We start from the raw sequence: 72089 nt of genomic DNA on the forward strand, positions 1-72089 counted from the left end.
GGAACAGATACTTTTAAAAAAGTTAATAATTCACTGGTTGGCTACTAACAGAACCAGGAGGTTATTTGCAGAGATGGCTGAGCATGTTCGATACTTCTATGGTATTATTACCTAAAAATGTAGTTAACAAAAAGAACATTTACTGGCTTCTCTTGCATATTAAGCCTTGTCTCTATAAAGACTCTGATGAACAGATGAGAGAGCGTGTGTGTTCTTATTGTCCTAGATGTTTAAATGGACCAATCACTGTATATGGTCACCCCTGGAACCCTAATTCCACAGAAATTGTACCCATCTAGTGGACCATGGCTCTTGTAGTTTTCTTTGTGTTACAGTGGATGGCTTCCACCCTGACTGCACTAACTTAGGTATATATAACAATGATTTTTAATCTAGCAGATCTATGGATGAGATTTAAGAGGTCTTTGAACTTAAATATGTATATGTAAGTTCTTATACATGTGCGTGTTTTGATACTTTGATTCTCAAAGGGAGCATTTACTTCAAAAAAGTCAAGGATCATGACAGTCAAGGCTCCCAGTGGCCTCACGCCAGGCACCCTGACACTTCAGCCTTCCGTTTCTCTGATGTCGACCCTCTCTGCTCTGTTGAATGTCACCACTAGACTGAATCTTGGGAAGTCCTTATATTTTGCCCTCAAATTCATTGTCACAAAGCCCTGACCCCACATTCATTCAAAGGCCACCTCCTAAATCTGTCGGCTTCATTCCCATGTGTCTACTCTATGACCTGCATTGTGGTCCAGACCATTGTCACTTCCCTGGTGGAACACTGCCTAGTTCTGCCCATTAACAGTCTAGTAGCACTCTAGCTCAGTACCCACACAGCAAACACAATCCTTCAAAATGCAAATTTGAAAGCGTCACTTCCCTCCTCAAAGCTCTTCCTGCCTAGGCACAAAACTTAGAACAAGGCAAACTCCACATAGTGGTGCCAGGGCCAGCGCCTGCTCCCCACTCCTCTCTGCCCACCTTTCACAGCCCTGCCCTCTGCATCCTGTGGCTGTCCCTGCAGCTCGCAGAGGAGCCCGTGGTCTTTCATCTGTGGGCTTTGGAACATTCTGGTGCTTCTACTGGACCCCTCCTCCCCTCTCCTCCCAGTCCCTTTACCTCTTCATTCCTACTGATTTGAGCTACAACAGTCCTTCCTCCAGGAAGTCTTCCTATCCTTCCAGGACTGGTTTAGAAGCCCCTTTCTTCATGCTTCCACAGCATCTCTGCCCTCGTTCATAGAACTTATCACACTGCTACGATTTGCAAAATTTGTGATAGTTCCATCCAGCCTACGACTCAAACACTTAACAGCATTGACAAGTCTTGTCTGAAGAGACACATGGTGGAGAGAAATTTTACTTTTAAAAATGGAATGTTTTAAAAATATCTAGAAAACATTTCTCCCCGTCTTCTCTTCCCCCTGCATGCTTTCCATTCTGCTCCCTTTTTTTTCTGCCTCCCAACGCACTGAATATATCAAGGTATATTATTTTGCTTTGTTCAAATTACAAGTCAGTAATAAAATTCAATACTTATAAAAGATTAGTCACTTTGGTTTCACTAAAGATTTTTCATGTTCCAAGTTCAGTGGTATTCTTGTTTTGGTTCACAACGCCACAGGCATGAGACAAGGAGAAGAAAAGAGTATTAAACGAATATCTCAGGACACAATTAAGTTCTGATAACCAGCACTTTGCCACTTTTAAGTAAGCTCACTGTGGCCTTCTCTTCTTCAAGATGCTGCGGGTATCTAAAGGAAAGATTATGCTTACAAATGCTGTTCTAGTCCTGGGTCTTTACAAATACCCAGATGTCTGTAAGGACAGAAATGAAATATTAGTGTCAAAAGATAGCCAGATCAGTATTGATCTGATCACATCAATACAGACACATATGCTGCTTTTCTCTGCTGTTGAGTAGAACCTATCAGTCAGTGAAGGGGTATGCAATGTGTTGGAGAGAAATTACAAAGTGAGCAGAAGATAACCATCCCTTGTTTCAGAGAATTTGTACTTAGGAGAGTTTATGGTTAAAAGAGTTTGTACCATCATTATCATTCCTATATAAACTCTCAAAAAGTTTATTAGGCCAAATAGTGTGTGGTCAAATTAAATCACCTAAATCATAAAAAGCATAAATGACCCAAATTGAAGCATATAGAGTCATGTAATTATGGATTTGCCCAAATTTATAAGAGGTGTGGTGTTTCAGGAAAGCCTGAGCTCATCAGAGACAGGTGGCGTCAGCAAGCAAGCATAGCAAAGAAGAGGTGAGCCATGTGAGGCATTGGAGCACAAGATGAGAGAACCCTGAGCAGAGCCAGGGCATAAGTGAGATTTGTGAGGTTCAAGGCAGCATGTTAGGATGGAAAGAGCACACATGATCTTAGGCAATTGCCCAACTCGCTGGCCCTAATTTTCCTTATGAAATGAAAATAACACTAATAGTCGTAATAGTTTCCATCTTACAGGATTGTAAGGAGAATTGAGATGAAGTCTGTGAAAACATTTTGTAAATGATAAATCAGTGGTGGTATTGAAGAAGATGATGACACTGCTCTTCTTCTTCCCTGAAAAATGAGTGAAAATGAGAGAAAAAAAAAGTTTCTTCCTGTTCCTGAAGAGACAGAAGATCCAACAATGCTCTTTCACTCACCTTAGAGATCTTGCTTTTTTATAGGCTTTGGCATGTGACTGGTGGAAAACATCATGCTCTCAAGGAGGGGCTGATGGGAGTGGGAACTGGTGCTGGCCAGAGTCTCTGCACTATGCTCTCTGGTTGTTTTGGTTTTTTTTTTTTCCTTTCTTGGAACCTAAAGGGAATCTATTTATTTAAAATAAGGACAGGATACCCACCATATGTCTGCCCTTAAAGAGCTTATAATCTAGCAAGCCATGAGCACACCCACACGCACATGTGTGCACATATAAACAGAATGTAGCAAGAAATTTGAGCATAGCTCTTGTAAAAGGATACCCAGTGTGTTTTATGAGTCCACTTGAATGGAGATCTTCCCAGGGAACATGAATGTGGTCAGCTGCTTGAATAATTCAATGGGTATTAAGCAAAGATGGAGAGAATGTGCCACTCAGAGAGGACAGGTTGAACAGCATGAAATAGTGGATTTGGTTGTCAATTAGTCCAAGATATGTTGAGCTCAGTCTTTGGCAGAGAGTGGCAAAACCAGGTGGAGGGGAGGATGTGGAAAATTGTCGAAGGCCTGAAGGGCCATGCTGGAGTTTAGACTCTGTCCTTAGGTGGTAAAGAACCATTGGTGTTTTATAAGAAAGTGACTTGCTCTGATCCTTGTTTCAGGAAGATAACTTGCATATATAGATGAAAATATGGAAAGCCTTATCACTTTGGGCTTAAGCGTGAGAGGGAAATACAAGTCACAAAAGGCAGAGAGAATAGATAAGATACAAACTACAGATGTGAACAGTCTAAACTCGAGCAGTACTGATGGGAAGAAAGAAAAGGAGATAAATTCAAGAGACGTTTTAGTGGTAACTCCAGTGAAGAGTCCCAGTGTGAAAAAGAAGAATTATATAAAGATAACCTTGATGTTTTGAGATGAGAGTTTTAGACAATATTTGTCCTTAATGAGAAGTGGGTCCCCAAGAAGATCATGCGGAAGATGGTGATGTGTTTTAGCTTGAGACATGTTTAGCTTTACTCCAGGACATTTAGGTGGACTTTTCAGGGGGAAGTCATGAATTTGGATGAAATTAAGCATTAAGCTAAGTGTCATCAGCTATTACAGAAGCCATGTGTTCAGACGGGATCATATATAGTGAGAATTTTGAGTAAGAGAAGAATTTTGGAAATACCTATTGTTAAAATAAGCAGATTGAAACACACATGATCCTAAAAGATAAAAAGTCATCTATGTATGAAAGGAAATTGATTTCAAGCTCAATGGCTTGATTTTCTACTGAAGTGGTCACTGAGGTTTCATTTCCACCCCAAGTCACACCCTTAGGGCCACCCGCTACATTTACTCTAAAGACACACTGAGTGCCTACCATACATTAAGTATTGTTCTAGGGATGTTGGGATACTAAACCAATCTTGCCCCCAAGAAGCCTGAAGCCCAATACTAAGAGAAGTTCAACAGATGTCTCTTTTGCTGTCACCAAGCCTCAGATATATTCACAATGTTCATGGGAAGCAAAAGTGCTTCCACAACAGCCCCAGTTTCAGAAGCTGTTCAGGCTTCTGGAAGTAACACCAAACTAAGCCTAGATCACGACTAGACAAGGTAGCCCTTCTCCGCATGAGCTGGGGCCCTTAACCATGGGGTGGACATATGGGCAGACCAAACAACTGAAGTTGTAGGGAAAGCTCACACCAATTTTTCCACACTACTTCCTCACTGACCAAACTCTCATTCTCCGTGTTGCTTGCTTCAAGCCTCAGCAGCTGTGAATTCTGCCAAGGCTGTCCAGAAAACGCTATCAGCAGTGAAGAGTGTCCATGCTTCTGAACAGCATGGTTACCATCAGAATGCATGCTCCTGTACCCTCTTCTTGTATCTTAAAAGTATGTCATTTTTGAATGGCAATAGGTGCGAATGGTTAATCAGAAAAATCAGTCCCTCAAACACACACCCACCCACCCCCCCACACACACACACCACTGCATACCAGTTAAATTTCACTGCCCCCCACCATAAATGTCTCTGAAAGGCACAATAGTTATTTCAGGTGTGGCAGGTTAGCAATTATTTTGGTCAGAAACTTCTACATCTCTCAAATCATGTCACATTAACTCATTCATACCATATTCACGCATCCCACATTTGTTGAAAATCTAGTACCTGCCAGGTCTAATATTATGCACCACAGGGCCATGTTATAGACTACTCCAGGTTTATTCAGTTCTTATTCAAGTGAAAGTCTTTTGTGATAAAAACATAATCCAATAGGCTGCTACTGTTTCTAAAATCCTGAGTGAGTTCAGGTTGGCCTATTGATTCTCTATTTTTTTTATTCTCTACTTTTGATCTGTCTTACAAAGTTACTTACACCTTACTACAAATTTTCATATATGCAAATCCTTTCCCTAATGAACTTAAATTTTAGTACTTAAAATTACCTTATGAGTCTACGTATCTGTTAAAGTAACTTTCATGTGTAACAAATTAGCAACATTGAACCAGATCAGATTTATATTTAAAAAATATTCTTTTTATTCATTGCTGATTTGTTTGGCCTAGCAAATAAAGGCTGGTGCCCTCACAATTGGTCAGAGAAAACAATCACACGGTACAGCCGTGTTGTATTTATTTATTCTGATAAACAGAGAACAAACTACACAGCTCATGAAATATATACCATAAATAACAAATGGCAGTAGTTCAAAGATACATAATATTTGAAAAACTATGTACATGTTAAGTCTCTACCAAGGGAAAAAAAAAGTCTATATCAAGGAAAGATGGAAAGACATGAACTTGAAATTATTAATGAAATATTTTAGTTGTCCCCCAAACCCAAATCTATATTTTTTGGCATCTAAATTCAACACTGATCTCAAATCGGGTGTGTGAAAGGAAGCTTTCTAATGTCTTTCTAGGTCAGCAGGGAAAGAATATCCCTCACACCTACATCCAGCAGCTGGACTTCCTTCGAAGCTCATCTATGATGAAACTGAGTAACCAGGATAACTATAGAGTTTCTGACAAATCTTTAGGGCTGCTTTGTCATCACCAACTGTTCCCAGACATGATGCTCAGCTCTGGGTCCAAGGGGCTATAGGGGCGGGGGAGGGGAGGGTGGCAAGATGGTAGGAATGAGTTGGGGCAAAAAGAGAAAGAACTTAGAGATGAGTGAGGCACATGGTAGTAGAAAGGTTCAAGCAGGGTCAGGACAACCAACCAGGTGTCCATAAAGGGTCAAGTTTCCAAAGTCATCCGCTGATCAATATGAGAAGAAAGTAAACACAAAGGAAATACCACGTGCTTCCATTACATTCAAATCTATTCTCCTGTGGTGGTTCCTTGACATGGGAAGGACTGCTATAATAGAAACCAACTGGATTTTCAAGGGCAAGAGACTTTGCCACTAAACAAGATGATGTCATTCTTCCTGATGATGAAGAGGAATGGGTGATCAGCTCTGAATACCCTGGACTCGGGGAGCTGCTTTTCTACGATGTTACTTCCTGTAGCAGCAGTGGCCTCTGTACCCTCCTCAGTGACCTCTATGTAGGACTTGTGCACCATTTTGGACACATACAGACGGCCTCCTGCAGCTATACCAGACAGATCAGCTCTGGATTCATCAAAGATGTCTTTCAGCCCCAGGGCTCTTAAATGGTGTTTGATTTCATAATTCTTCTCTATCTTGAATTGAGGAAGAAACACCTCAACATACTGAGAGCTCATTTTTCTTGGATTGGTCCACTCCATTAGATTCTGAAAGGTCAGCCTGTTTTCAATCTGCAGGAATATTGAAAAAGCAATTCAGAACCATACGCTTAAGAGACAGATAAAACACCAACCACAAAGATAGATGGTTTTCCGTAATTATCCTCTCCTGGATATTTGCATGTAAGAATGTCAATGGGTTCAGGGGAATCTGAAAATGGGAAATTATTAACACAGTTAAAGCACTCTTTAACAAATCATGTTTAATTCACTCTGCTATGACAAGGTGTGGCTTACTTGTATTTCGAGGCATTTCTGTTCTAGTCTGCATATGAACAAATATAGCCAAAGTGGAACAGTGGGCAGGTGAAGGAATTAGGGTAGCAAGGATCATCAGAGGGAGAAAGGAGCTCAGTGGTCATTTAAGCCAGTGTTTCTTGACCATTTTCCATCATGAAAGTAATAGGAAATGGTATTGTTTACATAGCTTGCAGGAATAGCCAGTGGAACCCCAGGGGGCCCAAGGCAAGGAGCCCAGAGGTCTAGCCTCCAGGGTTTATTTAGGTGATCTGTACCTTCCAGTACAATTACCTACACCATCTGGGGGGCTTGGGTCCAAGTCAACTCTCCTACTCAACACATGCAACAAGGGAAGCTCAAGACACTGTAAGGAAATGTGATGAATTGCCTGGCTGGGCACCTCAGTTACACAGCTATGAGCCCATGGCTCTCTTTCCAGAACCACTGCTGCCCCAAACAATTCACAAGTGGAGCTCACCAACTCCTGAATACTGACAATTGATCAGAGAGACTAGTCCAGACTTATACAGGGAAGATTTTTCATGCACATTATTTACAAATCTTATAGGTAGATATCTGTTCTCAAATTCAGTCTCACTAGAATCCTAAAGAGCTTTTCAGAGCTATCCTTATCAAGGATCTAAATTTATATAATCAAATTTTGTCTAATTTAAATTTTATGCATGTAAGTGATCCAGTTTATAGTTAATCTATAACAATTTCTCATTCTGAATTTGAATTTTTCCTCATTTAGCTCACCATAAAGCCAAATCCCCATTATTTAGTTACATAGGGTTATATAGGTCTGTAGGATAATGTAGGAATATAGATTTATACTAAACTGACCCAAACATCTTTAAGAAAATCTATTATGGAAAAGAAAAAAGTAGACAATGAGTAAAAGAACAAATCTATCTTTTGAGTTATCTGCTGTTTGTTTTATATGGGCTACTTTTTTCTACTACTGTAGATTATTTGGAATCAAAATCTAATTGTGATAAAGATTATCAAGTGAATTATTTTTTTAAGATTTTATTTATTTATTCATGAGAGACACAAAGAAAGAGGCAGAGACATAGGCAGAGGGAGAAGCAGGCTCCCTGTGGGGAGCCCGATGAGGGACTCAATCCCAGGAACCCCAGATCCTGCCCTGAGCCGAAAGTAGACACTCAACCACTGAGCCACCCAGGCGTCCCTCAAACGAATTATTGACCTAATATGAGTACCAATATTTTATATTGTTACTTTAGATTTATCAATAGCAACGTTATGACATTCCTCTTGCTGTTCATGTCAAAAAACACAATTACAATGAAACTAAATGAAAATCGTAATGCAAGAATTCTTACAACCTGAAATTTTTAAGTGGATGCATACAAACACAATCAATAACATCCTAAAAATCTTCTAATTCCCCAGTGGTGAAAGTGGTAGTAGCAACTTACTTGGGATAGGTCATTCTCAGGCAGCATTATGTACATGCTTATGCCACCATGATACTTGAGCTCAAGAACCTGCATGGGTGGGTCTCTAATGACAGACAAATTGAACTTCCGTTCTTGATGCATCATGGAGACTGCTTTCCCAGGACACTGAAAGTCAAGTTGCAAAAAAACTTTTATAAGCCCTCCTTATTTCATTTATACAATGAAAATGATGCTTCAATTTTTGGTTGTTCCTATAGATTTTTCCTGACCTGCTGCCAAGCAGTGGTTCACAGTTCAGACTTTGAGATTAACTGCCTGAGTTTAAAACTCCCAGCTGTGTAACTTTGGGCAAGTTACTTCACTTCTCTGTGCCTCTATTTCTTCACCAGTATAATGAGGGTAAAACTAATCTCTACTGCATAGAACTGTTGAAAAGATTACATGAGTTAATATACCTAGCACTTGGTACACTGCTTTGCACTTAGTGTTTTACCTGAAAATGTTTATATAATAAGTAATGAATAATCATTAAATCCCATTATAATTTAAAATGACCACCATAGATTTTTTTTTATAAGACTTCATTCTTAAATTTTGTGATTTGGATAGTACTGTCTGTATTTTACTTTTGATGAAAGAAAAATATCGAGAGTATTCATAGTAATATTTATCACTCATTCAGTGATCTTTTATTTCCACCAGCTCTCAGTACTCCTACGTCTCAAATTTCTGATGTGGAAAAATGCAGGAAGAATATTTCAATAAATAAAACTAATTTTAAGTTAACCTGAGTTTCTCTGCCTCAAAAGGCTGAGTGATTGAAAGAAACTTTTGAGATCAATTAGTGGAATCGCCTCATTTGTGAGGATAAGAAGGTCTATAGTGCTTGAGTTAACTTGACTCCAAAGCCTTTGATGTTTCTACTATTAGATTACTGTGTACAAATTGGTAACCACACAAACACACACACACACACACACGCACACACACAAGAATATATGTTTTATAAAAGTTGGTTAAGACTGACACTTGGAAATGTGTAACTTTACTAAATATAACTTCTTCCTTTGTAAAAAGACACACATCCTTGCTTTGCCTCAGGAAAATCATTGATATTAAATGACTAGAACTATCCACCCCACAGTTAGAATTACAAAAAACTAAAAGCACACTTTTGTCATATTTTCAAGTTGATGACATAGGCATCCAAATATTAGAATACTTTTAAATGAATCCATACTTTATTACTTTTCTAAAATTTGAATGTATTTTAAGAAATATTGACTTACGGGACACTTCCAGTCATGTACCATAAACTGCATTATCAGGAAAATAAGTTGTATTATAAGCAATTCACCATAAAGCACTGGTAAGCAGTAGAAGAAATAAGTAAAGAAATGAGGAATCCTTCATTTGTCTATATAAATACCATAATTTCTGCAAAGGAATACTATTGGCAAAAAAAAACTTCTTAAATTAAAAATATTTCCATACCTTGGGAGATTTGAAATGACAATTTAAGGTTTCATTCTTGCTGAAGGCCAACTCCCACTTGCCTTTGAAGTACACGGCATTCACCAGCACCATTACAGCAGAGGAGCTTATGCCATCTTCTTGAAAGACATTCCTGATTTTACCTTTGGACAAATAAATGGAGAAAAAAATGTTAATTTTTAATGTAATTTTTATTTTTTATATTTTTAGACTTATTTATTTGAGAGAGAGGCAGAGCAGGGGGAGGGGTAGAGGCAGAGGGAAAGAATCTCAAACAGACTCCTCACTGAGCATGGATCTCACCACTCCGAGATCACAACCTGAGCCAAAATCAACAAGCAGATGCTCCATTGACTAAGCCACCCAGGCACCCCATTAATGTAATTTAAAAAAAAAGACAAGCTGAACATGATATTTTCCTTATGACATAATTCTAATAATAAATGATATTAGTAATAATCTACGAACAATCACTCCATCCAGTACTCTCTGAACACTTTATGTACAGTATTTGGTTTAATCCTCACAAAATCTCTATGAGGCAGGCACTATTATTGTTTTCACTTCCTGTTGAAGAAGATGGAACACAGAGAGATGGAATAATTTATACAACATCATACAACAAGAAAGTTACGGCAAAAGGATTCCAACCCAGAAAGACAATTCCCCAAGGGCCCTCCTTGCTTGTAAGCACCAAACTACTTTACTGCCCCAATGAGATCACAGCCCTCCAAATATAATTCAACTCCATTCTGTTGGGCTAATTACTTCTTTCATTCTACATTAAGATTTTTGCTGGATGTCAAACCTACTCTTGATACTTGAATCATAACCATGAAAGGCACCGTCCTTGTCCTCATTGGGTTCACGGTCCAGCACAGGGGAGGCAACAACCAAACAGAGCCATACACATTGGTACTGCAGCCATGTGCTCAGGGTGCTGTAGGAGCACAGATTAGGGGCTCTCATCTCTGGCTTGACCTTCTGCTGGAGCTGAGGGCCAAGGGGAGGCAGAGAGAAGCTGCATATAGTAGAGGCTGTCTATTTAAACACACGGAAGCCTGGAAGAGCACAGCATATTTGGGAAAATCCTAACTCATTCTGATGTATTAGGGAAAGTAGTGGTTGGAAAGGTTACAGTCAGTGACCAAATAATGAAGAGCCTACATGTCTGGTGGTAACTTTGGATTATCCTGAAAGCAATGGAAAATGATTATTCAGTATTCATTGTAAGATAAGAAAGAACACCGTCATGATGGGTCAGATTTCTCTTTCAAAAGGACTGCCCTGGTATGTGTGGAGGATGGGGAAGGGGTGATAAGACCTGGGTGGGTTTGTTGGTATGTTGGCAGCATTTTGAAGTGTTCCCCCCAAATGAGTATTGAGAACAAATGCTTATCAAACTAAGAATAATTTTAACATATATTTGCATGAAAAAAGAAGGAAAAGAAATAAATAACTGGTCCAGACGGAAAAAGGTGTTATCAATCTGATACCCTTAAAAAATACACACTAAATAGAATTCCATTCAGTTATTGGGAAAAGCAATGGCACAGTGTTAGTTTGTGAATAGTGTATTTGAAACTTGTGGTGGCTAATGGTCAAAGTAATCCTCTACTGAGGTAATGATGAATGAACAAAAGGAAATTGAGACACTGTATTCTTGTTCCCAGTTGTAGTATGTTGAATGTTTACCTTTTAAGAATGCAAGTCACATGTTTCATATATTTGAGACAGAACCAGACTCAGCAAATACAGGTATATTGTTCTGAGTATAAATCCGGGTCAAGCCTTAAGTAAAGAAATGACCAGGCTTATAATCAGTTGATTATAAAATACCATATTTGTTTTGACTCAACCAGAACATCAGCTGGAAATCGGTTTTTAGATGTATGAAAGACACTTACCAATAAAGCAATGTATTTTTTCTGAAAGGTACTACCATTGCCACAAATATTATTTTGATAAATGAAGAGGCTTTTAAAATGAAAGATAAAGTATGCATCTTTTAGAAGAAGCAATGATATAAAAATATATTTCACATATAGTAGGATGTCATAAGTTCAATAAGCTTCTTTAAGAAAAAACAGCAAGATACTGGATTGATCATTATAATGAAATATTATGTTGTGGTCACTGAAAATAATGTTCTATAGTCTTCTAGTCTTTGTTCACTACACAGGTATAAGATATTGAGGATAACTGAGTAAATTAGTTCAGCTTGTCACTAATGGATGAAATGGTCATAATGAAGTCAATATTTGTTTCATAGGTTTGTTTCCCAATCCAATGAGATAATGTAATAGATAAGATTTCTGAAAAGTATAAAGCATGCAGATTATTAAGATACTCAGAACCACATTGTGGACAAATATGAAAGCAATTCTTTTTTATTTAATAATATATTTTATTTAACCAATACATCCCAAATCATTCCACCATATAATATATATAAAAAGCTACTGAGGATATGTTTACATTCTTTATTTCATACTTGTTCTTTGCAATTAGATAGTCATGAAAATTGCAAAGTAGTCTGTAAAAATGTGGGAGATAGAGTATGAAGAAAAAAATCTAGACATAGATGTGAACATAGGCTACAAACATAACTAGGTCAACTTATGTGCATGAGGCCAAGGACTAAAATAGATAATGGGAAAAGGGGGAATCCCTGGGTGGCTCAGCGGTTTCACGCCTGCCTTTGGCCCAGGTGTGATCCTGGAGACCCGCGATCGAGTCCCACGTCGGGCTCCTGGCATGGAGCGTGCTTCTCCCTCTCCTCTGCCTGTGTCTCTGCCTCTCTCTCTCTCTCTCTCTCTCTCTCTCTCTCCTCTCTCTCTATGTCTATCATAAATAAATAAATTTAAAAAAAAGAAAATGGGAAAAGGAAACTGTGATTTACTGAGGTGCTAAAATTGTGAGGAATTTTTGCTTCCCATTTTTCAATGTGATTAAAAAACATACAGCATCATATTTACCATCTTAACAGGTCAGTTGTATTAACTATATATGCCTTGCTGTGCATCACACCTTCAGAACTTACTTCATCTCGAAAAACTGAAACTCTAAATGCATCGGACAACTCTCCTTCATGCACCAGCCCCAGACCCTGATAACTGCCACTCTATTTTTTTTAGTTGAAGTACAGTTAGCATACACTATTATATTAGTTTTAGGTGTACAACATAATGATCCAACAGTTCCATACATTACTCAGTGGTTATCGAAGTAAGTGTACTGTTAATCCCCTTCACCTATTTCATCTCCCCCCCACCTCCCCTTTGATAACAACCACCTGTTTTCTCTGCATTTAAGTCAGTTTTTTGTTTGTATCTTTTTTCTTTGTTTTGTTTCTTAAATTCCATGTATGAATGAAATCATAATATCTGTGTTTCTCTGTCTTATTTCACTTAGCATTATACCTTCTAGGTCTGTCCATGTTGCTGCAAATGGTAAGATTTCATTCTTTTTATGGCTTAGTAATATTCCTTTCTATCTATCTATCTATCTATATCTTGATATATATATATATCAACATATATATATATATCTTCTTTATCCACTAATCTACTAATAAACATATGGTTGCTTCTACATCTTGGCTACTGGAAATAATGGGGCAATAGCCACAGGCATATATATATATTTTTTCAAATAAATGTTTTCATTTTCTTTGGATAAATATCCAGTAGTGGAATTCCTGGAGCATATTGATAATTCTGTTTTTAATTTTCTGAAGAACCTCCATACTGTTTTCCATAGTGGCTGCACCAATGTGTCTTCCCACCAACAGTGCTTGAGCAATATTCAATAACAGCAACTATTACTTTGGATTAGGAGGAACTGTTCCTTGCATATCTTACAAAAGACTTCCACCTGTATTTTTTAAAGATTTTTTATCTATTTATTTGAGAGAAAGACAGCAAGTGGAAGGGAACAGGAGCAGGTGGGGAGGGGCAGAGAGAGAGGGGGAAGCAGGCGCCCCCCTGAGCAGGGAGTAGGACTTGCGGCTCTATGCCAGGACCCTGGGATCATGACCTGAGCCAAAGACAGACACTTGACAGACTGAGCCACCTAGGTGCCCCAAAACTTCCAGCTTTAAACTTGACTATTGTTAGTATTCACATATCACTGACAAATCTTATAGAAAAATAGGGTTGCACTCACCATGTGTCTCATTTTCAACCCATTTATTAATTTTATATCTGGTATCTTCTACATCATTTGTAAAGTCAACTCGTTCCACTTTGGCATTGTATAATTTTTCAGCACACTCAATATAGTCCTATAAATATAAATAATTACAGTTCTATAAGTAATACACAGTTCTTATAGTCATAAATCACCATCAACTAAGCATATAAGAAATCTGTTTTTGAACTCATCTCTTCATTTCCACCATCTAACTCAAAGACTCATTCCTCACTCAAAAATGAGGAAATATGGCTAGAAATATGAGAACATGGCTAAGACAGGAGCTGGAGAACCTGAAACTGAATTTGCACAGCAAGCATGCTATTTGAACTTATGTTTATTAGGGAGAGGCTGATTAGGATTACATCTAAAGACCACTCCCTTGGCTTTACCACTGCTTTCTCACTATAAATACTTCAACAGTGTCTTAGCTTATCTTTCTTGCTTTTGTCACCCCCTTCCTACTGAAAACATTAAGAAGGCTTTCAGGCTACTTCTTGTACTTAAAAAAGGAAGCTCAAGCCCCTGGACTTTGCCTGCACTTGAAAGAAAGAAAAAAAAAAAGAAGAAAAGAAGTCAAGTTGATGAGAACAAGCAGAAAAGGTGAGCACTCCAAGCAATAGTACCCTCAGAGGAGTAGGAGGATCTTTGGACACTCAGAAGACCAACAGGAATTTGTGCTGATGGAAGCATGTGTAGAAGATGGAAATGGAGCCAGGGCAGAGGAAGAGCGTGAGTGTCTTGTTGCCCTTGACAAGGAGCTTTCATTTTATTTTAGAGTAAGTTATTTAAAGCATTTAAACAGAGGAATAATATTTAAATGTACATTTCATAAAGGGGACTCTGAAATCAGCACAGAAAATAAAACTGATTGGAAATAGAAGGACTTGTTAAAGTGTCCTAATAGTTTATCCTGAAGGATGTAAAGAGGTCCTGAACCGAGGCACTAGCAATTTCCAGGGTCATGGGGAAGACAAGACAAATGTTAGAAATGCACTAGAAGGTGGAACTAGCTCTTTTCTTATCCCCTACCCTTCCATTTCCTTCTTGAACCATTCAGACTCAAAGCCATAAGGAGGGGCGAATCTAGGTAGGTATACATCTCAGGATGGGGAGGACCACTGTGGCAGGGCTGGATGGCATAGCCCCATCACAGTGAGGAGCCATTCAGCACAAAGTTTGAGTGGCCAAAGCAGATGAAGAACACATTGCCTTGTCAGGGAAGCCCAGCTCTGGAATTCAAGTTCAGGCAAAGTCCTGAGGCATCCCTGAGGAGGGGAGTCCTTATGCAGATACTAGATCTTAAATAGTGTGAGATGGGCATCCATGTGGGGTGTCAAAGCACAAAAAAGTGGGAGTGACATCTCTGTGGTAGGCAGCTCACCATGGGGTGTGGGGGACTAAGTGGAGGGAGGAAGTATTCTCGTGGAGAAACAGCCTAACATGGAGGGGCAGATCTCTCATGGGATGAAGAAGGTGTTTTCACACTGGGAGGGGCAACAGCATCAGTGATAGGAGATTGGTTACATAGAAGGAGGTGGATCAAACAAGTAAATATATAAGAATAATGTCAGCCAGACTTCTCACTATTAGAGAAGAGAGATAAACAAACATAGGAAGACAGAAAACAAAAAAATGAACCCTGTGGTGTATTAATGGAAATTGGAGATACCAATAGGAACTCATGAGTTTCATTAGATACAAGTAAAGAGATGAACACGCATTTAATATATGCATGTATCTTCCTTAAAAAGAACTAGGGCTCCTGGAGAAATGGCTGATTCTAGGACTAAAACAGGAAAAGAAGATGAGATTGGAACATCTCATGGTGCCAGAGAGTGCTCAAATGAAGGGGGCCTATCAAAAAAAACACAGATGCCAATAGAAGAAATAATTTGAGCATGAAAATAATATGATGGATTATAACCTTTTGGCTAAAACAAAAGACACCATGGGTCCATATTGCTATAAATAAACAAACAAATAAATAAATACGTTTTCTCAAGAATGAGATATTTACACAGCCTGAAAGCAGTTCCCTACAAAATACTTAACAACAGGGGAAAAGGAGGAACTTCACAACAGTGAAACCCAGCATATCTGTGTAATCACATAATCAAAGATGGCAGGACAAGCAATGGGATAAATCAGAATCCTGCTGGTGTGCAATAGGGATAACACAATAAAACAAAACACTGGATGTTTCCATCAAATCTGGTGCAAGTGTTAGCTAATGTTATGGCAATAATCCTCGCACAATATATAAGTGTATCAAATCAACATGCCATACGCTTTAAACTTATACAATATTACATATCAATATCAATCATATTTCAGTCAAACTGGGGAAAAATGGAACTCTAATTATGAAGAAACATCAAACAAACCCACACTGAAGGGCATTCTAAAATATACCTGGCCTAAAACTGGACACTGTGAATATCATCAAAATTGTCAAGATCATGAAAGTCAAAACAGGCTATGAAATGTTCCAAATTGAAGGAGACTAAGACTAAAAGTGAGTCAACAACAGAATATAGTGCATGACTCTGACTAAATCCTTTGCTATGAGGGGATGATGTTGGGCTGACTGGTAAAACTCAAAAGGTTTGAAAGATAAGCTGATAAGCTGATACTAATGTAAATTGTTAACTTCCTGATCTTGATGGTTGTATCATGATTATTTAGAAGAATATCATTTTTTGTAGGAATTACATGAAACTATTCAAATATGATAAAGCATCTCAAATGGTCCAGGGGGGGAATGTTCTTTCTACAATACTTGCAACTTCTATGTGAGTTTGAAATTATTTCAAGGGACGCCTGGGTGGCTAAGTGATTGAGCATCTCACTCTGAGCCTTTTGCTCAGAGTGTGATCCGGGGATCTGGGATCGAGTCCCACTTCAGGGTCCCTGCATGGACCCTCTCCCTCTCCCTGTGTCTCTGCCTCTCCTCTCTGTGTGTCTCTCATGAATAAATAAAATCTTTTTTAAAAAAGAAATTATTTCAAAATAACTTTTCTTTTGAAAGTAGAAGGAAAACCTCTTAGGTCTTCTTTTCTGATGCACTATGAAGCTCCAGGAAAGGGATAAGTCAGAGTTGATCAAAATACTTGGTAAGTCATTCACTGAAAGAGAACCCAGGGGTTGGAGAATATGTGGGGACAGGAGAGATGGTGTGCTGAAGAATCCATAGACCCTGAGGATTTGTAGTAGGCAGGTAGAGAGATGAGCATAGCACTCTGGGTGAGGAATGATTCATCATACAGCCACAGAGAACTGTGGAGTTATGGAGGACAGAGTCAAGGAACTACACACTTTCAAGTTGATCACCTCTTCCCGGGTAAAAGAGTAGACTCAAAGTGTTAGAGGTCTGATAGCAGAACCCTAACGAACACCAGTATTTCAGAGATAAGTGAAGGAATAAAGATAAACAAAGGAAAATGAGATGAAGAAGAAGGTAGAAAACCAGGAGAAATCAATGCCATAGAAACTATGAGAGGGGAAAGTTTCAGGGAGCTCCAATAGTGTTGAATACTAAAGAGGCAGGTAAGACCAAAACTGCGAGGTGCCCATAGCTTGGTGTCCATAGCTTGGTGTCCATTGGAAGCCATCAGTCACCTTGGTAAGAGCAGCTTCAGGAGAATGTAGAAGGTAGAAGCTAGTGTGCAATAGCTAGAGTAGTGAGAGAGGGTGAAAAAAATGGATCCTGCCTAGATTTACCACTCTGAAGAAATTTGATTTTTCAAGTTTAGATTGTCAGACTGAGAAACACAAAAATGAGAAGAGAATCATGGGGTAACTTTAAAAAAAAAAAGAAGAGAAAAATTTAGAAGATTTGTCTCTGGAGCACATTTATATGCGAAGACAGTAGAGTGACGGAAGTTCAGGAAAAATACTGACGGAAACATATCACCAAGAAACTTGGGTGGGGAGTGAGGTGGCAAGAAGAAATGGAAAAATTATCCATTAAACAGTGTTCCCTCTGAAAATGAAGGGAAAGAGGAAAGGGAGCCGGGTGTGAGTCGGTGATATGGATCACCCATGATGGTCTCTGTTTTCTTTGTCAAGTAGAAGACAAGTGGAGATGGGAATTTATTGCTTAAATAAGAAAATACATTATTCTGTGGTGAATGTGCTTCTACCTGTAGAAGAGAAGCTGGAATACAAAACAACACAAGTCTAGGTTTTTTCTCTATATACAGTCTGTTCCGCAAACTTCTATCATATGTTCATCGTTAAGAAAGAGCCACACTGTGTCTCTTGAAAATTCTTCCATTAATTTTAAGATCAAATTGCCTATCCAGAACTAAAATATTTATCCTATGTATATTACAACATGTATTTTCACTTAAGTACTAAAGTAAATTCCTATTTTAAAAAGGGGGGGGAGCAGCCCAGGCGGCTCAGGGGTTTAGCGCCGCCTACAGCCTGGGGCCTGATCCTGGAGACCAGGGATCGAATCCCATGTCAAGCTCCCTGCATGGAGCCTGCTTCTCCCTCTGCCTGTGTCTTTGCTGCTCTCTCTCTCTCATTAATAAATAAATAAAATCTTAAAAAAAAAGTTTGAAATTTAAAGGTGCTTGTGCCAAGTATGGAAAGTCTATTTTTGAGGTGAAGACGACAAACGATTGTAAAATTAGGACCGAGTCAAGTGTTTGATCTTGGCCAGGCAGACAGCAGTGGGTGTGCGGGTGGTCCCTTCCGCTGGCTAGTCACCCATGGAGCCCAGAGCAGCAGTTCTGAGGAGCACAGGGGTGTCACCCTGAGGTCTCGGGCTATCCCAGATGACCCAGACATCCACCCACACACCGGAAGGCCATGGTTGACACCCTGTTGCTGTCGTAATTCTGATGACCAGGGGAGACAGGATGTGTGCTGAAGAAAACCCAGGGACATTTCCACCAAATCCCATGGCTCCTGGTCCTCACCTGGGCACCCATAGCCCTGGGCCCTTCTCCTGCCCCAGGACCAACTGGATGGATCTAACGTATCAGAGATCTAGAGCTCATGGCACAGAACTAGTTGAAACTGAGGGTGGCCACAAGGGTTTGTTGGGAAACTGAGAGAGGCAGAAGAGCTTTCAGTAAGTGTTGGGAGGAATGAGAGAAAGAAATTACTGAGCACCCAGCTGACTGCTGGGCAGCACAGAGAACACCTAGCAGGGCTGGGAGCCAGTGGCATCATGCTGGTGACCACACACAGACACACACACAGCACAAGTGTCGGGTAGTGGGTGGCCAAGGAACAGCTGCTGGGGGAAGTCATGGGACTGATCCGGATGGGGCTTTGCTGGGGGAAAGAGAGAGCTGATACGTTGAGAGACGACAGAGAGATTAAAAAAATTGCATAACTCACTGCAGCTGAAGAACAGGTAGGGTGGGGCTGAAATAACGAAAGAACAAGAAGCATGGAATGATGTGGCCACTGACAGGCAACTCCAGTTGTAGATTTCAGGAGTGCAACAGTTCTGGGCGTTGATGAGTTTCAGGGTGTGGCTTGGGCATTTGTTACTGTAGTGGTATAGAGGGAGGGTCACTGTGAGCACCGTGACTGTGCTCACAGCTGGGTGTCCTCTTCAGCGTCCCTGGGGAACCTTCAGTTACCCGAGATGATGGCAGAGCTGGGGGGCAGGAATGGCATTCACAGAGGTCCGACCAACCAAGACAGATGTAGCACAGATTTGGGGAAGAGGGAGGAGAAGGCAACAGAGATGGTGGTTGGGTCTTCTACATACTTTTTTGTAAAGACAATTCATACATTATTATTATCTTTAGCAATTCTGTTGGACTCATCCATACTCAAATATGAGTAAAAAACTGTTACACAACAAAAGGAAAAATACTTGGGAGATGATCTATCTTTGCACTGGTCTGACAACCGAACGTTGACGACAATAGTTACATTTTCAGTGCAAAGTAGTTTTTAGAGTAACTAACTGTGTTTATAAAGGTTTGGGACGGTAGAAATGGCAGTGTCTGTTTTCCATGTTGGTGATCGGATGTCACCCTCACCGCGCTGGGTGCACACACTGAGTGCCAGATAAAGTAACATGGAAATGTGCTATAAATAGTAACATGACATACACATCAACCTCCAGGTTAAAGAGCTAGCAGTCCCTCAGGGACTCTGCAGCATGTGTGGGAAAAGAGGCACAAAATGTGCAGCTGAACACAGAGGGTGGCCCCTGTAAAGCTTCGGTAGGATTCCTTTGGAGAGATTAAAACACAAAGTGGCCTCATGCTTCAGACTTGGCCAGCTGCCAAAGGGTTTGGGAGTGGTGTAGGAAGGCAGAGAATCCGTGTGGGTGACTGGAGAGACAATAATGGCTGGGTGGAACACAGACAGCTGGCCAAGAGGCAAGTGGAGATCAGCCCAGAGATGTCATGAAGCAAAGCTCTGTGGTCGTCTGACAAGTGGGGAACTCAAAGGGAGAAGAAGCACGCCCAGAAAATCATGGCCCTTGCATCTGCTTCAATAGTACTAACCTGCCTGGTCGCCCCAGCGATGGTGGCTCTAAAGCGTGGGTTGAGCCCAGTGGCGTGTAGGGTGTGGTCTGGGTCACACTGGTCTTTGGGTGGTGAATGCAGTGATAACACAGACACCACAAAGTAACATGAAAACTCGCCTGCTGACCTCGAGTGAACCAATCCTCTGCCTTCCGCTCACTTCCCTGCTGCTGCCTGGCCTTATCCTAAGTCCCACACAAGGGGCCCTTGGGTCAGTGATCTCACCGCAACGTTACTGTTGGCAGGACAGATGAAAGCATGGCTGAGAACAGAGGGGGGGACTCAGCCCTGGGGATCCACAGCCATCCCAGGAGACACGAAGCTCAGAGGAAAAGCTGTTTCCTCTGCTGCCCACAGAAAACCCTAAATGGGTTGCTTGCTCCTCCCACCCGGTTACAGCTCCGCATCACCGCCAGAGGACAGGGGTTTGGAGCCTCGAAGTCTGCTGACCCTGAGTATGGGGATCACTTGGCTCAAGTGAACTGCACTCTGAAAACAGAGTGATGAAATTTCGAAGACATCTGGGAACATCATTAGCAGCTATAAGAAAAAAAAATCTAAAAAAATAAAAAAGAAAAGAAAAAGAAAAAGAAAAAGAAAAAAAAATCTCCATTGTAAGGCTCCCTAGAAAGACACAAGTCCCTTTGCAGACAATGGATTGAACGAGACTAGTGTCCAGAGAAGAAATCACCTGTGATGCAGGAGACCACACTTACCTTATGAAAGTCAAACACTTTTTCTGCGAAAAGACCATTGACAATGCTGAGCTCGTAATACCTATGGGATGTGTTTATATCAGAGAGGACTCTTTTCAGTTGAGATTGAAGTCCTGGCTGTTATTAAAAAGATTCATAAAACTGTATTACAGGACTGCAAATATAACTGCACTCTTACTTACACAAGAAATAAAACATGTATATTATACCAGAAAAGAATTGAAAAATTATGATGCTTGTAAAAGCAGCAATGCTACCTATATTTACAATTTCTGGCCCTTTCTCATAATAGTATCTGTAATCAACATTAATTAAAAATTTTACCAAAATAATTAACCTTAGAACAAAATTGTTAACAGCAGATAATGAATTTACCTTGTATGTATACTAAATAGTTCATTTTACCAATATAAATTGGCTGTGAATATCAAAGGATAAATGCAAAATCTGCCAAAATCTGACCAACACACACACAAATATTGGTAAATTTATAATTAACAAGTAAATTATCAAAATTCGTACTTAAGATGCCACACTGTGGAAATCTGAGTGAGACATAGTCCTTGGCTTTGACAGGACACTAAGCATAATTAACTACATCGGTGAGATGGTAATTTCTCTAAATTTAATCTCACATTCTTTTTTGGCATGTTGTCTTTACCTGAGTGTTAGAAGAGCTTCCCCATCCTGACGCTGTGTTGAAGTGAAGCATCTGCAAACGGGGAGCAAGGAAAGCAGTTAGGTCCTGCTCGACAGTAGGGGACCCCACAAAATAAAGTTAAGGAAGAGACTTCATAGTCAATGATTGTGTTTGTGTGTGTATTTGGAAGCACACAGGGCACACGTGACAGGTGCAGCCCCCCTATTGACTTGGTTAGGACACAGATTATTCACTGGGGAAAGTGCCACAAGCTGGCAGAGGTAATAAATCGATGGCTACAAAATGGATTGTGCTTGATAGTTATTTTGGTTTGCTCATTCTGGTGGAGCAATTTAACAGTTACTCACTGATTAAACCTAGACAAGGATCAAAAAGAATCAAATAAGAAATTTTATTTAGCTACGTGGTGGGCAAGATTAAGGCTAAATACGTAGGCATCAAGACATAAAAGGGAGACGTAGTTACTGAATATCTAGGAAGTCCTAAATGTGAAGCTAAATTGGGACTTGAGAGATGTAATTTAAGATCCTGCGACTATTTGAGGAAAAAATAAAGAAGATCCTGCGATTATCTGAAATTGGGTAGTTTTAGGTTTTTCCTTTTCCAACGTGGCTTTCCTAATCCTATTATTTTAATAATTGCTATTCTGCTCAAGCTTTAATTTTCTATTGCACTTTACCTGAATTTCCCCAGGCCCTTACATCCACAGGTTCTGAAATGCAAAACAGCTTCTCTCTTAGGAAGTGATAAGAATATACTATGTATATGGTGGTCATTTATGCAACTGTCTGGAGCAAACTGAGTGTGCGCTGCCTCCCAGATACACCGAGACAGCTAAGATTTTCTGTAGAAGGGTGTAGGTTTAAGGGGTCATATGTGCCATATTTGAAGCTAGTGGGAGGTAGAAGTAGGGAAGTAGGGAGAAGGGGTGAAAGACCACTTTGACACTGGGTAAAGAAATCATGTATGGGAATTTAATTAAGTCAATGCTGCTATCAGTGCCTCTGTGGGAGCAATCAACTTCAAGACTTCAAACCCCTAACTGACAGCACCATCTTATTGGCTAGGAAGAAATGGAACAGCTCAGTAAGACATATGAGATCGTATGAAGACTAGGAGTGTCACTATTAGTCTTAATAGGTCACAGAGAATTGGAACCTACCTCAGTTTCTACATCCTCTTACTCTAGAATAATAATTAATATTGAGGTAGAGTAAGAGATAAGGCAAAGGCAACAAGGCAAATCTTATCAGATTAGTAGTCAATTTAAAATTCACTGATGGGGTCTTTGCAGGCATTGAGACACCATCCTTGGCATCCAGATATCATCCCGCCCGCCTCCAAGCTCTATGCCATTGTGGAGCATGAAAAATATCAGGCCCCTTTCTCATTTTGCCTTGGCATTAGATAGACTGGTATTTGGGAAAATTCAGAAGTACCAGAAACATAAAACATCATGGTATAGTGTCAGGACTCAAAAATGCTGTCTTTTCAGAACTAATTCTTTTGAAACCAAGTTTATAGTTGGTTTAACTCTTGTGAAACCAATATTATAAAAAAGTATATGAATGCCCAGAAGTCATTCTTGTGAAGTTTTTGAAAAAAGCTTCAACAAGTATAAATATTTACTATCGTTCTTTGATCATTTCTAATTTTACTCTATTTTGATAAAATCTAGTTGTCTCTTCTGATATTCCTAATTGGCTTTTAGTAAACTGGACCGGTACAATATTGAGGTGATATATATATATTTTTATATTTTCAAAAATTCTAAGCTATTAGACATTTAACAATAAAACTACCATGACCAGGGCACCCGGATGGCTCAGTGGTTGAGCATCTGCTTTGGCTCAGGTCATGATCCTGGAGTCCTGGGATCGAGTCCCGCATCAGGTTTCCTGCAGGGAGACTGCTTCTCCCTCTGCCTATGTCTCTGCCTCTCTCTGTGTCTCTCATGAAAAAATTAATAAAAATCTTTAAAAAAAATAAAAATAAAAACGATTATATTAGTGTAAGCAGAGGTGTTTCTGTTTGCTGCCAACCCTGTTTTACCAGAAGTTTCACCAAATCATTTTCCATAAGCTATAAAACAAAATCCATGAGGTCACTAATTTAGAAGGGGGAAAAAAGGTTTCTTAGTCTTTATTTTACTTGGTTTTTGTTTTATTATACGAGGGCATTAAGTTGATTTAAGATGTGGAGTTGGGAGAGGTAGTTTGAATAAGAATTTTGAACTTCGAACAGTTACTTGTGGATATCTGTTTCCGGCCAAGAAGATGTGGATATGCATTTCTTGAAATACACAGTACATCTTTCAGCTAGGAGACCCTGCAAAAACATGAGAGGTGACGCTACACTGGGTATGGGAAGCCATACCCCTTACCAAGTACCACTTTTGCCTGGGGCCTTTGTATCACGTAGTGGTCCTGCCCTAGCTCTAGCACCTTATCATTTTGATAAAGACCTAGCTATATTTTTGCCAACTTATTTCTTGAAACGATAATAGAGCCTGTCTTTGGTGTTTCAAAGCTGTGACATATACTCCTAGTGTTTCAGTCTTAAAAAATAAATAAGACTTAGTTTTTACTCCAAAAATAAAATAAAATAAAACAAAAACCATTATATCAAAATAATGAAGTAGAGTAATATTAGAGCTAAATGAAAAAATATTGTCCTGAACACAGGACCTCATAAATAAATAAATATATTTTTCTTCTCTTTCACTTAAATGGCAAGTAGCTGGTATGTCACTTTAACTCCACTGAACCTCATGTGTGCCAGTTCTAGATTTCAATACTATTATCCTACTATTATCCAATAAAGGAACCAGGGCTTCACTGAGAGTAGGTAACCTGGCCTGTCTTGAGCCAAGAAAATTCAGGATAGGCCCAGAACACCATGTTGTCAGTTAGCAAAGATTTAATCATCTGTAAGGATTTCTTTAAAATGACAAATTTAAAGAGATTTCTACTGGCCCAACTGTGACCATCTGAGCATCAAAAGCAAAAATGACCACTGATCCATGGTAACACTTAAGAGAGACAGATGAATGGATGCCATAAATTATAAATAAATTGATTGAGGCTGGATTTCTCTTTTATATATATACCAGTCAAGTGCCAGGTATTACAAGGGATAGGATTGGGGGGCTGTAGGGGAAGGCTAACAATTTCCAAGAAGGAATACTGCAGACAACTAAATATTTGTACAAATGAATTATATGAGTGTTTCGGTCTCTACAGTTGCCATTTTCTCCCCTCTTACATGTTTCTTATAGGAAGTCATAATAGCAAGGGTTGTAAGAAGTAACTCAGGAAAGGTACAGAATCCACCAGTGACAGTAAAAAGAGCAGATCCTGGTAGGAAAGGCTCTTTGAATTCACTGTGACCCACCTCCCATGAGCTATTGACCCGAGTTCACATGGCAGCTGGGGGGCAAGGAGACCTCAAGAAATGAATCAGGCAATAGCCTGAGAATGTTCCTAAACTGAAATCATACAACAATAAATAACTGCCTTCTGTTGTGTTAAAGGCGTGGGGTGTGGAGCCGATCCATCTTTGTCTAACATATGGAACAGGAACAACCTGGAGACTATCTTAGGTGGATGCCACCAAAGCAACCCCCACAGTTTACAGGTAAGGATCCTGAGGCCCACACGGGTGAACTAATTTTCCCAAATCAGAATTTGGATCTAACTTTCTAACTCGCAGGCCAATGATCTGTTTCCATGACATCAAGTTGCCTTACTAGGTTCTAAAACATTATGTATTTATACTAATGAATGAATACATTTTTATGAGTTGCTAAGTTTTTTCTTTCCCAAAGGCTTTAGATTTGTTGATCAAAATCCCAACTTTAAAATAACTGAGGCTTTTCAATAATGTACTTAGGGCTGCATCTCAGTTTGGCGGCTTTAAGGCAAATAGTTCTCAGTTGTGGGTTGATTCTACTTCGTGGGGGACATCTGGCAATACCTGGAGACACTGTTGATTGTCACGACAAAAGAGAGGTACACTAGTGGGTATCTAACGAGAAAAGGCCAAGGATGCTGCTAAGCCTTCTCCGGGGCACAGAAAAGCCACTCACAACAAAGAGTTATCTGCCTTAAAATGTCTGTAGGGCCAAGGTTTAGAGACTCTGACTTAGGATATCACCTTGAATTTGAAACATAGCTCTGCCACTTACTAGCTAAGATGGTATGGGAACACACAAAATCCGGGTAATAGTACCTACGTCAGTGTTATTGTGAGCAGCAAATAAGGTACCCATGGAACCTATCCCACAGCCTAACACTGATGAAGTCCTCAGCAGTTAGTTGTTATCAGCTCATTAAAGGTGTTCAACATACTGCAACTGGGAATCACTCCAGCTCTTGGAAAAAAGGCATTCTGAGACTCTGCGGTTATTTCCCTAGCAACAAATATTCAGTGAGCTATCCAGAGGGAGAAACAAATCACCCTAGCTTAAAGTATCTGCACGAACAATCTTCAACAAGTGCTTAGTTGTGAAAGGTTGCAACGCAGACAATCTTCCCCTAGCTCTCTTTTATGAACTAGAATATGGGGGGAACCAGCGGGCAGGAAGGGATGATAAAGACCAGCCTAGGCCTGGCATCTCACCTGCTACTGAGCTACTGCAATTCCATGACTGTTTCACTTCCCTGCACAGCATGGTTCAGGGTAGTGTGCATGGGTTAGTTAAAAAGTACTTTCTAAAGGTGTTGATGACAATGTGATAACCGTGCAGGCAGGCTGCTATTATCTGGAATGTACTATTATGTCTTTGGTACCCAGGTCACTCATATTTAAAGTGGGACTTCATTGGTATCTTCTTGTTCTTCTTTCTTATCTACTTGACTACTAATTTGTTTATTAGGCAGTGGTTTCCCAAGCTTTAGTGTGCACCTGGGGAGTTTATTAAACCACAGATTGCTGAACTCCATCCCCATGGTTCCTGATTCAGTGGGTCTCAGGTGGGGCCCAAGCATCTGCATTTCTAACGAATTCTCCAGGTGATGCTGATGCTGCTGGTCTAGGAAATGCATTTCGAGAACCACTATACTAAAGAAAAGAATCAAAGCGACAGTTCTGAGTATGTTCCTGCTGTCTCTCATATCAAAAACAAGTGCTACGAGCAGTGAGACTTCTTCACACCCGGAGAGGGACTCTTTGAGATGTCTTCATTTACATGGGACCATTGCAGTAGAATATGCTCTTGTAGGAAACAATTTGCCCTAAATGATTAATTGCAGAAATCATGGGTGATGGCATAATGGAGACTGACCTTATCAATCTGGGAAACACAATCACCCCGTGCGCCCAAACGGACCAGGGCCAGGGCAGTGAAGATGCTCAGGGAAGAAAAGAACACATTTTCACTTCCTTGATTGTTATCCATCTCTCTGAACAGATTGAAGCAAAACTCTGCATTTGCTGCAGCAAGAGAGGCCATTGTGGAACGAAGTGCCGCCTAGAGAACAAAGACAAATGGAATGAGTTCCAAGGACATTTTGGGTGATATGATGGTTTTTTAAAATCATTTCTTTTTATATTTGAAGCTTCATTTCTTCAGTCTTGGATGTAACCGTCAAATAAGTTAGAACAAAAAGAAAAATTTCCCTTGGTCCAGTATCCTTGTTACCAACACTAAAACTATCTCTTCTGTCAACAGCATCATGAGACACTCATTTTGTTTTACACCAAAACTCTTTCGTGCAGTGTTTCTATGTTTCTGCCTATGTTCTCCCACTCATATCCAGGACATATTTCCAGTTCTCCTTGATGTGGCATTTCAATCATCAGAGGCATCTGAGAGTTCTGTTTTCAACTCCTAAGCAGACATATTCCTGGGTTCTACCATTAATCACATCACCCCAGCTTTCTAAGCTGAAATAGAGCAAAAGTGCTCTTTGCACTAAAACAAAGATTAGAACATTAGACAGTCTATTAACAGGACTATAGTCCTTGCTTTCTAAATCTGTAATTTTAAAAAATGTTAACATTTGGAGATTTAACACATAATTTCCTTCCTTCTCTCCAGAATAGCTGCCATACATGTGCTTAGAGTAATCATATACCTTAACTCTTTTTAAGACTGTCCTAACTTCAAATATTATGGATCTTTGATCCTGTATTTGTTATTTTCACACCATTTTCTAACTTTTTTTGGAATGTAGAATGTAATTAACCATATTACATATCACAAACATGCACAGGACTTTCCAACACAGAGGTCTCTCTTACTGGAGAACCTGAGGTATAACAGCAAATTTACAATCCAGGATGAAAATGAGACTGTCTTCATATTCTTGATAATGTTTCTGAAATATATAGGGCTGCCACCAGCATGAAATTCTTCAACAATCCGCCTTAGCATTTCTTTGCAGACTTTTTCCACAATACTCAAGTGATCCCAACACCAAAGATGGGGTTGTCTCAGACTGAATGAATTCATATGGATCCTCTAAATTATTTTCCTTGAATGTTTTGTGATATTATGCCTAATGGAGTGGCAGGTTCTAAGAGTCATGGACCCTTATGGAACCCAGTCCTAACCCCAACCTTGTTGGTAACAGTTGTGTGACCTGAGTCAAGTCTTTAACTTCTCTAAGCTTCTAAATTGCATCTTATTAGGTGAGATGATTAACCTACAGGACAGAAAACTGTGTGTCCTTCCACCCTTACAGGTGTAAAAAGACCACACCATAACATCAAAGCATTTGGGAGTGGGAGGTGGGAGCAGGTACGGAAAAGGAAGAAAGTCAAGAGGAGGGAGATATTCATGGCTTGAAAGAATAATATTCTAAAATCGCCATTGTGTTGATTTTGTTGAAGTCACAAAAACTTAATGCCTTTCAAAGTTACAAATGACATTAAAATAAGTTTTGAATTTTTATTTTATCAAATGGAAACTTGAGCTTAAAAACAAATGAGAAACAACCCTAGTATATAATGCCTGACTCATTGTGGACAGTCAATGAATTGAATGAAACTGCTCTATATTCTTTATTAACTCGTAATAAATTCGTTTTTCCTAAAAGACCACAAATTGGACATTTCCAGAGTGTTCCTGAGGAATTGTATTCTTCCCTTTGGAATTCCAAGCCCTGAGAACATCACTGAGGCACAAGGCCATAAATGATGCTGTTTTGCAAGGTCAATTTCATCTACTTTCATACAGGTCCCACTCTTCAGTTATGTCCCCAGAAATACAGGGTGAAAAAATCATTCACACTCCAAACCCTCTTCAGTCCAAGAAAGAACATCTATGGTTTATTAATAATTATCCAGGAAATTTAATGATTTCATATCAAGTCCATGAAAACTAGAGGGATGAGTAGTGGCCGCTGTTATTGGAGAACAGGAGAAGCCCCTTCTAGTAAAGGAGAGAAGGAACCAGAAAAAGGAGAGGACACAGGATGAAAGATGGAAGGCAGCTTTATCCAGCGAGTGGTATGTCAGGGACAAGGCCTCCAAACTTTCCAGGGGTTCAAAATCACATTCTACATTGGAAAAATAAGTACTGCTTCTAAGAAAATGTTTTTAAATGAAACAATTGAAATTAGTGAATATGGAAGTAAATATATTTAAATTGAAACATTATTGACTTTTATATTAAATTTTGTACTCATTAGAAGTTTCTTAATTTTGGAGAGAAATTGTATGCTACATTCTCTGTCTTCAAACAGTTTCTAAGACTTCATATTGTTTGCTGAAAAGCATAGTAAATGAAATTAATCACTCTTAGGAAAGTAACTTTAAAAGCAAAATTGTAATAATCATTTCCAAATATTTACAATGAAAATTATGCCTCATGGAAGATTGTGAGTTTATTTCATATATTCTATATAATTTATTTGATATATTTGATATACTATATTCAATGTAATTTGAATCTTTAAGACCTGCAAGATTTAAAAATGACGCTCTCTGGGGATCTACCTGTGTGGCCCAGTGTAGTCTGGAAGTTACTTGGTTAGTATCATATCCCAAAGTACAAAATTTCAATGTACTTTTCTTTGGCCAAGTCCCAATTCTTGGTGCTTTACAAAAGTATCTCTTACTGAGGCGCCTGGGTGGCACAATGGGTTAAACGTCCTACTCTTGGTTTTGGCTCAAGTTGTGGTCGCAGGGTTGTGGAATCGAGCCCTGTACTGGGCTCTATACTCAGCACAGAGTCTGCTTGGGAGAGAGAGAGTATACTCTCTCTCCCTCTCCCTCTGTCCCACCCATTCCACAGCCTCTCTCTCTCTCCCTCTATCCTCTCACTCTAAAATAAATAAGTAAATCTTGAAAAAAAAATTTAATAAAAAGTATGTCCTACTATTTTACCCTCTGGGCAAAGGGGGAGCCCTTTCATGTTTTTAAAAATCATTCCTTCAATCATTTTCTATGTAATAACCACAAATGTTCAAGTTCTAATTTTTTAATCATCCTGGTAACTTTTCACAAAGCTATCATTGTACTGAAGAAAAGAGAAACTACACAGGAATTTGCTCATTGAAATAACTGAGTACACATTTTTATGAGTTAGATAAATTTTATGGCAGAGAAACCATACTAGACAAACAAAAAAAAATGATCTGAAACTTTCCTAGACCGTATAAATTCTTAAGCAATGACTTTTAAAATGATAAACGGTACTATATCATAAGTCTTTAATATTCCTGTACAGGCATGTTTATGCACTTTGAAAAAAAATACCAAATAGTATGTTCCACTTCACATAATTGTTTTTATCTTTCTCTATGCTGGTGTACTCCAGTTCCCAGAATGAAAGCAAGATTCTTTCTTTCTCTTTTGATATAAAATCTAAATCCCACTGGCAAATAGATAAACAATATTTTAAAGGTGCCAAATTGAACTCCAATAAAAAAATATACAAAATTTTTAAAAAAATTTTAAAAAAGATGTTACTTTTTTTATGTTCCTAAGGTTCCATCAGGTGACAGATTAATAAATATTAGCATTAATACCAAAACTGATTTTCCTTTCTCCTCTAATTACTTTTTATTGCAACTTTAAAAAAAATAATAAACAAGTACCAACAGAAATAAATTAAGTTCAAACAAGCCATGCACAAGTATCCAATAATTTGCGTCCCAGTTAAATAACTAAACAAAATGAAAAAGGAAAATAAATTATATTAAGCCACAGAAGGCATCAGTATGATACCACCAAGCATGCCATTGTCCAGACATTGCAATGAAGGAAGGTTCTTTTCAAATCAGGAAAGAACTTGGCTTCAGATTAATTTTTTCATCCCACTAAAAACATACTATATTCTTACATTCTTTACACAAATATCTTAGTTTAAAATACAGATATGTAATTTATGATTTGCAAGTTAACACAAATTAACAAAGATTCATGAAGGTTTTTAAATCCCAAATGTCCGACTTGAGGATCTAATACCCCACAGGAACCCAAAGCTTATTTGTTTACTTCTGGTCTATTTAAATTTAAGAAATGTTTTACCCCTTCCTTCCTAGAGTCAACATTTTTTTATGTCAAAACAAAAGAATACATACGTTCTCACTAAATCTTTTTTTAAAGACTAACAAAAGGCAAGAAAAATAATTTTGAAATAAAGCATGGGAAAAGCTAGAGACAAAACAAAATTTAAAAAACATGAAATCATAATGGTATTTTATGGACCTAAGCATACTATACCTGATTGATAAATTATGTGCCTTAAATGATCAAAATATTACCTAATCCAAGGTTATCATCTGTACAAGGAAAAATAATCCTATTTCATGGTACATTATTGAAGAAAAATAAACCTGTATTTACTAAATTAAATAAACATTGGGGGAAAAAACGAGTAACTAATATCGAGCATGCTTAATTTTTATTCTTATCATAGAAGTCAAATGTAATGCTATCAATAGTTACTTCTCTACAGAAGTATTTTCAAATCTTTCCATTTCTCTTAAAACCTGGTTTCAAATTTTGATAAATCCCTAAGTAGACGAACACATTGCTATGTGATTTTTAAAGCTGAATTTTAATCTCAAAACTTAGGTTTTCCTATGCTTTATTTAAAAATCACAATCTGTTCTTAAATAAGAACACTGGAAATATAGAATCTAGATTTGTACACAATTCCCCAAGTGCTGTTTTACCTATTCTAGAATGGAATATGATGTGTTCTACTTGTCTCCGATCCCCTGCATAGGGGTGCCTGCCCTTCTCCCCATGACACCACATAAAGTCAGCCATAGACAAGCCATAAGATAGAGAAGCTGAGGGCAGAACTAGGCAATGATTTTGATATTGTTTGATGAGTTCAGACCCTCAGGTACAGAGAAACAGCCATTGTTCTCTCTCTCTCTCTCTCTCTCTCTCTCTCTCTCTCTCTCTCTCTCTCTCCCTCATTACTCTCATTCAAAGTGTCTGGCCAGACTTTAAGTTGTGGGCTTTAGAAATATTTACCTTACTCTCTTCATAGAGGAAGTTAGCAGCTGGTTGGGTGAGTCTGAAAGAGTTCCTTGCATTACTCTGAAATATAAAGCCTCTGACTCAGACACTCCCTACTTCCTTTTGTGATGACCATGGAAGTTTTAAATAATGGCATTAAAATGTAATTATGTTAAGGCCCTTTATAAAGTAAATTAAGAGAAATGTGTAGCACATGAGCTACAGATCCAATTCAAAGTAGTCAAAATAGATGTTCTAATAAGTATAATTTAGCATGAAATTTTAACTTGATATTAGCATCACATAGTATTTTTATGTAGTATATGTAAATATTCATATATTGTGCTACACCTGGTACTTTTCTTTTTTAAAAAAGATTTAATTATTTATTCATGAGAGACACAGAGAGAGAGCCAGAGACATGGGCAGAGGGAGAAGCAGGCTCCCTGCAGGGAGCCTGATGCACAGAATCAATACCAGGACCCTGGGGTCATGACCTAAGCCAAAGGCAGATGCTCAACCACTGAGCCCCCCAGGTGCCTCGGTATTTTTCTATATGAAAGGCATGCTTTTCAAATTCAATCACTGGTTTTTGTTATTGCTGTTTGCTGAATTCTACTTTCTCCTTGGATTTTGGTATCTAACAAAGCCTCAGCTTCAAGGATTCATACTCCAAGGTGTGTAATACTGTCACAGGAGGTCATCAGTGCCCCCCTCCCAGAAGGAGAGGGGGCAAAGAGCTGGGGGACACAGTGGAGGAAGCAAGCACTGCACTGGCTAAGAGATGGGATTTCTGTGTTTGAGGACAGCAGGTGAGCTCACTCTTTTTGCACTGGTTGGGTTTTACTTTACAGTGTTTCTGACTTTACCTTATACATTAATTCCTACAAGCATCTGCCCACCTTGCCTTCATTTTAATTGCATGTTTTAATGCTAGAAGGGAATATCCTGATCATTTAAATCCCAAATGTCCAACTTGAAGATCTAATACCCCAAGGGACCCCAAAGCTTATTTGTTTATTTCTGGTCTATTTTAATTTAAGAAATTTTTTACCCCTTCCTTCCTATCCACTCTAAGGTCGATATCCTATCAGAGGGCTAGATGTGTTTGAACAATACAATCAAGGAGAGACCTACCTCCAGCAGATGAATAAGCTAGTGCAGAACACTGAACACTAACAAAAACAAAATTCAAAAAATATATATAATTATTACCTCAAGAGAAAACAAAGATGACACAGTGAAATGTATATGCTACTACACTTTTTGGCTCAGCCGTGGGTAATATTCTCTTAATTGTAATGATTTAAATATTAAGTATTGAGCTAAACAAGGCTATTGATAGATCTCTGCAAAGATGCTAGGAGGAAACTGTCGGTAGGGGTCAGGTGGGAAATAGGTTATCCAAGAGGCACATCTTCCTTCCATGAAAGGAAGTTTACAGATAGTCCTTAAAAGTAAAATGTAAAAAAAAAAAAAAAAAAAAAAAAAAAAGCATTAGCATGATATTTAGATGTCTGGAGGAAGATACAAGCCAGAATTAATTAAAAGCACTTGAGATTGGAGATATGTCTACACCCATGAAATCACCCCGCAGTCAATCATATTTCAATCAAGTGGTTTTAAACAACAAAAGCATTGAGAGTTGTTTTTCCTGTTATGTGAGAAGCAGGGAGGGGGGCAGGGTGAAGAGGGCACTGCTGGTCTATTTGATCAGCTTTGTGGTCTCATTTTGACTCCTCGTTTCTTAGATCACGTATAAGCTTGCATTAGATGAAGGATAAAATACTAGACCTAGGGTTAAGTTCCAGCTTGGCAACCCTATCAGCATGTGACCTTGAACTGATAATTTACTTACTCTGAGCCTCCAATTTCTTATCCATAAAATCAGAATTCAGATCAATTCTATTTTTATTTAAAAACATATGAACAGGGACACCTGGGTGGCTTGGTCAGTTGGGCATCTGCCCTTGGCTAGAGTCATGATCCCAGGGTCCTGGGATTGAGCCCCATGTCCAGCTCCCTGTTCAGTGAGGAGCCTACTTCTCCCACTCATACTCATGCTCTCTCTCTCTCTCTCTCTCTCTCATTATAGGGTTGCCAAGCTGGAACAGAGATGTATCTCTGTCTCTCTCTCTCAAATAAATTAGTAAAATCTTAAAAAAAAAGTCCCACATGAATGTATGTGTACACATATAGATGCTATATACTATACCATATATACTATGAAAACATACCACCATAGTGCTTAGTGTAGGATAGGCCCTCAATAATTTTAATTCCCCTCCGTGCTTACTTTGCCCTTGCTATAGTGTATTACATGTGATTACATACAACATAAAAAGTAGGATCGCCTCAACTGTTTTTTATATATCATTTTACCTTCTGGAATCTGGGGTTTTTTGGGCTACTATCCCTCTAGTGTGATAGCACCATCCTTCTGAAAATAACACAGTGATAAATAATACAAGGAGATTTTCATCACAGGACGAATGGGGACCACTTTCAGGAATAATGGGCAGTTGGGAGTGCAAGCTCAGTGTTAAAATCTGGGGAGGGGACATCTGTTGGCATGGAGGTTGCTACATGAACAGAAGAACCAGGGTGCTCGGTTGGTTCCAGTTTGCCTGAGACTTACCTGGTTTTAGTGCTTAAAGTCCTATATCCTGAGACCCCCTTAGTCCTGGTGGGATGCCCACTGGGACACATTTCCCCCCTCTCAGCCACAGTTCCCAGACCATTGCTTATCTAGCACACCCCCAAAGTGTGCTCCAAACCAGGTCATGGTCATTTAATTCAAACTATCTTGAGACACACAAAATGTATTGCTGACACCCAAAATATGTCCTCATCTGCTCACTGATGCCTGAAATCACCATGACAAGACACATGGGGTCTCCAAGCCACAGTCAGAAGTAAAGCACAAAGCAGCCCGGGTGGCTCAGTGGTTTAGCGCAGCCTTCTGCCTGGTCGTGATCCTGGAGACCCGGGATTGAGTCCCCATGTTGGGCTCCCTGTGTGGAGCCTGCTTCTCCCTCTGCCTGTGTCTCTGCCTCTCTCTGTCTGTGTCTCTCATGAATAAATAAAACTCTTTGAAAAAAAAGTAAAATACAAAAGAATACACACATTATGATTCCCCTTATGAGACGATCAGGCCAAGCAAAATTGAATTTTTAAGGATGTTTACATAGGTGGGCAGACTATGTTAAGGAATAATGACCTTTATTAGCTCTTACCTCTTAGGAGGAGGGAAGGTTTTGTTCGTAAAAGGATGAGGAGGAGGCTTCCGAGATTCTGGCAATGTTCTATGCATATATTGAATGCACTTTTATGTATCCAAGTTACATTTCATAATTTTAAAAAGTCGATTAAAATATATAAGGGAATAAAATGCCTCAGAAATAGGATCAAGTGCATTGTATATTAACTGATAACTCATCTACTCCTGAGGGCAAATTTTGATGGAGGATGGGTGGGCGGGGGGCCTTGAGCTTAAGATAAACAGAGTGGCAGTGAGGTAAAGAATAGGATGCCAAATGAAACTGGACACCAGACAGGCATGGTGCATGCTGGGAGACCAGGGGTCTCAGTGTTCCCTCCAGCAATCCCCAAACCTAGCAATCCCACCAGAGAAGGCACCTGGAGAAATTTCAGGCTCTGCATGTGATCATTGGCCACATTGGCCTTCTTTCTTGAGATTTAGCAGTGAGCTTAGCTCTCACCTACAGTAGCAAAAACAGGAACAACCTTTTAAACATGCAAATCAGTAACATATTCACGCCAGCATCCTGGTATACATACACAGTGATGAAACTCTGATCTCCTTTCTGGAAGCAATGCATTCTCACTCATAAAGAAAGTGTTTCCACACCGCTCTGGACTGTTCAGTCCTACGTATTTTCCCAATGCACTTAGGAAAGGGACAGAGAAGAGGCAAGTGGAAAGCCTCATTGACCACTATCTAATTAAAAGAAACAGCATTTCTCTTTTAAAAAAAATATTTATTTATTTATTCATGAGAGACACAGAGAGAGAAAGGCAGAGGGAGGAGCAGGCTGCCGGCAGGGAGCCCGATGCTGGACTCGATCCCAGACCCCGGGATCATGCCCTGAGCCAAAGGTAGATGCTCAACCACTGAGCCACCCAGGCGTCCCAGAAACAAGCATTTCTAACCAGAACTTTTTCCCTAAAAACTTGAGAATTAGGTTTTAAAGACTGTCCATAGGTGTAGTCTACACCCTTCCTGCTCCAGCACCTGCTTATTGATGTGTAGATTTTGCCTGTGGGATGGTTTGCCTGTGACTCAGAGTAAGCACTGTCCCTAAAGAAGTTAATAAGCGTTTAGCCTTTGCACCAGGTTTCAAAATAGTATCTGACTAAAGCGGTCATTATGGGGTTCACTCAGTTTGTACACGAATCAGATTTGAAGGGGTAATCTGCCCAACTCTCTTCTTTATAATGCCACTGATTTTAATGTAAACATACAAAAAATTTCAGGATCTAGAGTATTTACCAGCCTATCTCAAAATATACCTTCTATTTGTGAGAAGGATCATCAGTAAACCAAAGTTAGACAGCAGGGACTCCATGAGTTTTGGTTTTTTTTTTGTTGTTGTTGTTGTTTTTTCTTTTTTCCATGAGTTTTGTATAAAATCTTATTGCAACTTCTCATTGATTTCTTGTAGTCTAATTCCTTTCAACATTATCCCGTGAAGATGTGCTTAGCATAAGAGCCTAAAATAGAGCTTAATACAATATTTTCATCACTTCTCCAACTCAGATGTTCATCTGGACTTCAAACTATTTTAAGTGGTTTCTTTTTGTACCGTCCTCCATCTTTCTCTCACTTACTCTTTATACCAGTTTCTTTTTTTTTTTTTTTCTGGCCTGGAATTTTCCAGAAATGTATCTGTTGGGTTTGTAATCTCATGTGGCTTCTCCAGATGCTTACCTGAACTGAGCAGCCCCAGAGAGAAGCTGAAACTTGGGGTGTTAGTTCATTCTTGTTACCCAGCCAGACTCTTCTCCACCCTCTGATCTGGCAATGGAAAGCCACATCTGCAACATCTTGATCCTCCCTGCTATAATACAGGCTACATTTCATTGAAATGGGTTTGCCCCTTGATGAGTGGCCATGTGTAGGCAAAGGTAGGTTAGGATCAATTGGTTGCTGACAACTTTGCCATTAGAACATACCATACAGGGGCACACATTCCAGTCCCAGCACTAGAATCACATGGCTGAGCTCTGTGCTGTACCCACATGCATCTGCTGTGCAGGGAAGGAACCGCAAACCTAGTTCTGTGGGCTGAATGTTTTCCAGAGGATAGCCAATGCTTACCCAAAAGACTGGGTCTTCTACTCTAAAAAGCTATTGGAATCTGAAGAGGCCATAATCTTAACAGTGGCTTATCAATTTTATATTTTTGTTTCTTTCCATGTAAGAAAAGGATCCAGCTAGCTTACCCAAAATCAAATAGTCATTGTTCACTTCCATGATGGTTTATGAGTAATGTAATAGTAGAGAAAAATAAAGTCATAAATAATCCTTGACACTTATTTTGATTTAGCAGTTTCAATAAATTTTCTGATGGAAATGATTGTTGTTAATACAGAAAACAGGATTACAAGTGGATTTCCTATTCTCTGCATTCGGAGTGCATGGAGCATGTTTAATTCCATATCCTTTCTATCATCCGCCTATTGTAGGCATAAAGTACTTTCTAGTGGTAAAATAGCCAGTAGGTAAAAGGTAAGGGATCTATGTGACACATAAACTGGATAATCCTCCTGGAATTATCAAGAGTCAACCATAATTAAAGTCTCACCAATGTTTTCTTCTCCACTTTAACTCAGACAACCCTCCTACTACTGTGTTTGCAATAGTCTATTTAGAACTAACTAATCCCAAAGTGACACATGTCTGAGAAGGAAGCTGAGCCACAGGAACTGGCATGTTATATCAATTCTCTCTTGCCATACAATGATAACCCAAATTTCCATAGGTCTTAACAGTTCATGAGTACAGATGAAGTCACGTGAATCATAAATTTGACTAAATTTGACTGTCTCTTGTCTTCACTTATTTACCCAGGATTGAAGCCTGCTATGATGTTTGAGGGTTCCCAAAGAAAAAAGTCTGCTTGTTGGCTAAAGCCACCATGAGCCTTCCATATTTCTCTTCTGTTCTGGTACCTTGATCAACATCCTCAATCTCCCGGATCCTTGAGGATCCCTCATCTTTGCTGCTGCTCAATGAAGGAACACCGGTGTCCCCACCAGGAATACTATTTCCTGGTGTCCTCACAATTGTCAAAGGGGAGATCAACACCTTCATTTGGTCCAATGAAGAAATGGGAATAAGGTCTCTTCTTCACTCATATTATACTTTATGACAAAGCACCTAGCAGAAATGCGTCTCCCAAGATTTGTCATCTCAACAGTTTTTTGGCGGATGCTTATCCTTGGGACCAGGTGAAAAACAGAGATTTTTCTGTTTTGTTTTGTTTTGTTCATACATGGTACCCATAAATACCCACACACAAACATCCTTTTGATAGACTCCTTGCTTCAATTAAATTATAATTATAAGTAAGCACTTTGGGGAATTACCAAACCATTATATGGCCCAAATATGTCTACATTTTCTTCACTGTTACTACTGAATTTTCTATCTTTAACATTTCATATGAAGGCTTTATCTGGAGCATACTCTCCTATTACTACCCTCAAGTGAACTGCTAAGCATATCTTCTCTTCGAAGGCATAAATTAAAGTGAATAAAATGCCCACCTTTCCAATCAGAAGGCTGTGGAATAAAACAAAGTAATCTATCTAGACCCAAAATCATTCCTCTTTCTTCCTTCATGTATATGACAGTGTCTGGTATTATACTCAGCCTTAAAAAAATGCTATTGAATTAATGAAATGACCTAGGGTAAAATGTTATGACAGAAAAGCAAATAAGTGAGAGCTCTGAGGAAGAAATAATTAATTGAAAGTAGGAGTCTTTGTAGGCCTCACAAGTGAGCAAGCATCTGATCTGGATCTTGAGGAATGAAGAGGAGAAGCATTCCAGGGAGGGAGAACAGCCCGAGTAAAAGCCCATGGAAATGAGTGTACATGATGTGTTCTAGAAATAGCTGGCAAATACCTAGTGAAGTGGTGTGGAGGAGTGGAGGTATGGCAGGCTTTGCTGCCTGGATGGATGATGATGTCATCAACAGAGACAAGGAATTCAGAGGATACGGGACAGAAGAAGAAGAGAGAACAGGTTCTGTTTTTGATGTATTGAATTTGAGATGCCTATAGGACATCCAGCTGGAAAAAGTAGTTGGAAATTCAAGTCTGTATATGAGAGAAGTGTTTGGTGATATACATGCTAATTTGGGAGTCTTTGACACCTAAATGGTAATTAAAACCAAGAAAGAAATTACCAGACAAAGGGTCCAGAGAAAGAAGAAAAAAAGCTCATTGAGAAGGCCCCCTGAGAAATTTCTACCTTTATGAGAAAGGCAAAGCAAGGATCCAGGCCCCTACAGGAACTTTTAAAAACCTGGCATTATGCTATGGCTAGAATTAAATATTTGAAGAAGAATCAAGTAGCATGGTTACATGACTTTTCTGCAGTAGCAGCATGAAGCCCAATAGCAACACAGAGAAAAAAATGGTTGGGTTTTGAATTATAAACGCAGACGAGGTGGATTTGAATTTAGTGTTAATGAGAGTGTGGTTGAAATGCTGGATCATGAAGTCCAGGTTCAACAGAGCATAATACAGCATGAGCCTCTTCACAATCTCCCAGAGCATAGAGATGATTTCAGAACCATGGACATCGGCACATGGGGCTCCAGCCCCAAATTCCTGTACCTGCCGCAAGCACAGTGAACCTTGGCAGGCTACCTAGAAGGTGGACCGTAAGATTTTGCACATCATTATGCTGGAAGGCAAGATGTTATAAGCATGTTTAATGGGAATTTGAGCCACACAAAGATCAGTAAATGTGACTGGGGTAAAGAGCTCAAAACTCTGAAGTGGATCCACTCTAGCAGGTAACAAGGTCCACATGTGCTCAAAGAAGCGGCCTTCTGAGGAGGACAAGAGGCTAGATATTAGACAGTATACCAAATGGATGTCAAGCCAGGGACATTGTGGGAGAAAGATCACGAATAGGAACTAAGACCCCGATGCCAAAGTCCTCTAGAGCTCTAAGAGTCTGGCAGATGGGAAATAGCCAGGCTTGGAGAGAAAGGGTGGATTTAAGTGTTTAGAGTTTTAAAGGAGAAAGGGCAATAGGAGAAGATGATAGAAAAATTCTCTGAAGATGTTGGTGGGGAGCCAGAGAAAAGCTCTTATCTTCTCCTCCTGGCCTCAGACAAGGAGTTCATAGGAAATAAACAGCTTCCACTTGAGAAGGGTTTGAAGCAGGTACTAGGAGTAAATTCAGGATTATATGAAGTATGGGTTGAGGAAGCTGTGACCTCTGGTTAAAGCTCTGTAGTTGGGCTAAGAATACACAGTTTCTGCAGTGACAGAAAACTAATGGAAAGGGTGTTGGTCTATAGTGGTTCTCTACATGTTCTCTATGAGGAGTAGCCTAGGGATTAATGCCGATTTTTCCAAAGAACAGAACAAAAACTCTTGATCATGTGCCTTCTGATAGACAGATACTAAAGTAGGAACCGTAAAGGCACATACAAGGAATGAAAAAAAAAAATCCCTGTCCTCATGGAATTTTCAGTACACTTAGAGTTAAAAGACATTAAAATGCATAAAAAGAATGAGAAATGCAGAGTGTATGGAGTTTAAGGAGGCTGAGGTCCTTGCAGGCTGAAGCCGTCGTGATGGCAGCAGGGATGGGGAAGAGGGAGCTGGGCTCTTTTAGAATAAAGAGAAATGGGAAGGGTCCTCCAGGAGAGGATGTTCACATCAGAAAGACCTGAAAGCATTAAAAATGCTACTTTATTAAGGATTCGTTTCAAAAATCACCCCATGTTGCGGCCGAATGAGAAAGGTGTAGAGATGAAACAAGGGGCAGAGATGAAACCAGACTGGCCACTGCTGCTTACTGTTGAATCCGGCTGGTGGATACGGGGTTTGTTGTAGACTCTTTCCCCCTTTTCTGCATATGCTTCAAAAACTCCACAAACGGTAAAACATAATTTAAAAGTTTTGATTGGAATGACAGTCTATGAAGAGAGCAATAGTATACAATTAAATCAAGTTACAAGAGAGAGAGAGAGAGAGAATAAACAGTGCTGAAAACCAGAAATCCACATTTCGTGTCCTGACCTCCTGAAGGTGAAGGAGACCAGTTTGGGTGCCTCACAATGTTCATGTGCGGTCACGTTTGAGAGCTCAGCCTGCAGGAGACCCCTGAGGACTGCATTTATGGATTTTCACTGTTCCCTCTACCGCATCACACCCATCATCATCTTCTTCTTTGTCACCAAGTGCTCCTTAGTGAGCTCCCAGAGCAAGCAGGCAACACTCCACAAGGTATACCAATAGTCTAGACAAGAGCAGCCTCCCGGGGTGCCTGGGTAGCTCAGTGGTTGAGCGTCTGCCTTTGGCTCAGGTCATGATCCCGGGGTCCTGGGATCGAGTCCTGCATCCGGCTCCCTACAGGGAGCCTGCTTCTCCCTCTGCCTGTGTCTCTGTGTCTCTCATGATTAAATGAATGAAATCTTGAAAAAAAGATCTGCCTTTCATTTCAGGTTTATTTTTTTTAAGATTTCATTTATTTATTCATGAGAGACACAGAGAGGCAGAGACAGAGGCAGAAGGAGAAGCAGGCTCCCTGCGGGGAGGCTGATGCACACTTGATCCCAGGACCCAGGAATCATGACCTGAGCCACCCAACTGCCCCTCGTTTCAGGTTTATAGTCTTCAATCCAGTGCTTGCTGACTTCTCACTGGTGGGCTAGCAAGGATTCAGTTCTATTGAATAAATATGAAAGGACAGATCAGCCCGTGGAAAGGCAGAGCAAGAGGAGAAGCAAGAGGAGGAGAAAGGGGAGGAAGATCTGCAGACCTCCCAAATGCGTGTTCCCCTCACTAAATGGTCTCCTATTTACTGACGTATGAATTTTTTTTAACCTTTTCTCCATCAAGTTTCTCTTTTCACAACTGAGATGGGGAAAACCCCTGGTTACAATACCATGACGACTCTTCCTTTGAAAAGCAATGAATTCATACTGCATCCCTTCTTGCCTCTTCCTCAGGAACACTACTTTTGGAGGTTATTATTAAAGCCCATCAATAAGAATAGCAATAAAACATCATGTAAGGGAAATTTCCTACACATCCTAAAATAGATTAGGATTTAAAAAAATAGATTAGGATATTCTCTGTAAGCTGAAGTCATTTGCATTTTGTTTTGCCAGGTGTTTTTGTTTGTTCTGAATTGCCGACATTGAAATTTTAATTCAAACTGTGTTTACCGTATCTAATCCTCTGATCTAAATTATCTATTTGACTAAAACCTTGCAGCAGCAAGTTCCATGGCTTAATTTCATGGTTAATTCATCCTAAATGCTTTGAATGTTAGGTCTATTTTTATTTCTTAGTGTATTCTCTGTTGTTACACGATGGGCAGGGCACAAAACAATTCCATTATTCCACATGTCCTATTTACATGTCAGTATTTACCCTATCTTTCCTTCTGTCTCTACCTCTTCCACTTTCTTCATCCCTCTTTTATTTAGAAATGAATAATCTTAGCTCTCGCCCAGCCATAAATACAGTGATGGAGTATTCTCCTTAGACATTTAAATGAATGCAGTCATTGGAACTTTCTACAATCTCTTCTCATCAGAATTTCAAATATCGGAGGCCTTATCAGTTTTCACTCATTTGTGCCAAGTCATTTCATCACGTCGTCATGGCCACAAACAACAGAATAATGAATGGTAGTTTTCCAGAGAACTGAGTCCTCACTATTGCTTATTAGTAACCTTTCCTATTTGAGCTCTTTTAGTTCTCTGATATTTATGAACAGACTGTGACAGGGAGGTTACCCAAATAAAATACAGTTCTAGTTTCTTTTTCCTTTTAATTTTGTTTTATAGAGATTGTGTACATGAGCCCTCAAGGGGGGTATAGGAGGAGGGACACAGAGAGAGAGAAAGAGAGAGAATCTCAAGCAGGCTCCACACCCAGTGCAGAGCCCATCTCAGGGCTTAATCCCACAACCCTGAGATCAGGACCTGAGCCAAAATCAAGAGTCAAGTGCTTAACTAAGCCATCCAGGCACCCCCAGTTCTAGTTTCTTAAAAAGCAAATTAGAGTCCACTTTTCCATCAGAGAATGTCAACTGCCAAATAAATGCAATAAATGGTCCTTTTGGATTTCCTGAATTATTTTTTCACCCCAATTTGAGTATCATCATATTTCATGGAAAATATTCATTTATACATTATAATTAATATAATCCCAGTTAATTAAGCTTTGATCAATTTACTCATGAATGTGCCCACAATAGCTGGCAGCCCATCAGTTCTTATAAGGGCCTGTGAGAAACAGAGAATCCCATATGATCTCATAGGAAACTAACATAAACCAATTCAACACGGAGTTGTTTCCTCACTATTTTGGGAGTAATACTTTCCCAACCCATGCAAACCCTTAAAGAGGGGTGCCTTTTTGAGTGGAGACGTCAAGCATATAGAGATTCTGGTCTTTAAATAAAAAAACTATGTATGGGTATATGAAACATAAAGAACATATTAAATGAGTATAAACTAATGGCAAATCTATGAAGATAAAGGAAATATTAAAACATTTATTATTATCATTTCATTTAAAATTGTGTTAATTTAATTATGAATAAAATATAAACAAAAGTAAGAATAAAAACTGGGACCCCTGGGATCCAGTCTGTGCAAAAAGTCACATTCAGAGAAAACACAAATCCCATTCCATTTACTTAGGCTTCCTTAAAGAGACCATTCTAAGGATTTCACAAAGCATGCCACATAAAGAAGTCCCTCCTAGATCCTTTTTAGATATCTCTTCTCATCCCCAAACTTTCACTCATAGCAGTGACTAAATATCCTTCCTTACATCACAAATCCTGACCACAACTATGCCCACTTTCTATTCATCCCTTCCTCCTTTGTACAAGTTCGCACTATCCCCATCCACAGAACACCTAATGACATGAGACCCACCCACTCCTCCCAGCCATGCAAAGTACATATACATCTCTTGGAAGTTCAGCTTTTTTCCCATTCTGACTACATTTCATGAGACTATCATCTCCCTTTGTTCTGGTGAAAAGCAGTAACATTCTGTGTGTGTGTGTGGGGGGGTGTATGTAGAGAGCAATGAAAAAAAAATAAGGTCAGATGCTAAACAATTTAAACAACATAGTGAGCAGAGTAAATCTTAATGGATATCTACAAACTCTATACCCTGATACTAGAGGACACACTCATCTCAAATGCCCATGGCTTATCCACAGAAATCCATCGTATTCTGGGTCACCAAGAAAGCATCCGTCAATAACCCCAATAAGGGAAAATAGTATAAACAATCCCTTCTAATCACGCTGCAGCAAAACTAGAGTTTAACTAACAAAAACAAGTCACAAAAGCCCCTTCCACATGGGTAGTAAAAATCCTCCTATTCACTCCTGAGTAAAAGGGAAAATTGAAACTGAAATTACAAAAACAACAACAACAACCACCACCACCACCTCATTGACAGTGGTTTCCAATTCTAGTCATACCTTATTCCTTTTTTCCCTACAAATTACAACTAAAATCCCTGAACAAAAGCCATAAAGGAACCATGAGAAGACTCTGAAAGGGGAAAAAAGAAGGAAGAATAGCTAAAACTTCAGGACTAGAGGTTCAATGTAGTGTTAAATTTTCCGGGTTTTTATCCTCCTATATATCCCAGCCTAAGTTTCTTTTTTTTTAATAATAAATTTATTTTTTATTGGTGTTCAATTTGCCAGCATACAGAATAACACCCAGTGCTCATCCCGTCAAGTGCCCCCCTCAGTGCCCGTCACCCATTCACCCCCACCCCCCGCCCTCCTCCCCTTCCACCACCCCTAGTTCGTTTCCCAGAGTTAGGAGTCTTTATGTTCTGTCTCCCTTTCTGATATTTCCCACACATTTCTTCTTCCTTTCTTACTCTGGAACTCTTAACACAGGTAGGAAAAAAATGTTTAAGCAAAGCCTGTTCTCTCTAGCCAGAGGTCTAGGAAGAAGGTAGCCCTAAAGGACCGAGCCCTTTAAATTCTATCCACCTAAATAGACAAATGTCATGAGAGAAGTAGCACCCCTAACCACCCTCCCAACATTGGTGCAGTTGTTGCAGAGACAGAGGGGTGAAACCATGGTGAATATCCCCACCTTATACCAGCAGTGTGACATGCCTGTCCACTCACTGGTGGTGGCTGCAGACACAGATAATAAAATCCTACTCCTTCCTACTTGCACTGAGAACACAGTCTGTGAGGTAGAATCTTGTCAACTATCATCACCCTGAAGGAAGTAAAATGAAGAATATAATAACCAGCAAACAAACAGCCCCCCCCCAAACTAGAGAGTTTGAGGAGGATCACAAAGAGGCAGGACACGGAGAAAAGCATTCTTCATATTTGTATATGAAGTCCCAGGCACACCCTTGTTCCACTCATCTGTAAAACTGAACAGAATCAATAAAGTGAATATTCTGAGAAGCGAATTATGGTGCATTCCACATAGGCCTCTGGATAATGCAACAGTGGGGCAGACCAAAATAGCACTGCAAAGAGTTTTACAACTAAATTGACATTAAAACCACAGCCCACCAGAGTGGCCTACAATGTACTCTCTGATCATAAATGTATTAAAACCTACAAAAACAGATTTAAATGGAACCAGAGTCTCATTACATAATACTCAAAATGTTTAGGTCTCAATAAAAAATTAGTCATCATACCAAAAACCAGAAAAATCTCAATTCACATGACAAAAGATGATCGATGGATTTCAGTATCAAATGATAAAAGTGTAGGAATTCTAATAAGGATTTTATACCAGCTATTAGAAAATGCTACAACTAGCAATCTCCAATACTTTTGTAAGAAATAGAAAATAAGTAAATATACAGGTAGATGCAGATACATTGGAAAATCTAGATGAACTGGATAATTTCCTAAAGAAATACAGATTACTAAAATTCAGTTTGAGCTGAGAAGCTTAAACAGACTGATTTCCATTGGAGAAATAACATTATTAAGGACCTACTCCACAAAAATCATCAGGTATAGATGGTTTAACAGCAGAATTCTACCAACTTACAAAGGCCAGATAGTCCTAGGACTCATTATTCTAGAACACTGAAAAGAAAGGAAACTTCCCAATTCCTTCAAAGAAGGAACACTGAATGATATCTAAAACAGATGAGGACAGTAGGGTAGAGAGGAGACATACATCACTCATGAATATAAATGCAAAAATACTAAGCAAAATATTAACAAATAGAATCCAATAGCACATTAAGAAAACAATACATCAGTACATTGTGGGATTTATTACAGAGGAAAGGTTAGTTCAATATTAGGAAATTTACTACTATAATACACCATATTAATAAATCTAAGGAAAAAATATCATGATTATTTCGATATATGATGAAAAAGCCACTGACAAAACTCAATACCCATTTCTGATTAAAAAAAAAAGTTTAAAGTCCAAGAAAAAAAGATGCCCACTCTCTCTGCTACTACATGTCACTGCACTGAAGGTGTTAGCAAATTCACTTAGACAAGAGAACACAATCAGACGAATAAGAGTAGACTGAAAAAAAAATCCTGTATTTTTAGATATTGTAGTAGTGTATCTGGAAAGCCACAGATAATCAGTTACAAAAGCAAATCAAACAAAAGAAATTCAATCAAGTAGCAGGCATTAAAGAAGCACACGAGAGTCAAAAGAAAGTCTACGGTTGCACCCAAATACCTGTGGAAAATTAGAATACAATAAAGGTAACATCCCATATCAATGGAATAAAGATGAATATTTAGATAAACAATCCTAGGAAAAGTGGGTAGTCATTTAGAAAAAAAGATAAAATCAGATCCATATCTCACCCTACACACAAAGGAATAAACTCCAATGCATTAGAGACCTAAATAAAAGAAACTGAATCATGGAAGTACTAAAAAAAAACTATTGGTCAATTCCTCTCTAACTTCTGTGAAGAAAAAGGTTTTCTAACAATGACTCAAAATCCTGAGACAATAAAAGAAAATATTAATAAAGTCGACTAAAAAATTAAAATTAATGCACGTCCGAAAATACTGAAAAACAAGTCAAGCTATAGAAAAACTGACAACATACATCGCAGATAAAAGGCCAACTTCTAATACGTAAAGAACTCTTAAATGTGAAGGGCAAAGGACCAAAAACTTGGTAGAAAAATGTAGAAGAGACATGAACAGACAATTTATTTTTTTCAGACAATATACACATAGAAAAAATGTTATTTTTTAAATAGACTATTTTTTAGAGCAGTTTTGGCTTTACAGCAAAACTGAGTGGAAGGTCGAGATTCCCCACATGTGCTCTGCCTCCATTCAGATCTAGTCTCCCACGGAATCAACATCTGCCACCTGAGTGGTACATTTGTTACAACTGATGAACCTACAATGACACATCATTATCACCCAATGTTTATAGTGTATATTAGAGTTCACTCTTGCCGTTTTATGTTCTATGGGTTTGGACAAACGTCTGATGACATGTAGCCACCATTACATAGAATTACGCAGAGTAGTTTCACCGCCCTAAAAAATCCCCTGTGCTGTGCCTACTCATCCCTCCTCTCCTCTCCACTCCTTTTAAAAATTTTTATGCAATTAAAAATATGTGATTTTTTTCTACTGCCCTTATGTTTAGAAACTCGCTCTTTGCTCTGAGATCCAATACCTAACTACCCGTGTCTCCTGCTAATTTGTTTCCTTCTATCATTCTTTTTTATAAAATGAAGATCTACATATTTAATAATAATAACCAATTATCCTATTAGTAGTATCTCTTTAATCTCTCTTGCCTGTGTGGTTCTCATCCAGCACAAGCTAATTTCAAGTATGTAACAGTCTATTTCTGAGTTCAATTCCATGTCATTTGTTTGTCTGTTTATTTTTTGTCAATTAAAACTGTTTAACAAAAGTGTATTTCAGTATTTGTTAAGGCAAGTTCTTTCAAAAAATTCTTGACCATTTTCATTCACTTGAATTTTCTACGAATCTTAGAATTATTTTCCAAGAAAAACACCCCACGACAGAGTACAGTGAAACCAATTACTCTAATTTTTAAAATATGAGTTGCATGTCCCATAAGGAGAAAAGCCTTGGGATCCCTGGGTGGCTCAGTGGTTTAGTGCCTGCCTTTGGCCCAGGGCATGATCCTGGAGTCCCAGGATCGAATCCCACATCAGGCATGGAGTCTGCTTCTCCCTCTGCCTGTGTCTCTGCCTCTCTCTCTCCCTCTCTGTGTCTCTTATGAATAAATAAAATCTTCAAAAAAAAAAAGGACAATAGCCTTGGTTCTTGGATACAGTCACTCCTGGAAGAATAGTGTAAGAGGACACTTCCATCAGCAGCTCGGGAGAAGCAGGAAAAGAGCATACATGCGATGTAGAAAGAAGTGGGGACAGTCAGAACTCCAAACAAGCAGAGACCTGACTTCCTCCAAAGGCCAAACTATTCAATCACTCCATATTTATCTGAATATGAATCAGACAGATAACAAACGTGGCTTTGTGAAAGCTCCAAACTCAGTGTCATTGGGGTACAAGCTACAGAAGAATAGAGGCAGCATCTCCTTAGATGAACTAACCAAATCTGCTTTCACATTACTCTACTTCAGACATTGGGACCAAGGCTGTAGGTCATTGAGAAAAATTCATCCAAATGTATCAGATCATTCATCACTCATCAGAGTCCATGTCTTGGGAGAATTTTCTTTTACCCTGAAGGTTGGTTAAGTTTCACTCTTGGGCTTGCCTTCAATTCAGTTCATACCACGTAAATGGCATGCAGTTTCTGTTTTCATAACTTGGGAAATACTACACAACTGTAATCATATTGTCATGCAATTCTTTATAGTGACCTATTTAGAAACACAGGTCAAACTTGTTCATTACTGGGTTCCTTGACCTGGAATATGTTCCCAAGTCATGGAATTCTCAAAGCATGGCATGGTGAAATGACAGAATTTAAGTCACCAAAAATTAGTCCTTCATTTAGTAAAATAATTTAGTGCATGTTCAAAGAACATGATCTTTAACAAAGGAAAACAGATAGTGTGCTCTGCCCAATGGCCACCGATTTCTCCTTATGAACCCAAATCAAAGGTATCACTACAACTTGCAACTCACCTACATTATGATTCTTTAACCCCAAATCCCTTTCTCTGATTCTCTTTTAAAATGTGCTCTACATAAATGCTTTATATTCCCATAACACCTTAAAATTTGGACAAGTAATCATCCTTTATGTCAAGCATCTGATGATTTTGAACATTACCAAATTTAGTTCTGCTTGTGACTTCCCCAGAATTATTTTAAAATACAATAAGCCTTTTTTAGAACTACTCATAAATTTAAAGTGAACTGTTTACCAATTTTTAAAGCAGTAAAAATTAGACCACCTCAAACATAAAATCATTTCAGGTTGAAAATTTTTAAATATTTAATAACATAACAGAAAGCCTGTAGTTCTGTTTATTCTAGTGACCAGATTACTTTCTGGAAGCGATCTTAGTTGTTTCTATTTGTTAGCATATTATTTATGCTTATTCAAATAAAATAAGCACTAGGAGAGTTTGAAGCACAAAGTTGCATGGAGAAGACAAAGATTTCAACAACTCCCTATAGCAGTTCAGAAAAATTACATCAACATTTTGATAATAAAAAGCAGAGATTTGTGTGACATTCATTAGGATGACCAGTCCCCTTCTAGAGCTAGATTTTCATCCATTCTTCAGCTCCTTTCCATAATTACAAAGCGAGTCTGTGACTAACCAACCGTATCCCCAGAGTTGTAGCTGGACCACAATAGTTGGGCCCCCTCCCCTTTTTTTCTGATGGAATCTAAAAATAAGGATATGACCTAACTTCAAACAAATATCATCAACTTCTTTTTTTTTAAGATTTTATTTATTCATAGAGACATAGAGAGAGAGAGAGGCAGAGACACAGGCAGAGGGAGAAGAAGGCTCCAAGCACCGGGAGCCCGACATGGGATTCGATCCCGGGTCTCCAGGATCGCGCCCTGGGCCAAAGGCAGGCCCTAAACCACTGCGCCACCCAGGGATCCCTATCATCAACTTCTTAATTCACAATTATCTTCTGATGTTATAGGCATGAGAGTCATTCAATATTTATTTTTAAATGTTCTGTTATTATATTTATACAGTTGTCTTATGATCAAATATGTGATGATTGAAAAATAAAATTAATATAGAACGTGCCACTGAATGTAGTGAAATATTTCATCATATTAAGTGACTCTTCTCTTCCTAAATATTCATATATGGAGAGGCAAAGATTAGTAACATCCTTACTTTACATAACCATTTTAAAAAGTAATAGTGTTCATAGCACTTGGTTGTAAAGAGAACAGATGCTCAACATAGAACAAATGAGTGTCAAGTGTAACAAAACTCAGGCCTCTAAATCTCCTACACTTTTCCCTGCTCCACAGCCATCTTCTTCAGAGGTGGGTAGAAGTCTAGTGGGGCCTATACAACACCCTCAGTATCCTTGGCTGGCTCCTTCTATTTGCTTTGTGCTCTAAATTCTGATCCCTCTTTTCCCACTCTCTCCAGAAGATCTCGCCCACTCCCATTATTTCCATGGTCACCCACCACTGGGGACTCCCAAAGTTGCATCTCCAGATGAAAGAGCACCTTTAATTCCTATATTCCAATGTCTACTAGACATCACACAAGCATTTCAAACCTCTCACCTACAAATCTGCCCTCATGATCTTTTTCCAAACCTGTTCTTCCTTTCCAGCCTTCCCCATCTCAATAAATGGAAGCTCTCTCAGCCTAGTGGTTCACTACAAAATTTTGAGGGTAATCTTTGATTTCTCCATCTCCCTCATACTTATGCAATCCATTCCCAAGTGCTACTGCTTCCTCCTCCAAAATATATCTCAGATCTGTCTGCTTCTCATCATTTCTTCATGGACTACCTTCATGCAAATCACCATCATTTCTCATCTGAACTCTGGCAATATAGTTCCTAACTGCCTTCACCTCTTCCACTCTTGCCTCTCCAATATGATCTCTAACATCATCCAGGACAACTGTCTTCAGACATAAGGTGGATCATGTTACTTCCCTGCTGAGAGCCCTTCAAAAACTTTCCTGTATTCTTGATCTTGCCATGATCTGGCCATGTCCACTGTCCACCTCTTCTCTAATACTCTCCTCCTCACTCCTGTTATAGGTTGAATTGTATTCTTTCCCCAAAAGATATACCTAATTCTTAACCCCCAGTAGAGGTGAATATGATCTTTTTTGGAAATAAGATTTTTGTAGATTTGATTAAGACTCTCAAGATGAAATCATTCTGAATTACCCAGGTATGTGCTAATCCAATGACTAGTCCCCTTATAAGACAAAGGAGGGTGATATTTCAGCCACAGAGACTCAGGGGGAGATGGCATGTGGAGAGACAGGAATGATGCATCTACAAGGCAAAGAAGTCTAGAGCCACCAGAAGCTAAAATAGGCAAGCCAGGATTTTCCCTAGAGTCTTCAGAGCAAGTGTTGGCCTTGCTGACTCTGATTTCTAATTCTCATCCTCAGAACTGTAAGACAATACATCTATATTGCTTTAATTAAGCCACAAAGTTTGTGGTGGTTTGTTATAGCAGCCCTAGGGACCCGATGCACTCCCTAAGCTCCAAAACAGTGATATTTCAGTTATTTAAAAGAGTAAGCTTTTTCCTTCTTAAAGATTTCTTACTGCTATCACCACGAAGAAATATCTGGCATACATATCACCTTTCCAAAGAGGACTCCTCAAAATGTAATCTGAATCAGGCCCTCCCTCCTATACTCAGAGACCTTCCCTATAGTATTTATAAGAACTTGTGACGATGTACCTATGTATTTGTTGAATGTCTGTTTTTCCTTTACACTTTATGCTCCATAAAGGCAATGTCTGTGTCTGTTATATCACCACAATAACCTCTATCTTAGCAGACACTAAAGATAGTCCTTCAGTAAATTACAGAAATAAAAGAGGACTAAACAATCTCCTTTTGTTGGTGAGTATTCTGAGAAGTGGCTCTTCCCACATTGAGTCAGTTGAAATCCACCAACCATATTAAAGTTAAATGTTAGCTGAATACTGATAAAATGAATTCCATAGATATAGGATTAAATTAAATCAATATAATATTTGAGATGAAAATGCCATTACAAGGGAAAAGACTTCATCGTCAATATTTGATCTGCTGGAGAACAAACCGAATTGCCTGCATGCACCAACCACCAGGTGTACTGGCTGAGACAGCCAACATACACAATTCAAAACCATGCCAATGAAAACCATGCAAATCGGATCCTTGGCACATGCAGCTTTTCATGAATGTGCCTGAAGCTAGGATCCTTAATATATACAATTGTGTCCCATTTCCTTTCAGCCCATAAATATGTCTAGGAAGCCACTGTGTCTCCTGCTACTTGATACACATACCAATGCACATAACAATCTATAAGTCAGATTCAGGAATGGTGTAGTATCTTGGGCAGGTATGATGTGAAACCAAATACAAAGACTATACCACCAGAGATAAGAGAAAAACCTCACAATCTTGTTTCAGGAGGAAATTCCAGGGATATTTCCACATTGTACACAAAACCAAAGAATATTAATGATAATATAACTTATTTTAATAAGGTTGCCCATTAAAAAAATAATAATAAGGTTGCCCATTCAAGTCCTTCATTTAGTGGCTTTTTTCCCCTTCCAGTCAGTAGTTCATTCATCTATTCATTCATGTGACAAATTTGCATCAATAACCTACTAGATGCTGGGCCTTATGCCATACAGTGGGAATACTGTGGTAGGCTAATTTTTTAAAAATCCTGTCTTTGCCTTCAATGAGCCCAAAGTTTGGGAAGGAGAAGCTTTATGAGCAATTATAAGGCACCACGAAAAGTGCCACATGGGAGTACTGTCTGAACAACCAGGAAAGTTCATTGAGAACTAGAGGAAGCAGAGAAACTTAGCAGAGATAAACTGGAACTGATCAGGTCTGGGGGAAGGGGGGCAGAAAGGAAGCCAGAGTCACACCCAGGAGGGTTCAGAGACAACAGAGAACATGGCAGGCCCTCAAGGCACCCATGGAGCTAGCGGTCAAAGGCAGAAAGAAAATGGACCTGGGGTGGCAGGCATGGGGGGAGAAGGAAGAAAAAAGCTAGGGAATGAAATAAAAAGGAAATCAAGATTTTGAAATAATCCATCCAGTTGTGAAAGCTAAAAGATGATACAGAGGTCTTTGTGTCATGTTTCTGTAAGAAGGAAAATATCATATTGTTTCCCAGGCATCAATTTTAGTAGGCAAGAGTCAGTAATGTTCATACAACCTAGAACATTGCTTTTCAATCTGCCGATTACAATCCACTGTGGGAGATGAAATACATTTAAGGGATAGACATCAGCATTAAAAAAAAAGAAGAAGAAGAAGGGTGCCTGGGTAGCTCAGTCAGTTAAGCATTCGACTCTTGATTATGGCTCAGGTCATGATTTCAGGGTCCTGAGACTGGGCTCAGCAAGGAGTCTGCTTGAGATTCTCTTTCTCCCTCTCCCTCAGCTCCTCCCTGCCTTCCTCTCTCTCCCTCCTCTCTCTCTCAAAATAAATAAAATCTTTTTAAAAATGAAAGGCAGTAGTATATGATACAATGGAATAGGATAGGACACATGAGAACAGACAAATAGAATAAGGTAGATCACAGAGCACTGCTCACAATAAGAGCAAGAATTATTTTGTGTGTGCACACATGCATGTGATCAGTAACAATTGCTTGATAGCCACTGACCGAGAAGTGGGTCCACACTCAGTGATGACTCTGATCAAGTCTTAACATCCCTTAGAGAGCTTTCTTAAATATTTAGGGCTTAATACTAAAACTCTTGGACCCTAGCCACAATGCAAAGTTCTTGCTCTTTGCTGTTGAGTGAATTCGCACACTGTGAGGTGGCCTTTGAAGAAGAGCTGGGCTTGGTGCCAAAGTGGAGAGTGGGAGCCTCACAGTGGCTGTTCATCTTGATGAGACGGTAAGATGCTAGAAGGGAGTGGGCCTATCACACCCAGGCACCAGGATTTCCATGAGAGTCTTCTCTATGTCACATATACCAAAAATCCAGATGATATGAGTATCTATCTGTTCATGAAAAGGGGCCCAGGCCATAAAGAAGTATTTCCCTGTAACTGCTCCTAAAACACCTCTCCACAGTCAACCACAATCTCTCCAGGAGCCAGATGCAGAGCATTTGAGACCAGAGGATAATGGCCAAGTCCTTGTTATTTAGAGCCAGTTTCTAAACACTGGTTATATTTCTGAGTGCTTCAGTGAAGCAGGTAGCATCTTTAAGAAAGGAGCTCATGATTTTTTTGCTTCCCTTTATATTAACTAATCTCTTCTAGACAGTAAAAATGTGTTCACTATACAATTTAAACCCCATGTGCCACTTTTCACCCTCCAGGAAATGCACAAATATCAGAGGAAAAAGAATTAATCTCTGTGGATGGTGTCTGGCTCTGGGTGTGGCCAGGCAGTAAGGACCATTCCTAGGCCTGATACTACTAAACTTTCCAGGGATCTTTATCTGTGAACATTTTAAAGTCACACCAATCATGCCATTTGTTGCTTGCTATGTGGACCACAAAGTTAGCAATCGGAGTTGTACAAAGTGTTGTGTATGACAGGGTTGGGGCAGGTGCTATGAGAATGTGGCGGTGTGACACTGACACCAGGCTTGAAGAAGCAGTTACTAGAACATGTGGGCAACATACCCTCCTGGTAGAGCCACCTGTGGTTGAGGGATGAACAACAAACAAGAAAGGATCCCTCGGAATCTAAAACTTGCCAGAAAGGCAAATAGCCTGTGAACTTGAAGGGAGCAATATTTGCTAAGTGTGGTGCCGAGGATTTACAATTATGTGAAGGATTAAGCATTGCACTTTAGAAGTTTGGAGACTGTTTATTTCATCAGGAACTCCTGGGAGCAGAGGTTGGCAAAGTTCTTCTGTATGGGACCGGAGAGTAAATACTCTGGGTATGTGTGCCATATGGCCATCTTTCACAACTCAATTTTTTGGTTGTAGCATGAAAGCAGACATAGCAAATAAGTAAACAAATGGACATGGCTGTGTTCCAATAAAACTTTATTTACAAAATCAGGTGGCAAGCCTGTTTTGGACTGAGAGTTAAGGTTTGCCGACTCCTACCCTAAAGCATTAAATGGCCCTCTGGAATCAAACATAAGACTAAGGACTTTGGCAAACCACACAATTGATTCTTAACAGACCTCTATGCAACTTTATAACTTAACACTATTATACCAACTAAATCTATTAAAAGATAATAACAAATGAGGCCATCTTTTGATCTTCACAAGCACTGATACCACTATTTTATTGTTATCCCTATTTTTCAGCTGAAAATTAATCTCAAGCTATTCAGTTACTTTTCCAAGGGCACACATGCTGTATTAGATAGAATTTATACACAATCATTTGGCTCAATAAAAATCAGGAAATCCAAAATCTAAATTGTTGCCTTGCAGCTAATTTCCTAGATGAAAAAGATGAACTTACTATGTTTCTAACTCTTAACGTTGAACAGAAACTTTCAAAATGATAATGGAGACCACTATGGGAAGAGGTAGAGAATTTGAGAAAGACTTTGAGTTCATGGTAATGCCAACTATAAAGAACTAAGAGTCCTTGTAAGTTTTTCCATTTCCTCACATCACACACACACACACACACACACACACACACACACACACTCACACTGAGTCCACCCGAGATTCTGGAAATAGAAAAATCTAAAATGTAGGAGGAAGCCACAATGCCAGGCCCAGCACCCGGAGGGAACTAATACCTTCTAATCTCTCAGAATCTTCTTCACCAGCTTCTCAAAAAAAATACTGACCATGGAAGCAGGAACCTCTGTTTATCCTCCACCCAGATTTCAACTGGAAGGCAGTGGAAGCCCAGACCCACCTTGTCATATGAAACGAACATCTGCATGGCTTTCACAACCTTTAGCAGGAGACCAAGTTGGGATTCTGTTAAGACTGTGATGTTGTCACTGGATCCCTCTACAGGTCCCCCAGGTGTGGCTGGGAGCACGCCACTCATAAATCGGTTCTCTGTCCCCCATGAAGAGAGATGGCCATCACCGCCAACCACTTTGCTGAAACATTTCATACACTCGCCCCACATAATGATTTTATGGGACCTGACACACAGCAACGTTCATAATCGGAACCTTAACAGGCAGCAACATGTTGAGAAAACAGCTCTGGTCTTTACTTTGCATCCCCTGAGGCATGCTCTCATTACATAACATCTCGTGCACAGACAAGAGAATCCTCCTACTTGCACACTTCAAAGGTTCGTGCATAAATATTCATCCCAATGAATGCTGTCCCCATTTGTTTCCACCTTTGGTGATGGGTAATAAGGTATTGGTCAACCACTACAATGGCCTTTATACAGAACTGTATACTTTTTATTAGTGATGTGACAATTCTTTTTTTAATAATAAATTTATTTTTTATTGGTGTTCAATTTGCCCACATACAGAATAACACCCAGTGCTCATCCTGTCAAGTGCCCCCCTCAGTGCCCGCTACCCAGTCACCCCCATCCCCTGCCCTCCTACCCTTACACCACCCCTAGTTCGTTTCCCAGAGTTAGGAGTCTTCCATGTTCTGTCTCCCTTTCTGATATTTCCCACTCATTTTTTCTCCTTTCCCCTTTATTCCCTTTCACTATTTTTTATATTCCCCAAATGAATGAGACCATAAAATGTTTGTCCTTCTCTGATTGACTTACTTCACTCGGCATAATACCCTCCAGTTCCATCCATGTCGAAGCAAATGGTGGGTATTTGTCATTTCTAACAGCTGAGGAATATTCCATTGTATACATAGACCACAATGTGATGTGACAATTCTTGTCTATCATCGAATAAAGATTTTGAAAATTCTTCAAAGTGACCATCTATTAAGCACCACTTGCCTCACTAACTCCCCTTCAAAATGATACTCTGGCCAGTGAATTTCGTTCAGTCAACCCACAAACTCCAGTGTCTGCCATTAAAACAGGCTAATTATATACCAAGGGGACCAGTACAAAGGAACTCGGATCCTTCTCATCTTATCCCTGATTTTTGTTCCTATTCATGCCTCCTCCCACCCCAAATTTTTCTGAATTCTCAAAGGGAAAAAAAAACTTTTTAAAGGGGAGAAATAAGAAGCAGTAAAGAAAAAAGTGTTTTTGATCATTTCAGAAGTAGGGGAAAAAAACCCAGGAAGCCTCTAACTATGGCCTGAAATGCCACCTCAGTGTCACGCTTCAGTGTAAACACTGTGGGTGGAAGGAAGTTCCTAAGATATTATTCCTGCCTCTCCCTAGTAGTCCACACTTTGTGATGGCTGGAGATACTTGGAAAGAGCTTTGGGGGAGAGGGCACGGCTGCAGGAGGCTTTCGGGACAGATGCTCAACCTCCTTCTGGCAGAAGGAGAGAAGCCAGTGAGGTCGACTGAGCTGGAGGGAAGGGCTCAGGTGCAGACAGTCACTGTCCTTGTGGCTCCAGCCTCTCTCTCTGGACGGCCTGGAGGACCAGCCTTATGCCTGTCTTTACTCCTCTGGGGAACATTCGAAGACCACAGGGCTTGTCCCTATCAAACATGATCCTGGAACTTTTATCTCTTTGCAGGTGTTCCAGGGAGCATCACTCATGGCAACATAACCCAGCTCAGGCAGGAAAACATCATTTCTTTAATTCTCAAAGAATAAAGGAGGAAATCTGTGTTTGCTTTGGAGCAAACCCAGACTCCATCTTCATTCATGAAACATGAAGAAAAGAGCACATTTGTCTAGTCTGAAACTTAGGTTTAATTCCACCCCATGTAGATCTCTAAGCATTTTTCAGACAAATGGGAGACTTACTACCTCTCTTTTAAGAAAAACTTCCAGAATAGTTTTACTTCATCCCTGTTGAGGAATCAATGTTATTTTATTTATCGGGGCACCTGGGTGGCTCAGTGATTAAGCGTCATGATCCCAGAGTCCTGGGATTGAGTCCCAGACTGGGCTCCCTATGGTGAGCCTGTTTCTCCCTTTGCCTATGTCTCTGCCACTCTCTGTGTCTCTCATGAATAAATAAAATCTTTTGAAAAATGTTATTTATCAGTATAAATATAAGCATTGAAAACCCTATCAGACTTTGGATCAAAATCTTCCAGCTACAACTGTGATTAAATGCAAGGTTTCCTGCTGTTACTATTTCTGTTCTCATCACAGGTGTTGGGGCCTCACAAATACAAATAGTCCTTTTCCTTCCTCTCCTCTGTCTCATGCTTTATAGGGGGCCCCATGAGATGCCCACTAGCTAGTTGATCTTTACTGAATGCAAAAATACGAGCAGAGATGTCCAGACTATAAATTACTAAAGAAGACAAAATTTAGAGCACAGAGATATTCTAAAGCTCAGCTGTACCCAGCTTTGGATTTTTTTTTTTTGAGAACTTTTGATTCTGAATAAGTTTATCAAGTACTCAAAAGCACCTAACATTCCTAAAACCAACATCAAGCTCAAGTCTTTCCCCATTGTTGCTGAAGTTGCCAAGTATCACTGATAATAATGAAAATATCATCAGTCGGGAGTGTCTAACACCTAGCAGACTTTGGGGGGGAATTTTTATCAAGTATTATTGTTTCTAGCTTTTGTTTTGGATCTGGGAGCTGATAGGCAACTAGTCATCGGGACAGGTTTAGATCATTTGCTGTTAAAAAAAAAAAAAGGTAGGGGACGCCTGGTTGACTCAGGGGTTGAGCCTCTGCCTTCAGCTCAGGGTGTGATCTCAGAGTCCCCGGATCAAGTCCCGCATCAGGCTCCCCGCAGAAAGCCTGCTCTCCCTCTGCCTATGCCTGCCTCTCTGTGTCTCTCATGAATAAATAAATAAAATCTTAAAAAAAAAAAAGGTAGAAAAGACTGGCTGGTAAATTTCCATTCATTCATTCACACCTTTACTCAGTACTATTGTTACACCCAGGGGATGGGAAATCCAGATGCAAGCGTTAAGTATATTCAGTGTATAAGTTATTATCTCTCAGAAGCTTGGATTTATTCAGCATTTGGTAGGCATTTTTCACATATGGTAAAGAACAAAGCTGATTTTCTTTTATCTGATATGTTGGCCAATGTGATAGAAATTGCCATCCACTATCATTCTAATCTTAAAATCACTCTACAACCCTGATGAGAGTAGAGAATGGATAAGGGAGTTTATGATGCCTTCAGGGAAGCACAGGAGACAGGATTTCACCAAGCAAGGCATTGTCCGACTGCCAGAAGCCCAGATGCTGGAGGTTAAGTTGTTATTTTGAAGGCAGATGAATGCTCACACAGACAGCCCTTGGGGTTGTCGATCCTTTTTAGTGTCTGAGAATACTCTAGAATAACCCAGCACGTATAAGAATACCACTTACCTCCTCCCACTGCAGTGCTGCCACCTGCTCTGCTGGGCTCAGGTTCTTCCTTCCTCCTCCCCTCCTGAGTCCTCACTCCTCCCACCTCATCTCTACCAGGATCCAGGGAAAGTTCCCCAGAATTCCCACTGGCTCAACCCTTGAGGGAGAGGCTGGCGACAATCGCTGCAGTAGTGACAGCAATGCACAGAAGTCTCTCCCCTCTCCCAGGCTGCTCTACAAAGAAAATCATGGAAGGGATACCCAGGAGGCACACCTGTCCAGCTCGGGAAGGCACAGGGCATCATCCCCCTGCTCAGCAGGAAGCCTAGAGCAGTGCCTTGGCATCTGTTATTCATGCTACCATTTTATCATGAGCACGTCAACCACACCAACCACAGAAAGAAAACATTCTAAGGACTCTCCTTCCACATTCCCATCTAAACTGTATGTGCCTGGATGTAGGGCAGGTGATCAGCTGAGAGCCAAGAGCTGGAGCCAGAAGAATAGAACATAGGGAGGGGTTAAATATGAGGGTAAGCCAGAGCCAAGAGGGGCCAAGCACCAGGTGCAAAACTTAGACAATCCTGTCCTCTGCCCAGGACTGACCAAATGCCTGGGCTTTAGCAATTCTCATGACAGTCATTATCTAGAGTTCAAATGGTGTCCTGAAAGATGAAGTGACTCAAGTCCCAGATCTCATGATAAGCTTGCAACGCATGAATGGTTTTTGCCAATAACAGATGGCAATGGGCAACTTTGAAGAAAAGCTGACGATCCACTACACAGCAGAGACCATATAATCTGAACCAAACAGCAGGGTATGTCTTCTGTGAAGTGCACTTTGGATGACAGACCATAGAAGGGTGTGGTGTACTGGAAATTCCAGCTCCTTGTACCCACGTGGCCTTTGGCAAGCTCTATATGTCCTATTTGTTTGTTTGAAAAATAGGGAGAATTTTAGGAAATGTATAGTTGGGAGGATTCTAGGTAACATATGCAAAGTACTTAGTATATAGTAGTCACTTAATAAATGCAGTTATTATTGTAATAACTGATTGAGGCAGCCCTGGGAAAATCCAGGATGTATGAGAACTGTATGTATACAATTCTTTTATTTACATATTACCTATTACTCAAGGTCCACCTCAAAATCTTCCCATTTTCACCGTCTTTCATATTATCACGAGTCCATATTGATTTTTTTCCTTCTCAATAATATGCTTTCATCATATATTTTACTGGATTCTCTCCACTTTTTATATATAACTTTATATTGTCACTTCTAAGTCACTCCTACAAGACCTTTTCCTGAGCAAGAAAACAAGCCATGCTGCCTTAAAATCCCAAAGATGTAATACACTGTAAAAAACCTGGTAAGCACTTGAGAAATATATGCTAAGTTAATTGTGGTCCAAGTGGGATTTTGGGTTGGCCATGACTATAAATATCCTTCATACGCATGTGGACATTTCTTAAATTATCTTTTGGAGAAGGTCTTTTCGTATTTGCGTTTCACCATGATCTGTATGGAAAATGAAAATCCTATTTATGTCACAAAATTACAGTCGCTTTGTCTTTGTTGTTAAATATAGCCATGGCCCTGTGACGGTGGAGCATAGAGATGCAGAATCTGTGTGCTGAAATAAGGAGACTTCCCTGTTCATGGTAAATACAGTCAGCCACCATCAGCATTTATAGAACCACTTCTATTCTCTATTTCCATTTATCTGCGTTGGGGATACTCAGTCTCCATCTTACTGGATGCCCTGACCCATGGGTTAACTGCCAGATGGGGAAGCGCAAGAACCGCAGGCAGCACGGCATGATAAGCTATCTGAAGGTCACTAGTCCTTTATAGAAACAACATCTCATGCATCCCCTCACCACACACACACACACACACACACACACACACACACACACCTACCTATGGATACAGGAAAAGTCATATACATTGTCAAGGCTAGACTTAGGGTATAAGTATATCCCTTTGCCTCGTCCCTTCCCATTCAAATGCCCAATGCCCCTCTAAATCTCCCTTTTGTTTTGACTCCTTCCCCACTAACAAAAGCTGCTCTTAGCACAAAAGCAGTGATATTTGTCATTTCTTTTAAATCTCAATCGGTTTATTAGCATCACTTTTCCGGAGAAATTTGTACTTGGACATCCAATTTTGGAGAGAAGGGTTTGTCCCTCCTTAAGGGATTCCAACATCAGAAGTAGGTGGAAGGGCAGCCGGTTTAGCGCCGCCTGGAGCCCGGGGCGTGATCCTGGGGACCTGGGATCGAGTTCCGCGTCGGGCTCCCTGTATGGAGGAGCCTGCTTCTCCCTCTGCCTGTGTCTCTGCCTTTCTCTCTCTCTCTCTCTCTCTCTCTCTCTCTGTGTGTGTGTGTGTCTCTATGAATAAATAAATAAAATCTTAAAAAAAAAGAAGTAGGTGGAAGAGTTTTGAAGACATGGCTCACTATATTCTAATGTACTGACTAGTAAAACAGTTTTAAAGCTGTGGGGAAAGATGAGATTTGAAAACATTTAATTCCCACCCCTCATCCCATCCCCAATATAATGTTAATGGAAATTACATTACATTCAAAAAATTAACAGGAAAAAGTACATCATTGATGGTAGGGAAGAGAGTTATTTAAGTACCAGAAATGTCAAGGAAAGATAGCCAGGGTTCACTTGCAAATCACCTCATGAGGAGCAGTGACTCAAAGGGAATAAGTTGATAGGGCCCTGCACTCCCCTCCTGAACATGAAAATAGAAGAAATAAGTGAAAGAAGATGATCAGGTGGCATGACCAACACAGAATGGCTTCACATGGATCCTCTTTTGTTCCTGGGACTGGTGGAATTGAAAAGCAGAGTGGGGATCCCTGGGTGGCGCAGCGGTTTAGCGCCTGCCTTTGGCCCAGGGCGCGATCCTGGAGACCCGGGATCAACTCCCACGTCAGGCTCCCGGTGCATGGAGCCTGCTTCTCCCTCTGCCTGTGTCTCTGCCTCTCTCTGTGTGGTGTGTGACTATCATAAATAAATAAAAATTAAAAAACAACAACAGGGGATCCCTGGGTGGCGCAGCGGTTTGGCGCCTGCCTTTGGCCCGGGGCGCGATCCTGGGGACCCGGGATCGAGTCCCACGTCGGGCTCCCGGTGCATGGAGCCTGCTTCTCCCTCTGCCTGTGTCTCTGCCTCTCTCTCTCTCTCTGTGACTATCATAAAAAAAATATTTAAAAACAACAACAACAATATATTAAAAAAAAAAAAAAGAAAAGAAAGAAAAGCAGAGTGGCTGAACAAGGAGACAAGGGCAGAAGGCCCCTAGAAGGGGATTTCTTGATGTGAGAAGACAGGTCTCATAGTGAGTAGCTGCACTACAAAAATGCTCTTAAAACCCAGGGGTACCAGGGACACCCCTCCGAGCTGCTCCCGGGGCCCCGCAGCCCCCTCCGCGGAGCCGCCGCCGGAGCCCCTCCGAGCTGTTCCGGCCCCGCCGTGCGCGCTGCAGCCCTTAGGGAGCTCGGCGCACTCTCCCGGGGCGCAGGTGTCTGTTAGTGTCCCCGGGAGCCCGAGGGCATCCCCGCCCTCCTGGGTCCTGCTCCACCTCCCTGCGAGCCCCTTTCCGCCCGCCCGGGAAGGTTGGTGCAGCTCCTGCTCCTCCGGGACGGGGCTCTCCTGTCCTGGGGACACTCGCCCCGGCCTCAGCCCGGCTCCTCGCGGGGCCCCTCCCCCTCGGAGGCCTTTTGTTCCTTTATTTCTTTTTCCCCGTCTTCCTACCTTGATAGAAGCGCGAACTCTTCTCACTGTAGCGTTCCAGCTGGTCTCTCTTTACATCTCAGGCCGAATTCGTAGATTTTCAGGATGGTTTGAAGGTTATCTAGGGAATTTGGTGGGGACAGGTGATTTGGGGACCCTGCTCTTCCGCCATCGTGCCCTCCCCTCAATCAGTTTTAGTACTTTTTCCACTTTATACTTCCACTGGAATATCTGAGAACTTCCTGTTGAAATCTTTTGCACATTTTTATATTGGATTGTTTTTCCTTTTATTATCGATTTATAGAACTCCTTTATGTATTTGTATAACAGATCTTTGTCATAACTATTTATTACAAACACTTTCTACCAGTTTGTGGCTTTTCACTCTCTTTGATGACCAGAAAGATTTTAATTTTAATTTTAATGAAATCTACTTATCAATCTTTTTCTTTATAGCTAATGCTTTTGGTGATCTGTTCAAGAAATTTTTGTCTAAACCAAGTTAACTAATAAGATATTCTCCAGTGTTATCTTCTAGAAGTTTTAGTGTTGAATCATTTTCCGTAAGAACTATAATCTGTCTCTCTAGAATCTATCTTTGGAATGCTGTGAAGTATGGGTTAAACTTCATTTGTTTAAAAGAAGTATGAATATGCATACTCCCTCCCCTTCCTCCCTCAGTTACTGGTGTCTTTGTTTTAAATCAAGATCAAATTGGCTTTTCTGTATTGTCTTCTGTATTCTACTCTCCTGTCTGTCAGTCTATCCCTGCACTAATACCTCTTTGCATTTCCCTAGTTATAGTTTGCCCCCTGCTAATGTAAAGCTCCAACTTTGTTTTTACATTTCAACGTTGTCTTCTTGGCCCTCTTTATTTTTATATAAGTTTTAGAATTAGCTAATCAATTTACAAGTATATACACATAAGACATTGCTGGATTTTGTTTAGAATAGCAAAACAAAACAAAACAAAACAAAAACAACCAACCTATGGAAAAATCTTAGGAAATTTACATATTTCCAACATTTAGTTTTGTAATCCATAAAGTATGCTCTGCCACATTCATTTTCTTTTATTTCTCTCAATTACATCTTTTATGCTCTGTGAGGAGGTCTTGATCATTCTTTAACTTTTGGATCCCTTTATAAGTGTCACTAATATTTATATTTGTTAATTCAGCAATGCAAATGTCAGGGCAGAAGATGAAATTCAGTCATGGACAAGCCTGCTAGGGAGGACTCATGCTGTCATGTCTCTGTTTTGATTTGTTTTGCTTTTTTCTTGTGATGGTTACTGTTTTTCAAAGCCTTGAGGTAGGTGCAGGATCCTCTGTGGTCGGATATCCAATACATTTTTGGGCAGAAGAATCCTATTTTATTTGCTGATTCATAACAAAGCCACCCTGGGAATTCACTCTTCAGCGTTTTTGCCAATAATATCTTAATATAACTTCTGGTATCCCTGTTTTTTTTTAAGATTTATTTATTTATTCATGAGAGACAGAGAGAGAGGCAGAGACACAAATAGAGGGAGAAGCAGGCTCCTTTCAGGGGGCCCGATGCGGGACTATTTGCTGTCTACAAGAGACTCATTTTAGATAGAAGGACACCTACAGCCTGAAAATAAAATGTTGGAGAACCATTTACCATTCAAATGGTCCTCAAAAGAAAGCAGGGGTAGCCATCCTTATATCCGATAAACTAAAATTTACCCCGAAGACTATAGTGAGAGATGAAGAGGGACACTATATCATACTTAAAGGATCTATCCAACAAGAGGACTTAACAATCCTCAATACATATGCCCCGAATGTGGGAGCTGCCAAATATATCAATCAAGTAATAACCAAAGTTAAGACATACTTAGATAATAATACACTTATACTTGGTGACTTCAATCTAGTGCTTTCTACACTCGATAGGTCTTCTAAACACAACATCTCCAAAGAAACAAGAGCTTTAAATGATACACTGCACCAGATGGATTTCACAGATACATACAGAACTTTACATCCAAACTCAGCTGAACACACATTCTTCTCAAGTGCACATGGAACTTTCTCCAGAATAGACAACATACTGGGTCACAGATCGGGTCTGAACCAATACCAAAAGATTGAGATAGTCCTCTGCGTATTCTCAGACCATAATGCCTTGAAATGAGAACTAAATCACAGCAAAAAGTTTGGAAGGACTTCAAACACGTGGAGGTTAAGGATAATCCTGCTAAAAGATGAAAGGGTCAACCAGGAAATTAAGGAAGAATTTAAAAGATTCATGGAAACTAATGAGAATGAAGATACAACCATTCAAAATCTTTGGGTTGCACCAAAAGCAGTCCTGAGGGGGAAATACATCGCAATACAAGCATCCATTCAAAAACTGGAAAGAACTCAAATACAGAAGCTAACCTTACACCTAAAGGAGCTAGAGAAAAAACAGCAAATAGATCCTACACCCAGGAGAAGAAGAGAGTTAATAAAGATTCGAGCAGAACTCAATGAAATCGAGACCAGAAGAACTGTGGAACAGATCAACAGGACCAGGAATTGGTTCTTTGAAAGAATTAATAAGATAGATAAACCATTAGCCAACCTTATTAAAAAGAAGAGAGAGAAGACTCAAATTAATAAAATCATGAATGAGAAAGGAGAGATCACTACCAACACCAAGGAAATACAAACGATTTTAAAAACATATTATGAGCAGCTCTACACCAATAAATTAGGCAATCTAGAAGAAATGGACGCATTCCTGGAAAGCTACAAACTACCAGAACTGGAACAGGAAGAAATAGAAAACCTGAACAGGCCAATAACCAGGGAGGAAATTGAAGCAGTCATCAAAAACCTCCCAAGACACAAAAGTCCAGGGCCAGATGGCTTCCCAGGGGAATTCTATCAAACGTTTAAAGAAGAAGCAATACCTATTCTACTAAAGCTGTTCGGAAAGATAGAAAGAGATGGAATACTTCCAAATTCGTTCTATGAGGCCAGCATCACCTTAATTCCAAAACCAGACAAAGACCCCACCAAAAAGGAGAATTATAGACCAATATCCCTGATGAACATGAACGCAAAAATTCTCAACAAGATACTAGCCAATAGGATCCAACAACACATTAAGAAAATTATTCACCATAACCAAGTAGGATTTTTCCCCGGGACACAAGGCTGGTTCAGCTCTCGTAAAACAATCAATGTGATTCATCACATCAGCAAGAGAAAAACCAAGAACCATATGATCCTCTCATTAGATGCAGAGAAAGCATTTGACAAAATACAGCATCCATTCCTGATCAAAACTCTTCAGAGCGTAGGGATAGAGGGAACATTCCTCGACATCTTAAAAGCCATCTACGAAAAGCCCACAGCAAATATCATTCTCAGTGGGGAAGCACTGGGAGCCTTTCCCCTAAGATCAGGGACAAGACAGGGATGTCCACTCTCACCACTGCTGTTCAACATAGTACTAGAAGTCCTAGCCTCAGCAATCAGACAACAAAAAGACATTAAAGGCATTCAAATTGGCAAAGAAGAAGTCAAACTCTCCCTCTTCGCCGATGACATGATACTCTACATAGAAAACCCAAAAGCCTCCACCCCAAGATTGCTAGAACTCATACAGCAATTTGGCAGCGTGGCAGGATACAAAATCAATGCCCAGAAGTCAGCGGCATTTCTATACACTAACAATGAGACTGAAGAAAGAGAAATTAGGGAGTCAATCCCATTTACGATTGCACCCAAAAGCATAAGATACCTAGGAATAAACCTAACCAAAGAGGTAATGGACACTACGTACTTTTTAAAGATTGTATATATTTAATCACGAGAGACACAGAGACAGGTAGAGACATGGGCAGAGGGATCCCTGGGTGGCTCAGCGGTTTAGCGCCTGCCTTTGGCCCAGGCCGCGATCCTGGAGTCCCGGGATCGAGTCCCACGTCGGGCTCCCGGCATGGAGCCTGCTTCTCCCTCCTCCTGTGTCTCTGACTCTCTCTCTCTCTCTCTCTCATAAATAAATAAATAAATCTTTTAAAAAAAAAAGTGACACGGGCAGGGGGAGAAGCAGGCTTCATGCAGGGAGCCCGATGTGGGGCTCGATCCCGGGACTCCAGGATCGCGCCCTGGGCCAAAGGCAGGTGCTAAACCGCTGGGCTACCCAGGGTTCCCCAATATGAAGGATCTGAACCAGTGCATGCGGGCAGAAAAATGTGAGACTCCACAAAGGAAAGGTCCGACTGACGCTTGAAAGTCATCTTTATTTATCCACGCAGTACACAGGCTGGGTTTCAGGAACGAGGCTGAGGTGGGCGCTGAACACTCCGTGTGGCGATCATCTTCTCCCAAGCTCCGCACTTGAGCACTGTGGAGCGCGATATCGCTCTGCACCCTGACGTGGTTCAGCCTGCGGTCATCACGTTCCGGGCTGACCCAGAGAGGAGATCGTGGGCATCAGAAGGAAGCCCCCGGGGAGGGAGGGCGACCTGGGTTCAAAGTCCGCGGGGCCTGGGCCAGCACCCCCCAGGGGCTCAGCACACGTTCGTCGGATGAAAGAATGGATGTTGTGGACATGGTTACATGGAGAAGCAACAGCAAGCGCTCTGACACATCCATCCTAGAGAAGCTGTAAGATGAACTTACACAATTAACTGAATGGATACAGTTTCCTCAAATTTACCAGGAGGGCAGAAGTTGGAGGTATTTGAGTGTGGCTTCCCCAGTGTCCCCACATTGGGAGTGGCGTGGTCTCATGTTCGGGGTGGGGGGGAGCTATGCTATTGGAGTGGGGGGCAGGGGGCCCTAATTTACATTGGGGCTGATGGAGCTCTCTCAGGCTCAGCTCCCCTTGTGGAGGTGGGGCGTCCCCACTGGACCCTTTGGTCTCCCAGTCTGCTCTCCCGGGGTGATGCCCCACAGGCGAAGAGAAGCTCCAGTAAATGAGTTTTTTACTAAGCTCTTCCTTCCATCCCTCTCTCCTTCCTTCCCTGCTTCCTTCCTTCCTTCCTTCCTTCCTTCCTTCCTTCCTTCCTTCCCCCTCCCTCCTTCCTTCTTTCTGTCCCTTCTTCCTTCCTCCCTTCCTTTTTCTTGCCTTCCATCCACATCTCCCTCCCTCCCTTGCTTTCTTAGAACTGAGCTATTTACTCCAATCCCTCTGCGGCAGCACTGTGGCAGAGCCACCTGCCCGGACTAGAGTTGTAGAAGGGTTGAAGGCCACGTCTCAAGTAGAAAGGTAGAAAGGCAAGAGCTATGGGAAGTGGGCTCTTGTGCTAAGTCTGGTATTTTCTAGGAAAATTATTCCTACCAGTTCTTAAAGGAGTCATGGGTATTCTTGGCTCTTTTGCCTGTCCTTGCAAAGTATCATCAGCTTCTCACGTTTCCTAAAATTATGTGTTAGAATTTTGATTGAGATTCCACTGAATCTATATATTGGTTTATGAAGAGGATTTTCATATATATATATATGAAATATATATATTTAGTATATATATGTCTCATCTGTTTATTTGATGCTATCCTCTGGAAAGGATATGGATGTATACTTTCCTTCTAGGCTTTGGTGCCTGCCATTTTCTGGGATTCAGAGGTTCAAGGGTCAGAGCTTCAATGACAACATAATGGGGGGGCCCCCTTCTTTTTTGCAGGAGGCATTTCTCAAAGGCAGAAAGTCCATTTCCACAAATCCTAGGGTGCAGAACAATAGAGTCTTGGAGGAACCAGACCAAAGAACCTTTAATCCTTCTATGTCTATAATAGGGGTCTTGTGCTCTGTGTGTGACTTCTTAGAGGTCACCCATTCTTACATTCACTTTCATCCAGGGCAGATCAATAGGACTCACCCGTGTAGAGATCAGATGACATGATTTCCACTCACTCTTCTCTACCTTGTGTCCCTCGTCTTGCTGTTTGCTCTGTGGTCACAGACCAAATTCCATGGAGAAACCAGTTATAAAGGTAGAACTCATTCAGGCCGGCTAATTAGGAAAGAGAGGAAATAAACTGGTTTTCTGGTAAAGATGATCTTGCTAAAGGTATCTCTGGCATCTGAAGGCGATTTACAAGGAGGAAGGTAACATACAGAGAATAGTACGGTAACCATGTTGTGGGAGAAAACCCCATCATGGACAAGGCTTACCCTCCAAGCTAAATGTTGATTGGCATTGTCTTGAGTTCCCAACATTCACGAAGTCAAGCTCCTGGGGATCGATTGTTCTGGCAATTCTGGATGATATCAGAACCATCCCACTCACAGGGAAATCATCTCTCCAGGATAGGATTTGTGAATCACGGAGGTCTGGTTGGAGTTGGCTGGAATGTTGGGGAGGATAAGACTTTCAAGTCTATGAATGGCTGGAAGGGGGAGTAGGAGCAATGAAGGAACTGGAATAACGGGGAACAGGAGCGAGAAAAAAAGAGCGGGGGCTGGACGTTTTGGAAGGAATAGAGCCAGATTTGGGTGGGGAAACCTGTAGGTTAGGGCGGCAAGGAGGGACAGCACTATGAATAGGAGGGAAAGAGATAGGCTTATGAGTTGAGAAAGGTGGCCAAAGCTGGCTGAATCTGGTGTTTTGTGGACGAAAAGAGTTACGCAATAGAGGAAACAGGATTGAACAATGACAGGAGAAAGGAATAGTGTAGACAGAGGAAGCCCAGGGTTGAGAGGAGGAAGGAATGGAGTGGGTAGGTGGAGCCTGGAGTCCAGAGGAAGAAGTAATAGAGTGGGTAGGTGGAGCCTGGGGTTGGGAGGAGGTAGGAATGGAGTGGGTAGGTGGAGCCTGGGGTCCGGAGGAGGTAGGAATGGAGTGGGTAGGTGGAGCCTGGGGTCGGGAGGAGGAAGGAATGGAGTGGGTAGGTGGAGCCTGGGGTCGAGAGGAAGAAGTAATAGAGTGGGTAGGTGGAGCCCGGGGTCCAGAGGAAGAAGTAATAGAGTGGGTAGGTGGAGCCCGGGGTCTGGAGGAGGAAGGAATAGAGTGGGTAGGTGGAGCCTGGGGTCGGGAGGAGGAAGGAATGGAGTGGGTAGGTGGAGCCCGGGGTCTAGAGGAAGAAGCAATAGAGTGGGTAGGTGGAGCCCGGGGTCGGGAGGAAGAAGTAATAGAGTGGGTAGGTGGAGCCCGGGGTCGGGAGGAAGAAGTAATAGAGTGGGTAGGTGGAGCCCGGGGTCGGGAGGAAGAAGTAATAGAGTGGGTAGGTGGAGCCCGGGGTCTAGAGGAGGAAGGAATAGAGTGCGTAGGTGGAGCCTGGGGTCGAGAAGAAATCCGAGGCAGCTTTTTTGTCATTTCTCCAAACGGCGTTTGGCTAGTTACTCATCTTGACCAAATGAGTAACTGGACAAAGGTCAGACTTACCCCATTATTTATGTCCCACGCCAGCCCTCACGTCATCCCCTGCCTCAATGCCCATTATGACATATGCGTGCCCCTCCCTCTGGGCCCCTCAGCAGGCTCACCAGCCAGGGACATGGCCCCGGGTGGGAGGTTGGAGAGTGATCCCAGGAATTAGCAGACAGAAGAAATGCCATAGGAGTCCCTAGGCCTTGGGAGAACATGTAGTTTTGTCCCTCACTTGGCAAAGATCGATCAAAGGGCTGTGCTGCACTCAGGGGCTGGGCACCGAGAGGATGCATGGGAAGCAGGTGTGGTCAAAGTGGGAAGCGCATGCCTCCAGCTAGTTAACTTACTCCCTTCTCCAAAGCCCTCGTACATCACTTAGGTCACTCCATGAATATCAGTGATATTATTAAGAAGTCCAGGTGAATACCTGGAAAACTTCCTGTTTCCTTAGACGGTTTCTTGATTTCCTGTTTCTTGAATCTCCTGGCTTTAACTGTAACCTGGATTTTCCTTGAAAATACTGCTTCCTTTGCATATGTCTTAGATAGGTACCCTTCCTCCCAAACTCTACAGTTCTTCGAGGTGTGGATGTAGAGTTATTTCCTTGTTTCTTCTGACACCTTCAAGCTATTATTCCTCTTCTTCATTAGGAAATCTCTTGTTCCATAGAAACTTTGCTACTCACCATTTCCCTGGCACTCCAGATCTAGATACCCGTTTTTTTCTATGAAAAACTTGTGCTTATCTAAAAGTCTTAGTCTTGAGGCCATCATCTTTTTTTATTAAAAATATTTATTTATTAGAGAGAGTAAGCCAGAGAGAGAGAGGAGGAGAGAGAGTGAGAGAGAGAACAAGCTGGGTAGGGGCAGAGGGAGAAGTAGAAGGAGATTTCCCACTCAGTGTGGAGTCTGACATCGGACTTGATCCCAGGACCCCAGGGGTCATGATCTGGAGCAGAGGCAGATGCTCAACGCACTGAGCATCCCTGGCACCCCTTGAATCCATCATCTTGAGTGACGTCAGTGTCCATCTAGATGATCCTGTTGAATCTACAGTGTCCATGTAGATTCAATGCTTTGGCTTCTCCTTTGATTCCTTTATCAATAATATCCACCCATCCATTCTACCTTAGCTGCTTATGGCCATACCTGGTGTTTTCCAG

General features: G+C 40.4%; 1 protein-coding gene across 2 annotated transcripts; it reads right to left on the bottom strand.

Annotated features, from left to right (window-relative positions):
* Positions 1 to 5282: 5282 nt before the first annotated feature.
* LOC129514423 (serpin B7-like) lies at positions 5283 to 56528 on the bottom strand. Of its 2 annotated transcripts, none has more exons than XM_055332973.1 (8): positions 56361 to 56528; positions 26970 to 27155; positions 21686 to 21736; positions 21025 to 21141; positions 13773 to 13890; positions 9606 to 9748; positions 8130 to 8276; positions 5283 to 6456 (listed from the first exon to the last, which is right to left on the bottom strand). In XM_055332973.1, exons 1-8 carry the CDS (start codon positions 56496 to 56498, stop codon positions 6058 to 6060), a joined length of 1299 nt encoding a protein of 432 aa, XP_055188948.1. In that variant the 5' UTR covers positions 56499 to 56528; the 3' UTR covers positions 5283 to 6057. The 2 variants fall into 2 exon arrangements, with proteins under 2 accessions (XP_055188948.1, XP_055188949.1); XM_055332974.1 differs by lacking the exon at positions 56361 to 56528 and adding an exon at positions 32123 to 32154.
* Positions 56529 to 72089: the final 15561 nt, after the last annotated feature.

This window comes from Nyctereutes procyonoides, unplaced genomic scaffold, assembly GCF_905146905.1.
Source record: "Nyctereutes procyonoides isolate TBG_1078 unplaced genomic scaffold, NYPRO_anot_genome, whole genome shotgun sequence".
Taxonomy (NCBI): Eukaryota; Metazoa; Chordata; class Mammalia; order Carnivora; family Canidae; genus Nyctereutes; species Nyctereutes procyonoides.

Excerpts from the sequence above, each read along its gene's own strand:
- LOC129514423 (XM_055332973.1), bottom strand. The coding sequence starts at position 56,498 with ATGAGTGGCGTGCTCCCAGCCACACCTGGGGGACCTGTAGAGGGATCC. Across the intron at positions 21,737-26,969 it reads GTGTTTCCCAGATTGATAAG|ATGCTTCACTTCAACACAGC; the intron begins GTCAGTCTCCAT and ends CCCCGTTTGCAG. Across the intron at positions 9,749-13,772 it reads GGTTGAAAATGAGACACATG|GTAAAATCAGGAATGTCTTT; the intron begins GTGAGTGCAACC and ends ATTTGTCCAAAG.